Source organism: Crocodylus siamensis, chromosome 3, assembly GCF_052110815.1.
Source record: "Crocodylus siamensis isolate JL-2025a chromosome 3, ASM5211081v1, whole genome shotgun sequence".
In the NCBI taxonomy this organism is placed as follows: Eukaryota; Metazoa; Chordata; order Crocodylia; family Crocodylidae; genus Crocodylus; species Crocodylus siamensis.
Genome location: NC_143397.1, coordinates 173,056,450 through 173,128,538, shown reverse-complemented (window position 1 = coordinate 173,128,538; position 72,089 = coordinate 173,056,450). Strand labels below are relative to the sequence as shown.

The window sequence follows — 72,089 nt, the reverse complement described above, 5'->3', positions numbered from 1 at the left end:
TAATTGTAGGTGAAGGATATTTCAAACAACAATATCCCACTCTTAGAAATCATAAAAATGTAGGGTGGATTGAATCATAAGAGATGCCAATCCTCCCAATTTTTTGCTGGTCCATGAGTAATAATGTACTGTGCACAACTTCATATTTTGCTCTCTCTTTCAACTTGTATCTGTAGAAGACAACATTTCTTTTAGTCAAAAGGAGCAACAGAGGATCTCAGAAGAATTACTGGTACTATCCAACCCTCTGCAATGAAGGAGGATAAAGTTATCTACAGTGATAGTTCTCAATCTTTTTAGACACAAAGCACTGCTTGTTAGACTCAAGGCACCCTTTGGTAAATGCCAGCTCTTAGTTTTCATTCACTTTTTTTTACTTTGGAAAAATAATAGAGCAATTCTTCTGTAGCAAAGGACTCAGAAAGATCGTGACAGGTCAGAATGTTTTGGATACTATGGATTCCTATCTAAAAGCTCTGGGTTTATCTTGTGAATCATGTGTAGGTGTTTGCTCACCTACTGGTGCTAATATTACCATGGCACCCTGGTTGAGAATCACCGATCTAGATTATCAATGAAAAATGTTTGTCTAACCTGTTTATTGAAAACTCCAGTGAGGTGCACTCCAAAACCCCTGTAGGCAACTCATTTTAGTAAGCCATTCTTCTTATAGCAAGAAAGTTTTTCCAAATTTCTAACAGAAGTCTTCTTTGTCCTGCTTTCAGTGAACATGAAGAGCAATTGATCTCCATCCCTTTGGTTTACAGAACATCACAGTAGGTTTGTTCTCTGTTCTTTGTCAGTATCTTCTTTCTTGGGCTCCACAAGTCTGAAATCAAAGTTTTTGGAACAAATTTTGGCTTTGGTTGTAGTGGTGCAATTCCATTGACATTCAATGGGTTTCCCACGCTGTAAACAAAGATAAACTTTTTGCTTAAAACTATCAATAACAACCAAAGGTAGTTTACTGGATGATATTGCTTCCTTCTATTTGTGTTGTGCCCTTTAAATTCTCTAGTGGTTATTTAAATAATCCAAAAAGAGTTTAGAAGGACTTGAGGTCCTTAAAACAAGCTCAAAATTACCCTTACATGAAAGGTAGTCAGATGGAGGATAGTGACTTCTTACAGTGACTAGCACAGATTTTTTTCAGTAAAATTGGAAGGATGTAAGTTACTGAGAATAACGATTAGTGGGCTGAATAATATATTTTTAATTAAAACATACATATTATATCGATAGAAATGTTGCTGTAGTATCAAAATATAAGAAATGGACTTCTTCAAAAATGCTTGCCTGAGTGGTATAGGTAGGTTTCCCTAGGTAAAATGCTCCAAGAACAAAAAAACCCTTCAGCCCTCTCAAAGCCGTTTTGTGTAATACTCCCTTAGAATCCTTAGGTTCATCTACCACCCCTCACTTTGTTCTTACACATCTCCATTCTCTGGTGCCTCTACCAGAAAACAGTTTTTCACAGAGCATCTGTGGTGTTCTGCAGACACTGATGGCAACAGTGGTGGCTGGTAGGTTGCCTCTGGCCTTTGCTTGTGTGGTGGTAATTGGGTATCAGTCAGATGGGTTCTGAGTAGCTGAGGAAGAGTTCCATTTGATCCTCAAAGAAGGCAGTCTTCCTTATCATCAGTAGAAAGAATAGTGGCTGTGTCCTATCTGTTGTAGGTGAATGAGGGGGGAAACCAGAAGTGAGTGTTCCCTGGTTGGTGGAACACTGGGAGGAGAAAGGGGTCTCCTAGCTGCAGTGGGGATGAGATGGAGGAGGTCTCTGGACTCTTAAATTACAACCTAGATCTTGTGAAGCAGTGACTATAGGGAGAGATACAGGTTAGCAACTGCAAGACTGCAGTGCAGTTCAGCAGTTACACCTTGACTCCATATCCTCTCCTCTTCTATCCTGCATACTACTACAACCAGTAGCAATGGATGGGGTACAGGGGCTACATCAGGGGTGGGCAAAATGCGGCCTGCGGGCCAGATGCGACCTGCCAGGTCATTCTATCTGGTCCACAGGGCCCCTAAAAAATTTAGAAAATGAATATTTATCTGCCCCTGGCTGCCTGTCATGTGGCCTTCGATGGCTTGCCAAAATTCAGTAAATGGCCCTCTGCCTAAAATAATTGCCTACCCCTGGACTACATACTCCCTCCCTGCTGTGGCAGCAGCTTGTCTGAACTGTGGCCAGTTCAGTTTCAGCCCTGAAGAGAAAGTGTTAACTGGGATCAGGCATGAGCATTTTTGACTTATGTGTGAATCAGTTCTGCTCTTTCCCTTTCAGACATCCTTGTCACTATGACCACATTGTGATGCATATGAATGCCCTAAGGTTTTTGAGAAGCATTAGTCAGGTGATTCCTTGGGACATAACCCAAACTTTACTCACTCCTTTTATTTAATGTGTGTGTGTAGGCCCCTCTACATGTGCAGGTACAGGCACAATATGATCTAATTAATGTACGATCTACACAATCGTGCCTCCTGCTATGCTACATGTGCATGTCAGGAAGCATAACAGGGAATCAGGGGACATCATGCCTTATTGCCAGTACAGGGGGAGCTCCCTGCATTGCTGATGCTGGGATCAGGCTCCCCCTGCACCAGCAAGAAGCAAACTCCCATGGCTAGGAGTCCCTTCAGCTTCCAGCTGTGGGGGCTTGCCATGCACCCGCATGACTGGGAGACCAGCTGCTGCAGTTTCCAAGCCCCCTGGGGTGCATGATAAGAACCTCCCCCAACATACATTTTATCTCATCATGAAAAATTCCAATGGTGCCACCTCAATTCATTTATGGTTTTCTGATATAAGGACAATAGAAAACCAAAATAGTTTCAGGATTTTGCCTTTGTGATCTGATCACTCACACAGGAAGCAATAACAGTACCTTGCACTTTCATCCAGAACTCTCAAAAAATTTATAGACATGAAAACCTGCATTAGGGAAGTAACTCTCCAGTACTGCCTGATAAAGAAGGTATAGGGGGTCTGGCTTATCTATAGGAGGCATGGCTTATCCATGCTGGCAGAGCCCATGCAAAGGCAGTATAACGCAAACACATCTCATGGGGCACATAAAGAAAGAGACCCCAGCAGGTGTAGAGTTGTTTGAATCAGCTTTGTGACACTTTCTTTGGAACTCTTGGTGCAAGGTACATTCCAGGGGAACAAGAGGTCTTGCTTGAGGTTTTCTTGTACCTTGATTATTGTTAGCTTCCACATTAACTCAGTGGGTTTGTTGCTAGCAGGATGCAAGTTAGGTTAGCCAGAACGGATTTGGTCCAAAAAGGATAAGGGCAGACCCACAAAGGTATTCAGGGCATCTACTTTCATTGATTTGGCATCTAAATACCATTGAGAATTTTCACTTCACTGATTTGCCCAAAGCCAAATGGAATAATCTGCTTAATTTATTTAAAAGAAAATTTGAGAAGAGACTTGATTACAGTATATAAATACATTAATGGGATGAAAAAAGGACACTGAAGAGATCTTTAATCTATCAGAAAAAGGCAGAGCCAATTGCTGAAAGTTGAGACTTAAGAAGTTGAAATAGAATTCAGACAATTTTTCTTGAAAAAAATTGAGTATGATTAACTGTCAGTGGGCATGTCTACATGAAATACTTAATGTGCAGTAGACTAATTCTACTGCACATCAGCGCATCACAGCAAAAACCATGGTAACATGCTAATATGCAGTAGAATTAGTCTACTGTGCACTAAGCATCACAAAAAACTGTGAACCTTTGCTACTGTGAATTAGTGCCAGCTACTGTGTATTTATGTAGGACCTCATATTAGAGGTACTAAATGAGCAGTAGACACACACAGTATAACCTACCAAATAGATTCTCTGTCTTGTTATCTTCTGATCAAGACAAGATACCTTCTTTGAAGATGTACCTTTAGTCAACCATGTGTTATGATTAGTCCAATTCAGCTTATTTGGCTTGATACAGAAATAAATAGATGAAATGCAATAGTTTATGCTATATAGGAAATCAGACTAGATGATTTAATGGGCCCTTTCAGCCTAGATAATATGAATTTATGAATACAGGAAATGTGTGGAAAAGCCAAGAACCCTAAAGTCTTCCTGTCTGGAAGATTATGTCAGAACTATCAGGTTACTTTTCCTTTCAGATAACTTTGGGTGCAATGGTAGAACTACCTTTGACTTCCTAAGTGTAGGATCCATCCATTTGGGATCCAAAGGAGGCCCCATTTGAGAGCTTTGCTTTTAAACTTCCCAAGACATCTATTTAGTTATGCTACTGTATATAGCCATTGGAGACTCCCTCCTTTTTGCTTTGTTAGTTGCAAAGAACTGGGAATTGCCTGAACTTAAAGTTTTCTTCTTTTCTTTTTGTTCATGTCCATTCACTTTGAAAGTAAATATCTTCCCTTTAGAAACTATCATCTCTTCAGAGAAGTGGTCTAGTTTTTCTGATCTCACAAAAGTAATTTACCAGAATACGATTTTTTCCTGGAAGCTTGGTACTTAATCATCACTAAGCAAATGTGGGAAAGAACTGCCATGTGTCCTCTGCTTTGTAAAGAATCATTACACTTTGTACCTATTAGCTTTTGTCTGGTGGTTTCATTTGTCGCTTTTTGTAGTTGTAGCATGAAATATTTATTAAAAATGGAGTAACCATTAACTCTTTTCTTTTTGTAAACAAACAAGTCTCTTTTTCACCTTGTGAAAACGGAGGAAGGGCTGATTCTCAATTAAAGAATAGTGGATACAGGATTTTGCCAAATACATTTCACCTGATAAATAGAACAGCTGTTCTGCCTCTCAGATTTCCTTTAGGAATACCTCCTTGAAGTTATTGCAGCTTTACATCCTGCCAACAGTTTTATGTATCACTCTGACAGGTTCAAAATTGCTAAACTGAAGTCCATCTAAACTGTATCAATGTACTACAGTATCCGTTTCTGTGACTGGTTTACACCTTGGGATTTTAAGCATCTGTTCTCCCATAAATTCATGAAAGACTCAAGTATCTGATTCAATTTTGGCCTTCTCTGAGAAGAGAAGCTTAAGACCTGCATTTGTTTACAAGTTTTGTTTTCCTTCAATTTTTTTTACAACTTTTTTCTTCACTTCTTTGTCTTCATCATTGACCATTACATGATATTCTTTATCAGGGGTTGGCAAAGTTTTTCAGTGGTGACCAGGAATGATACAGCTCAGGTCTTTGATGGGTTGGCACTAGGACCTTGCCCCCTGGACTGCTTCTCCCCATCACTTAACAGCAAGGCCATGGGAAGAGCCTCCCTACATGGACACCTTTGCTGCCCAGCTCCAGTGTGGTGGGCAGAGTCCACTTCCTGACAAAGTTCCCAGCGCCCAGCTGTGACACAACATGGGCAGAGATCCCTGGCCATTATAGGAGATGGAGTGATCCAGCCTGTGGGCCATAGGTTGCTGACCCCTCTTCTACATGATTTTCTTTTGAAGTTAGTATAAAACGAACAGTTTAAATTGAATACAAACCTTTTGAGTGGTTAAGCATTTGAGACAAAGAGTGAGATCTACACAGATCTTTCCTGCACATGTCCAAGTCAAACTATTTCTTAAATAAAACATGTTCTGCAGTACAGTTTTTCACTAATTTACTTAGCATTCAGGCTGTTAGAATGTTTTAAAGTACAACCAGGCAAGGTTCTTTGTGTAGACATGATATCTTTTATTAGACCAACTGAGTAGTTGGAAAAAAGTTCTTAGCAAGCTTTCGGGCGCAGTCACCTATTTTACTCGTTAAGAACATGATTTTCAAAAGAGCTCAAGGTCCAAGTTATCAAGAGTTCAGTTCCCATTTAGACATATAATTGTAGATCAGGCTTTCCATAAGTACATAGCATATCCATTTTTAGATTTTGATATGAGTTTAACACCCAGTTCCTGAAATCTTGAAAACCTAGCTACCTATTTGGATGCCTAAAATGGAAACTGGACTCTTGAGAATCTGGCTGAAAGGTTTTTCCTTTGATTTCAATCAGCTTTGGATCAGGCCCCTAAAGCAGATGATGTGATGTAGGTTAGTAGATCATTTACAATTAGAAAGAGACACAAAGACTCCTGATCTCACAAAAAAATAAGAACATTTTGTTCCAGTGTACAGAAAGTACCCACAACATTTGAAGCATATATTTGGGCTTGTGACTGCCAAAGGAGGAATTAACAGCCTTGCCCCTTCATCCAATGGGAATCTACTGAGCAAACTTTCCTCTCTATCCCTTCACCTCAGCTGCACACTAGTACTGCTGCTATTTCAGCTCTGGACCCCTTTGAGACTTGCTGTCAATCACGTCCAAATGTCCTGGGTTTGGTGAGGTGTAGCCTAAGAATGATTGGATGAAACCATAACACTGATTTTAGTTTAGTGATCTATGCTAAGATTTGGACTTAGGTTTCCACAAGTAAAAGATACTAGTTTTAAACAGAGTCATATTTCATTTAACTGATAAAACAGGAAAAGTGATCTTCAGAGACCCTGTTAAACTAAACTGTGTTATAGTCTTAAAAATATCAGGTGTCGGTTTTCCTATTTAGCTTCTCAGAAGTAGCTTGGAGCAAGATTGCCTCCTTATATTCATTGACTTAAGATGTAACATTTTAAAGAAACATCTGAAAAACGATAGGACAAAAGCAAGCTCAGAGTAAAATTCTCTTCATTTGTTACATAGCCATTTTCCAAGGTCTCTGTGTCCCATTTTACTTAATTGTGTCAAAACCCGTATCCCTAGCAACCCGAGTTGATGGTTCAGAACCCAAGCCTATTCTTAAGACATGCAAGATTCAAATGTTCAGATGTGACATTTCCATCTGTATTGTGATATATAGAGTACACAACAAAACAAAAGAATCTGCAAGGTCAGGGTATATAAATATAAAGCACTACACTGCACCAGAGTAGAATGAATTTTAATAGAAAAAACACAAAAGTATATTATAGAACTCACCTGTAGCTGTTCAGGGTGAATATACTAGTTAATGAATGGATCTTCTACACCCACAGCATGATCTATTTGTATGGCTTACTAGCTGCCACGTTTCATGCAGAACAATAAGAGGCAAAATTTCAGGGTTTCTCTGAAATATACAGCATCCTGATCATTTGAGGAAGGCATGGTACCATGTTCAATCTTTTTCATCTTTTGCAAACAAAAAATATAATCCTACCTTTATTTGCTGTGACTGATATATGGGAAATTTACTGTATTATCTGTTATTTATACATTATCATTCTTTGGCTGTGCACTGCCAGGACATTAATGATTCGTAGAAAATCCACTGGCTCAGAGTTTCTAGTTCATATCTTTCTTACTATTTGGACCCCCTGTTCAGATTCCAAATTACCTGAATCTGAATGTGAAGGGTAAAGTATAAAGGAATAAATACTGACATTGTTTGATTCTCAGGTAAAGCATTGAGAATTCTGTTAGCTTAACTGTTTGTTTTTCTCTCTCCTAATATCTTTTAAAACTGTGTGCCATAAAGGTAATTGCAAGTTGAAATGAAATGCCTGCAAGCTTCTAAGTACAGTAGATAAATAGGAGTGGACAAGAAGCATTTTTATGTGTGCAGCACTGTCAAACCACTCTCCTCTTCTGTGATGTTTAAAAACATCTGAAATCAAGGAGTTTCTCAATTTGAAGTCTGTAAGCAATCATTTTTTTTCTGGGCAGAATAAGGAAGAGTGGCAAGTACAGCCTCACTCATTAGTCCAGCTGCATGAGTTAAACAGGATTTCTATGAGTATTTTCATGCAAATGCATATGCAAGTTGAGAGACAATACAAAATATGTATCAGCTTCAAAGAGGCAAGGTTTTCTGTGGGTGATGTCTTTTTTTGGATGAACTGCATAGTTGGAATAGACTTAGACAAGCTTTCAGATGAAAGGCATTCTTCCTCAGCTTTCAGACTGTCTTGCATTTGAAAGCTTGTCTAAGTCTTATCACAAGCATGCAGTTGGTCTAATAAATCCTGGCCTCTTACATTTTTTCCTGGACCATCACAGCTACAACATTACCTCAACACTATCAGCTTCAAAGAAGTTCCTTTATTTCCTAACCCCCTTTACTATGTATCCTGCGTATGACCTGGTATCCATCCTGCATCGAGACACCCACAAAACAGAGAGGAGCAAGGGATCAGACCCCACATTTATTAGTTATTCCTGTCTGCAAAATTGACCAAGCAATATCAAGATCTGAACTCAGAGTCCCTGGAGTGGAAGTTGGAGTAAAAACCCAGTTTGATGGCTTCTGTTTATCCTTACTTAGGTGGGTATTCCAAATTCCTGAAAAATTAAACTGCTTCCAAGTTGGTAGAATAATGCCACACCTTAATGATGGCACAAACACAAACATCTGAAAACGAAAGTCGCTTATGCTAGAGTCATGCATCCACAATGTACTGTCTCCCCAGGTTCATCTGAGAACCGCTGTGTGGTCTTCCTAATTAATGAATTGCCCTTGAGATACTCACCCAGACATACCTAATTTATCTTTGTCCAAAGCGACTAAACTCTGTCCTGCATTAAAGATGTAAAAGGCCACAAATTACTTTCATGGTCTTTCTAGCTGGAAAAAGGCACTGCTTAGTGACTGGCAGTCTTTGTATGTGGCATCTAGGATGATTTCTTCACCTCAGGTTTGAAATTTTCAATATGAGTGAAGAAAAAATGTCTATAGTGCTAAAAGTTTCTTGGGTTAACTTTCATTACAGTACAAATGTATTTTAAACTCAGACTTACATTTCACAACATTGACATCATAGTAATAATAAAATTGGGAGATACCTTGGATTTCAAATCATTTTATAATCATTATCAAATTAAGCTACCTTTTGAGAACAGCACAGCAACACTCCCCACCTGTCTAAGATAGCAAGGTAAGATAAGGCATTGGAATACGTAAAATGCACACTTTCAAAAGGGCAGTAGGGGAAATTTTGCAGATATTTTTGTGCCTGCATTTCAGTTGTAGGCATGAATCTGAAGAGTTAACCCCTCTAAATTATATTGCAGTTTATTTTCTAGGTATAAGTTGTGCCAACACTGAGAATGTGCCTCTGCCAAGCGGAAAACATGCCCTTAAATCTCTAGCTAGTATTTGGCCATGATTACAAGGCTAAGACAAATTAGTGAAAAAAGAAAACTCTATATACATATATTACAATAAAACAAGAATAAAAACAAATTACATATGCTAGAAAGCAGCATAGTGTAGTGAACTGACACAGCACTGGCTTCTATCCTGAGCTCTACAACTGGCTGATGCCATGTGACCATAGTCAAGACACTTCATCTCTGTGTTTTTACTTCCCCATCCATTATCTAAGAGTTTAAGATCTTTGGCAGGGACAGTGTCATGTGTGTTTGAACAGTGTAGTGCCATAATATCAGTTTGGTTCCCCAGATGCACACATATAAAAAAGCAAGAGAGACCTTTATATAATGCTTAATTGTCAATGTATATTCACTACTCTTTTTAATTTTGCCATAAAATAGAGTAACATAAAATAGAAAGTAATGGGTCTGAGACAAATCTATCAACTGTTTGCTTATGATCAATTAAGTTTTAAACATTTTCGTTTGCTGTAAAACTAATTTTGTCAATACTATATTTTTAAAAGTGTTGTTCTAAAGGTACAATGTAAAACATTTTACTGATGTTTTAAAAATTATTTGTTAAAAGTTCATGAATTTTGATGAATAGTACATTTGCCTGCTTTTTATGCTATTCAAAATAACTATGGAGAAATATGATTATATATATGATATAAACTATGCCTATTTTACTTAATAAAAAGAGAAGTGGCACTGCATTGTTTTTGATAGAAAATTATTATAAGAAATATTTTAAACGCTGCAAAAATATGAGGTTAGCTTACTGGTAGCCTCCTTCAATTAAGACAATTTAAACATAAGAAATTGCCATGACAGTACAAAAGGGCCTACTATTATTTTTTCAGCTGCTACATATATCACCCCACTCCATTAACACTCCAGTATGGTGCAGAGAAATAATTATTTGGGGTGTTGCAAGTCATGACTGTTTTCAGTAGTACTGAATGCAGCTGAAAGATAGAAAAAACTGGATTCTCTTTCTTTTTCTTTGTTGCACATCTGATTGCAAGACTATGCCCACATACAGAAATCCAGTGTTTCTTTCTAGCTCTTGTGATTTTATCATGACTCTTACAATAATCAGTGTTTTTTATTAAACCCAAGCTGCAGAATCATAGGAATGTGAGAATTAGTCCTTCTAGTTGCTGTATTATTCTCGCACAAAACAAGATAAAGCAAACAGTAGTCAGTTTCAAAATGGCCATGTTAAGGGTTCACAGCAATTGTTTCCCCCAGATTTAAAATTTCAACCTTCCACCATCCTAGAAGGCATTCTAGAGTGGGGATCTACTAAGAGGGCCACCATACAATGGGAGAAGTTATTAATAGGATTGTTTCTGTGTTGTTAGGAAAAAATTAATCACATATCAGGCATATACAATACAACGATAGCAAAGTGAGTTAGCTTACACAAACTGGTCTTTGTATTTGAAGATGCAATTTGTTTTATGCATAAAGGCTATCAAGTTCTGCTATATCATGTTAAGAGATACCTTGGGGTTAAAAATAGATCTGGATTATAAATGATTAGTATTACTGATATCTAACAAGAAAACAATTCTCAAAAATGGAAAGGTACAGAGATTTCCACAGTAACAGCTATGAAATATATGACTGGACATCAAGACTTGTTGAAAAACAGCTATATTGTAAAAGAAGACCTAAAATAGTGTTCCAGATTTGGACTACAGCAACTGAACTCCTTGTCAGCTAATTCCTGCTGTCAATGGGTTTGTTTTTAGGCCACTGGGAGAAGTGAGGTGGGTATTTTCCATTTTGTCTCTTGCAGTAGTGATTAAAGAACATGGCTTAGTCATGCTTTTATTTCAGGCTCTTCCTATTGTTCTTGCAATATATAAAGTCCCATATGGATCTTTTTTGCCTCAAGACCTAGCTTGGTTTTGTCTTGGGATTGCTCTTAATGATTTGTATTACACAGATATGCAGTACTGTTTATTCCTTGGGAACCTAATTAAAAAAAATAAAATAATGGAGAACAGCTAAATTTTGTGATTTAAGATTATTAAGTATTTACAAAAAAAGGATACATCTTCTCTTTGATTGCTCACTTCCATGATTGTGGCATAAGGTCAAAACCTTATAAACCCTGCATGTCATAACAACATTACAGTGTAATAGAACACCTACACATTGTAAGATTGGGTACCAATTCAAATGCCAAAATAATTACTAACAGTACAAGAGTTATTAGATTCTCATTGCTAGACATTTTAATTTTTACTAGTTGCCTGACAAATCAATCCATCTAAGACTCTGCCCTGAACTGTAGATTAATCCCTCTTCAGAATGTTATGAAAGATCAAATCATCCGTATTTTTTAAGAGCTGAGTGATTACCTACTTCTGAAAACTGATTACTACTTTGCTGATGGCTGCAACTTTTAGCTATTAAAAACCATGACCATGACTCTCCCAGTTTAATAAACATGAAACTGACTTTAATGACACAAAGTTAACCTGCAGTCTTCCAAAACAATTGGTGCTGAATTTAACATTTTTATTTTTACTATGAAAATTGAATGTATGACAGGGCTCTTTCCCAACAGTTTTAACAGTAAAGACTTCTACTGTTCTTTCTATCTTAACAGCAATCTGTTGTTGGAATTTAAGGTGAGTCCCAAACAGTGTAGGGGTGTTGATTTACATTTTTTTTTAACTTGCAAAGTCCTCCACTGGAGCCCTCACACCAGCTTTACCTTGTATACTATAATCTGAGTGAAACTCAAGGGGAATATTTGGAAGGCAGAATGTGATTACTCTGGCTATCCACAACATTTAAAAGAAGTGACACAGGTCTCAAAATACTGTGAAATACTAGAGCTTCAGGTTTATATATTATCCTAAAAACAGCAATTCCAGCATATAAACTGAAGTGTATGAGATGAGTGTTTATAGAGCTTCAGGTTTATATATTATCCTAAAAACAGCAATTCCAGCATATAAACTGAAGTGTATGAGATGAGTGTTTATTTGGATGAAGTACAGGAGCAACTGCTTCTTTATATGATTAAGATGTAGAAGGAAACCACAGTGAGAAAAGTAAATATTATACAGCTTACAATTAATTATTAACTCTGAGATCTGGAGCCTGGACTAACACACTTATATCAGTATAAAGTGCCTGTAAATTAGTGTTAAAGGAGGAGAGGAATCATGACACACATCCCTATACCAGGGTAACTAACTAGAAGCTGGTGGCAAGTTACCAAGGGAAAAAATGGCAGTGAAAATACACTGGTTACATAGATGAACTATACCAGTGTAAGTTTTTGGTATCTTCAATTATCTCTTGCTATCTATTTGCTTAATGCCAAGAAACTATGGCTAGAAATGAACATTATCAAATGAAGCAGATAAGCTGCCCCGGCACAGATGATTCACTTCATTGGGGAAACATGTCATCTGTTGTCAGCCCATTGATGCTGCGTGAGAATGCGCAACATGTTCTTCTGAGGCCTGAGGAGCCTGGGTCTTGTGTACTCTGGGAAATCCTGTGCAAAATCAGGCCCCTCAAGCCCTGGGAGTCCCTGCCCAGCTTTTCCCACTTACAGAGACATGCCCCTGGGAATCCCTAGGGAACATCTCCACAAGTGGGGAAAGTGGGGGGTTCCTCACCTACGAAGATATGTCCCCAGCATCTCCAGATCATGTCTCCATAAATGGGGAAAGTTGGGGTTTTCCTGCATGCTGAGACAAAACCCCAAGATTGCCAGGGCATGCGTCCATAAGCAGGGAAAACCCATCTTTCCCTGTTCATGGAGATGTGTCCTGGACATCCCAGGGGTACATCTCTGTAAGCAGAGAAACCCTGACTTTCCCGGTCTATGGGGTGGGATTCCAGGGGGCATGTGTCTGCAAGCAGGAAATCTGAACTTTCCCCACTTACAAAGACACCTCCAAGATTGCCTGGGGAGCATCTCTAAGTAGGAAAAGTCATGCATGTGCTTTCAGGACCCAATCCTGCATGGGAATTCCTGGGGTGGGCAGGATCAGGCCTTTAGAGCTCCCAGAACACCTGCCTGGGGCAGCTGGAGATCATGGGCACTGGCAACTCTAGGCTGTCATGCCATGAAGTAACAAGTGAATCACTAAATAGTGGCATAAATGGTGAATCAATAATAGTGGCACAATCACTAAATTTTTTTATGACTGCACAAAGGTGATGTCTCTTTCCACCCCATGAGAGCTTCCTGCCACCTAGTGACAAAGCATTGTCATGCTGCTTACTGCAATAATTTGCCCAGAATAACAGGTCATCTGTTTGCTCCAGATGCCAGTGTAATTTACATCTGTGTACAAAACTCACGTAAATCATTGTTAACCTAAGGTGTCCAGGCCCAAAGTCCCATTAATGCATGGAGTATCTGAAATTCAGTTTCAATAGAAACTAATGCCGTCATGGGAAAGTGAAGAAGATATTGCATTGCATTTAAAATGAGGATTTAATTTAATTTTCAGAACCTAGTTTCTTGTTCATAATATTTGTCTAACCACTGGTAGTAGAATAAGTCTGGAAGAGTAAAAAAGTCTGGCTTCACCTCCATGGAGTGCTGTGAGACCCTTTAAAGGATGCCATGGGATACTGTGTTATTAGTACTGTTAGGTATGGAAACACCTATGCATAATTCACAGGATAAACACAGAAATTTCGAATAGGAATTCATAGAATCAAAACCATTCTGACCTGTTGTGGCTGAGGTCTTTCCAACTTCTCTGAAACAGAAAAAATGCTCTATTTTTCCTTAGCCAAAAATATGCATGAAAGTTGTTAATAAATGGGATTTTGCAAGAGGTGCATTGAGTCTAATACAGGGTGCCTTGAGACTAAAAAAAATGTAGAGATCCACTGAGCTAATAAGATGCCTTTTGGAGTTTGAAGATTTGAGAACTTTTACAGACAACTTCTGTCAAGGCTGACTCTTGTGTTGACAGGATCCTTTGAAAAGACTTTGTAGTCTTTTAAAGCTGCTTTTAGTGTGTCGTTATGATGGATCAGGAGAGCAAAAGAAAACTGTTTTCTAACCATGGTCAACCAAAGAGCTTGATTAGAATTTCACATACAGAAACTGATGCCAGACTTTAGATCCTCAAGCAGGCAAAGAGGTAGAAGAGGCTGCATTTGTGTATGGACTCATTCTGCATGGAAATCTGAGCAGATGCTCCTAAAAGGGACTAGGTCTCTCTTGTATAAAGATGTCTACCCAGCAGAGAGGAAATGCTTTGAACAAGGTCAAGACTCATCCCTATAAAATACTAGACATAAATACCTGAGGTTTTGCTTCTAAGAACGTACCTACAAAGCGAAGAGGAACAATTGCATCATAAGGGGATATTCACACTTGCTTTAATTTAGCTATCAAGGGGAATAGCAGGGCTTCATGCCCTCTCAGTAAAATGCTCATCAAAAATAACTTTTACCCTTTGACATCTTATCCAAATATATCCATCTCCTCTTCTTTATAGGAAGAATATATCTATTCTGTTTGCTAGTCCATGCTGGAACCTGTACTGCTATCATCACCTGGGCTAGCAAAATTAAAGCCAGTGGAAGTAGGCCTACCACTACTACAAACACATCTCCATTTTGCTATGAAGACATATCTAAAGGAGGGTCATTGAGAGCTCCACTGGTTGAAACTCTGATGGGGATACAATGAATAAGCATATACTTCAGCTACTGTACCAGTACAAGTGACATCGATGTGCAACCTTCTTCTGGAATTATGCTAACAAAGTATGGGGATAAAATCTGGTGGTATCCTGCATTGCTACAGGTTTTTTTCAACCTTATATTTCATCACTAGGAAGTATCATTTTGTTATTATGATCTGAATTGGACTCTATGCAGTACTGGCTGTGTCAATAGGTTAGATGTTAGGGACCAGGCTGTAGGTGGTCTTGCCTAATAGGTAGACTACTAGGGACTAGGTCAGATTTCAAGAGCCAAATTACCAGATCCAGAGGCAAAGTTTACATGAATCAGATACCAAATTACCAAGTGAAAGGAATCATCCAGAGGTCAAAGTCCAAGAAAAGAGCCAAGCAGGTCAGGCAATGGATCCACACAGATGCCCAAAGCCAGAGTCCAAGAGCAGAGCCAAAATCAGAATTAGGAATCAGAGAAGCCAGAGAGCAAAAGGACCAAGAGGCTTGCTAAAGCAAACCAGGGTCAGAACTGCCACAAGTGGGACTAAATGGGGAGACTGAGCTCCCAGTAACTAATCAGAAAGCCAGGTAGTCAACTAGCTGGGGCAGAACTTATCAGTGGGAGACCCAAGGCAGGTGTGGCTGCCCAGGCCATTAGCCCAGGCTGGACTGCCTGCTAGGGTCCCTTACACTATGATACATTTTCAAGTGCTTTGTCCAAAAGGTGTGGGAGCCCCTGTCAGAGGCTTCCATTGATTCCAGGGGGAGAGTTTTGCACAGTTCTCCTCACTAGAAAGTTTAACTTTGATACGGTTTACATTTCGCACTTAGAAAACAATCATGGAATGCAGGTGGATACAGTACACTCTGCTATATCAGTCCCAAGCTGTTGTGTTTACCCTGTTACCAGTCGAATCCTAAGAGGTCTTGGGCATTCACAGTTCCCATCTATTGCTTTTAAATTTACTTTTAAAACATGCCTACCCAGAGCTCTGGGCCCTTGCATGAACACTAGGATGAGTTCTTTGGGAGTTGCTGAGATACAGCTCCTGGCAGAGCTAAAAGCAACACTTCTGAACTAAAAGGGAATACAAGCAGCAGTTAAGACTGTTGATCTCATGAATCCCTGTGGCATTAAAAAGCCATGTTTAAATTTCCTCTACCCGATAATTTCACAAGCATTAGCACAATGTGACCTCACCCTTTTCTCACTTCATTTATGTAGAAAAAACTATGTTTACAATATCTGCAGCTCTATGTTTTATTTAATCTAACAAGAGCTTTTTAAAGTGTACTTCTTTTCCTAATAGACTCACCCTAACAGTCTTTTCATATGAAACTCACCCTAAAATATATCACCCTAACAAATTGTTGCCTCTCTTCAATATCAGAATACCACAGAATATCAGAATATTGAGAGACAAGGCTTTATTAGGGTAAAATCTTTTATTGGACCAAATGTGCTGTTGCATAAAGTTAGACAAGCTTTCAAATGTGAAACATGGGAGACCTGATGAAGAATGTCTTGCATTCAAAAGCTTGTTCAACTTCATCCCAACTACATAGTTAGTCCAATAAAAGATATCACCCTATGAAATCCTTGCCTCTTGTATAATTTCTGGACCATCCCAGCTACAACATCATTCTTACACTTAGACATTGTCATTTAGCATTGGACAAAGATGTCTTGGAATGCACACCACAGCTGCTTATGCCAATAGCTTCTGAACCGTTTCATAACACAGACAGGATCTTTACAGAGCAAGTCTTGTTGACCCTCTCCACTTGCATTAGCAGTAAATTAGTATCCCTGTGAAAAGGTAACATTCACAAAATTATATAACGTATTTTTAGCTTTTTTACTGCTTTTTAGCAGATGGAAACAAGGAAGAAGTGCCATCACAATGAGACTAGCCTGTCCCCTGCAGTAAAGGTTCAGGGCCTTTGTGGACTAACAGCAAGTTATCCAATGGTTACTGTTAATTTGTAGCCTACAGTTTGGAAGCTGCTGCCTTATTCCGTCAATAACATAAGAACTTGACAACACACTAAGATGACTGCACTGTAAAGTCATACAAGCTATGATTGCTTGTTAAGAAACAAAAATAAGGGGACTAGTGATTCATTTTTTTCTCAATAAAATAAGAAAAGGACACCAGTTCAACAAAAAAAGCTACATTGAGTGGGATGACTAATTCACTACCATTCACTGAATCCACATAGAAAAGGAAGAAAAATAAACTGCTTTTGAAGGACATCTTTTGTGCCTCCAAGAAATCTCTCTGGATGAATAATCTGGTTTTAGTTTTGTACAAGGTTATTTAGGGCCTTGTTAAATGTTATACCATGAGTTGCTCAAATGTTGATCGGTGTTAGCACTACCTCGAGATTGGGGGGTTGTTGGTTATGGCTGTATTGGTCTAAGGACATAGACAGGCAAAGTTCTTTGCCATTGCCTGAAGAAGGGTGTTTGTGCCTGAAAGCTTGTAAAGAACTTTTTCTCAACTATTTAGTTGTTTTAATAAAAGATATCACATCTACCCAAAGAATCTTGCCTACTTTGAGTTTGGAGCAGTCACATTTCAGGCCAACAGGGGCCTGGAGGACTAAAGGTAAGAATCCTGTGCCCCTCCCATTCTGAACTTCTCTTCTGCCCCCTGACCCCAGGGCTCTCCCAGAACCCCACCCCACATTATTCCTGCCCCTGGGGCTCCCCCTGTCCCTTTGAATCCCCCCAGCTACCTCCCCACTCCCAGGGCTTCCCCACCCCCAGTTTAATTGTGCCTGTCTGTCCTGGGGAAGCAGGCAGGGAAGGGTTATCCTGCCTACCCTCCACACTGTAATAACAGGTACTAATTAAATGTGCAGTAACCAGTGCTACTGCACAGTAGTGCAGGAGCATGTCTTTTAAGTGACGCTAATGCCCAGTAGACTAATTTTATTGGCAAAAGCCATGCTATTGTGATAATGCACAGTAGAATTAGTCTATTGCACATTAAGCACCTTGTGTAGACATGCCAGTGGATCAGAAATAAACCTAGGTTGGAGCAGGGTATTTTTAAGCCATGTAAAGGATATTTAAAATGTGTTTCAGGATAATCCAGGGGTTAAAAGCTCCAGGAGTTACCTAAAATTAACAAGGCCCTTAAATTAATCCTCTTCAATTGAAAAAATTAAAAAGCTTCATATGGTTCAGTATACGTTATCTTTTTGTGTTTATAGTTATTTTTGTCAGTCTAAGTGACAGAGATTGCTATGAAGACCAGTGAAAATCATCTCTCCACTGCCACTCTTTTCATGGTGATAGTGTTCTTTTTTGGCTAAAAATCTCACCTAAGCTGACCTACTATTGTTCTGTGAAGAACTCCCCTGGAGACGTATATAACCCATGATGGGCAATCACTTGTGAATGAGTAAGATTGTTTTCCAAGGATCTTAATTAATTGTGAGTCTGCAGGTGGTTCCATAGGCCAATTCTAGATCCACATGTCTTGTTGCAGTGAGGACAGGTTTTTCCAGGGGGGATGGGCACTGTGTTGCTGTGTTGGATGTTCTGATGTTCTTTTCACCTGTTCCTCTTTTCCTCTTCTGCCTGTTGATGAGCTGTTTCAAAGTGCTGAGGTCCCTTCCAAAGAGCCTTCCTCCATTTTGGTTGGTCCTGAGCAAAGGTCTCCCAAGTGTTGATGTCGATGTTACACCTCTTTATGTTTGCCCTCAGAGTGTCTTTGAAGTGTTTTCTTTGCCCTCCACTACTTCACTGACCTTCTCTCAGCTGTGAGAAAAAGATTCTCTTTGGAAGTCAGGAGTCAGGCATGGAAACAGCATGACCTGTCCAGTGAAGTTGGTTTTGGATGATCATGGCCTTAATGCTGTTGGAATTTGCTTCACCCAAGATGCTGATGTTTGTGCATCTATCCTCCCAGCTAATCTAAAGGATCTTGCAAAGGCATAGTTGGTGCTCCTTTTCCAAGCTCTTGCCATGTCTTCTGTATGTGGTCCAAGTTTCTGAGTCATACAGCAGAGTTGGAATGACAATAGCTCAATAAACCAAGAGCTTTGCTTCAGCAAGGATGGCATGATTTAAGAAGACTCTTCTACTCAGATGTCCAAAGGCTGTGCTTGCACATTTCAAGCGTTGTTGTATTTCTGTGTTGATGTCTACCTTTGATGAAAGATGGCTTCCAAGATAGGCAAAGTGATTCACATTCTCTAGCAAGTCTCTGTTGATTTGAATGGAGGGGAGGTTTGTTTCTCCGTTTGGAGCAGGTTGGAAAAGGACTTGCATTTTCCTGATGTTTAGAGTTAGCCCAATACTGTCATAGACTTCCGAGAATACACTAAGAATGGTTTGGAGGTGCATTTCAGATGAGCAATGACAGCATTGCCATCTGCATACTGGAACTCCCTTATGGACATTGTCATGATCTTTGTTTTGGACTTGAGTCTGTGGAGGCTGAAGAGTCTTCCATCCATCCTATACACAATTTCAATTCTAGGTGGGAGCTTTCTGTCAATGAGGTACATTATGGTGGAGATGAAGATGGAAAACACAACCTTGCTTTACTCCAGTTTTCACCTCAAATGGTTCTGTTTGATTCTGTTGTTGAGAACCCTTGCTGACATGTTGTCATGGAGAATTCTCAGAACACTGATGAACTTGTTTGGGCAGCTAGTTTTGGACAGGTTTTTCCATAGGGCTTTGTGGTTTACAGAATTGAAGGCTTTAGCGAGGTTGATGAAGTCCAAATAGAGAGGTCAGTTTTGCTCACAACACTTCTCCTGGATTAGGCTTGCTGTAAAGATCATGTCCGCAGTTCCTCGAGGTGGTCTGAAGCTACTTTGATATTCTGGAATACTTTATTCTGCAAGAGGGATAAGGCGGTTAGCAAGGATATGGGTGATGACTTTCTCAGCAGTGGCCAACAATGAGATGCCTTGGTAATTTCTGCAGTCAGCTGAAGATAGTAACAATCAAGACATCCCTTAGATCAGCTGGGATTTCTTCCTTGTTCTAGATTTTAAGGATGAGGACATGAAGGTGATACATGTAAGTTGTTCTCCTTCTTTGAAAATCTCTGCACGTATTCCATTAACACCAGCTGCCTTGTCATTCTTCATTTTCCCAATGGCACTCCTGACCTCTTCCAGCCCAGGTGGCAAATCAACGTCTTCTCTGATTGCTTTTTGTGGAAAGTTGTTGATCTTATCTTCATTGACAGTTGATCCAGAAGGTCCTGGAAACGTTCTTTCCAGTGAGCACTGATAGATTCATTATTTTTCAGGAGTGTTGTTTCATCCTTTGATCTTGGAGGATTAAGGCCTTGAGTGCCAGGGCTATAGACAGCTTTGATAGCACTGAAGAAGCCACGAGTGTCACAGATGTCAGCAAAATGTTGAATTTCTTTTGATTTCTGAATCCACCACTCATTCTTCAGTTCTCATGTTCTCCTCTGCACCTCTGACTTTGCTTGTTGGTGTGCATTTTTCTTGATAGCAGAGTTGATGTCATTCTGCCAGGCACAGAAAGCCAATACAAGATAAAGGTATTAACTTGTCATAGTCCTTACAAATATATTGACAAAAAAAGAAAATGCTTCACTTCCCTATAAAAATACTAGTTTTTAGAAGTAAGTGCAAATACTTACCTATGGATAGTAGGTTTCCATAACTGTCAGTGAAGTGGAAGTCAGGATGTTAAAGATGAGATGTGAGTTTTGATGCTGACTTCAATAAAATTAAGTTTTTACTCAACAATTCTTTTGTGGCTTTTCCACTATTTAATTATATATTTTTATGGCAGTCTCTGTTGTGCTCAGTGTTTCAGATTGATTATACATATATTAGCAAAAAATCAGTAGGTCCTTTAAACAATTAAATGCTTTGAAGTCTATACTTTTTTTACAGAATAAAACAATTCTTCATCAATGTGTTGCTTGTTAATGGAAGGACAATTTCCTGACCCCGTGCAAAAGAGATTATATCTTCTGATGTCAAAAATAGATCTGAAAGCAGTTGCTTATAGACAATCTTTCTAGTTGTGAAATAATCCACATTAAAAATGAATGAATAGTGACACACTTAAAAGTGAACTACACACTTGATCTGAGCCAAAAAGCTGAGACTAGGTCCTAACACAAAACTCAGTTGGGAGAACTGGTTTAAGGTGATATTAATGTTTATAGATTTATTCAAAAACAAGTTTGGGTGAAGTTACATGTTACACTTTGGCACTTAAAATATGGATGTCCTCATGTTAAACTTCCTTAACTCATGTTCAGTGCCCTCTGAGCATCTCAAAGTTACACCAGTTCAGGTGAGGGTTAACTGTTGGCCATGCTACTTAGCTTGTGTTTGAGTAATTTCAATCTGCTTCAGGAAATAAATGAGCAATTTGCAGTCCTGCAGCATCCCAAGAGGCACTGCTCCCATCCCTTCTTCACCCCCCGAGCAGGATACAGGTCAGGTATCCTGGCTCCTTATCACACCTTGTCCTCTGGTGACAAGTCATAGCTGTGTAGGCAACAGATGATACTAATCATTGCAGCTACTCACAGCACGTTCTACCTTTAACACAGCTTAATAGTCCACAGATTGAGTATGGTATAAATTGTAATGTGTAACTTCACCCTTATTCCCCTCTTGGAGAAAAACTTTAAAAGATCAATTATTTGCCAATGGCATTGTCATCAATGCAAAAATGTGTTTTTCACAGTGGTATAAGTAAAGTACATTAGTTATTTCACCATAAAATTCTAGTAGAGGTAAGTTACTTCTGGGTAGCTAAGTAAGCTGAATACTTTAAACCCCTGTCAGTAGTTGAACTTGCCACATCTACATTTCAGTAAAAAGATAGTGCCTTTATCTCATAATAAAGAAGCATAGATTTTTTCTTTACTACTAAAAACATGTGCATCTTAGAGTAACACAAGTATTCGGGGGACTTTAAGGAACTAGAACAGCATTTCTCAACCTGTGGGTTGCAACCCAAAAGTCGGTTGAAAGAATGTAAGGAAGGGTTGTGAACAACCTTTAAAAATGGATGATCTTCTAAGGGAAAAAAAGGTGGGAAATTGTGGCTTTTCCCTTGCAGGCTGGCAGAGTTCAAGCCTGCAAGAGGCCCCCCATGCCCCCTCTGCCCCACATATTGCGGGTCTGGGGGTGGAGGGCAAAGGAGTAGGAATGAGGGGAATGGAGCAGGACTGGCCATCAATGTTTACAAATGGGTCCTGGTACAAAAAAGCTGAGAGCCACTAAGATAAAATACCTTTTATAGAAAAATCGAGGTGAACTGAAATCAAATCAAATCAGCTCTTCTAAGTAAAATCTCAGGGGATTCAAGTGCCAAGGAAATAGTACACTTGCATTCAATGTGAAAAGTCCAGATCAAAACCTGAGAAATAGAAGTACACCACTGTGAAAAATGCCACATGAAAAGTGAAAAGTTTAAAATTATCCACTGAATATCTACACTCTACTTCAGCTCCATTGTGTTGTGTTGAGGGAGTCCAATTTACTTAACAGCTTTGAAAATATTTGGAATGGAAGTATAGGTCTCAATCTAACAAGGTACTAAGCAGTTCCTGGATTTACTGAACACTTCAACTTTCCAGCAGGTATAAACTCTGTTGAGATCCAATGAGTTTGACATTCCTGCTATAGAAGACTTATAAAGCAGGCTATATTTTTATGCGTACTAAAGGTCTGAACCAGTTCCCACTGAAGTCAGTGAAAACCTGCCATTCTTTTTTAAAGCATCATAATTTTTTAAGCTAAAAGGGTCCATGTTGATAATCTTGTCTGACTTTGTGCATAAAACAGACCATATAATTCCACTTAGAAACTTGGGGTTAATCTAGATCATCTCATTCAGAAAGACAGCCAGTCATGACTTAAAAGGCTCCAAGTGACGGTGACTTTATCTCATTCAGCAGTAATGTGTTCCAATGATTAATAACCTTTACTTTTACAACAATTTCATTTCATTAGGAGGTGGAGTCAGATCAGGCCCCAAGTGGGACAAAATAATGGATCAGGCTTCCTCTGAACATAAAAGGCTAGATTCTGTCCCTTTGAAGGAGGATGAGGAAAGCATTAGTCCACAAATAGCCCATTGAAATCAAAAGTAATAAACATATTACAAATGATAATGCCCTATATTCATGCAAAAGCCAGAAGCCATTTGTAAGGGTGCAGTCACATATAGAATACACACAATGTAAATACAACAAAAGCTATTATATAAACTGACAAGACTGGAAATTGACATTTAAAGGCTATTATTTTCCCCCCACTTCTCTCACTAAAGATTGAATAATTGTATCCAGTGCAAGTGGAAAAATGGTGGCTTGGAGATGTGAAATGCCCCTCCTTCAGCTTTTGTTCAAAATATGCATAACACTACAAACTCTGCATTCCTACCTGAGCCCAATTGTAACTGTAGCCAATTAAGTACATACTACATGAGAGGCTTTACTGCACAGTAGACTAATGTGCAATAAAGTATTGTTGTCTACAAATGTGTGGCATTTACTGTGCAGAAAATTAGTCTACTGTGCAGTTAGGCAGTACCTGTAAACACAGGTACTAGATTAACTGTGCAGTAGTTACTGTGCAGTGGTGGCAGATGACAGAACAATGAGCAATTGTCTCAAGTTGCAGCAAGGGAAGTTTAGGTTACATATTAGGAGGCATTTTCTCACTAGGAGGGTAATAAAACACTGGAACAGGTTACCCAGGGAGGTTGTGGAATCTCCATCTTTGGAGGTTTTTAAGTCCTGGCTAGACACTGGGGATGGTCCTGCTTTGAGCAGGGGGTTGGACTAGAGGTGACCTCCTGAGCTCTCTTCCAACCCTGTGATTCTATGATTCTACTGTGCAGTAGCTCTCTTGTAGATGCTGATCAGGAGCAAATTTGGGGGAGTTTTCTGTCCCCAGTGCTGGTGATGCTCAGCTCCTGGCTCCCCTTAGGACCAATCAGTGTTGGGATGGGGTCACTTTCTGCTACACCCTGTCTTGACGCTATGTGGTTCCTGGCTCCCCACAGGAGCTGGGAGCCAAGCAATGTCAGGACTGGGGAGCTCTGTGCTTCCCTGCTCAGCCAGGGCTCACCAGCAACTGTCCAGCTTGGGAGTCACTGTGAGCTTCTCCAGAAGTGGGACAGCTCCTGGTGAGCCCCCAGGTGGGCAAGGAAGCCCTGCTGGGCACAGGGCTCACTTGTAGCAGTGCATCCCAATATGCATAGGGCCGGGAAGGTTCTGCTTTGCTGCAGCAGCAGCTGTCTCTGAGTCCTGTGCACATTAGGGCCCTTCCCAAAGTGTGTGGTGCCAGGAGGCAGCTGCTTCTGCAGCCAGCAGAGCTGTCCTGCCAGCCCCCTGGGCTAGCAACCTGGAGCAGCCTGGAGCTCCTCCTGGCTGCTGCAGGGGAGCAGAGCAGGGCAGGAGCATTCCTATACCCAGCTGCTCCCACCGGGAGTAGATTTGCTCCCAACAGGGTACATGTGTAGATATACTCCTGGGGAAGGTTTTCTGCTCAGTATTTTACTGTGAAGTAAGCCCATATCACATTAATAGCACCTATAGATGCGCCTACTGAGTCCTACCATTGGTATTTGCCATCCTGACCCCATATCATGTGACAAACTGAAAATAACATCTGACTGCAAGGACTAGTGGTGAAGTTCCCATTGACTTCAATATCATAGAGTCAAGCTCTAAATATACAAAATACTACCAAGGCTGAAACTATGTCATAGAATTGATACCTGGAGCATTCACTTGGAGGATACAGAGACTTTCATACATCTAAATATATAAATTAGTATAATGAATTGTTAGCAACCTTGGGTACAGCATGGTAAATTAAAGATGGAAGAAGCAATATGGACTTGCTAAGATTTTGATTATGTTTTTAATTCTGTCTTAAACTCACTGTCTTTCTTTTGAAAAGGAAATCTGGGGGAAGATATTCAAGGACACAGAGGGGGATTAAGTACAAATTACGTGATTAACTCTAACTGCAAATCAATGGTGGTTGTGTACCTAACTACCATTTGGTCTTTTGAGTATCTCCCCTCACTTTTTTTTTTTTGCAAAGGTGCTTAAATAAAATGTAAGTGTTTCAAATATTGCCTTTTCCTGTGCACTGGAGAGGAGGATGATATTTTACTTTTATCGTTTCTTTCATCCCTAAGGATCTCTAAGTGCTTTACAGATCAGCAAAATACAGAAGTTCTGGCATGAAGTTCCCACTGAGGTTGAGAGCTAACTATCACATTAGTGTGGAAGCTAAAATTTTGATTAAGGAGACTGGAACAAGCATCTTTCTTGTATAAATGCTGTAAGCTCTGCAGCATCATTTTGTCAGGGGCAGTGGTATGTCTAGCTTAAGTATGGTACTCTCTTCCCAGGTACTACCTTAATAAAGTGTATTAAATGGTGAGTTTCATATCTAAGTGCTTAGTTGCATATGCAAACATACCTGCACCACAACTGTACAAGTCTAACAGGCACTTTTGAAAATCTAACCCTTAGGCTTCACATAGCAAACTCCTGCTCTGCACCTTCTATATCCGGTGATACAGGAATGACAACACATAGGGAATACTTTTTGTCAGAAGGCTTGAAATCTTTATCTCTGGAATGCTTGAGAATGGCCAGGGGAGGAGGGGGAGCAGGAAAGTATCCCCAGAGCATCTTTTGGCTTGACTGAAAATGCATAAATTAAGTGACAAGTTAGAACTAAGCTATTCACCAGAGGCACTGGTGTATTTATATTTATAGGGTTGGGTCTGACCCATCTCAGTAAATGTTATTACTTCTAATTGGAATTATTGAGCTGAGTTGGCTTTATGTCAGGCTTGGATTCTCCCATCTTGGAAGAATCCTTGCCCAGCCAGTTAGACAGCTTCTAGGCTGTCTTAAGTTGTGCTTGCAGGGCACAACTAGTGTGAGAGGCCAGATGCCCTCTGATAGTAAGTCAAAGTTACAAAATATCAGCTGTTTTCTAATAGAGAATAAAGATTTTTGTAGCATGAAATTATAGTTACTTCTGTTTATTTTCTTATGCTGCTGCAAGGATAAGGGATGGAACAAATTAATAATTTATTAGAACAACTATTTCTGGTAATTCTAAGCTATAAATAAGTTTAGATGTGTCATTAAGTAATACCCCAGAACTACAAAGGGTTTATGTTTTTAATATAAGGTATATGGAAGCCCTTCTGTCCTTAAAGATTTGGCTGAAGCTCTCTTACAGTTGGGTATATAGACCAGTACTTTCAATTCACAGTGGGTTACAGCTTCATATACAAGCACCTAGAACACAAGTATATTTTAGCCTTGGTTACTTTAAAGAAAAAACCAAAAAAGAATGTGTTATGTGCAACTGATGTAAACTAGTGTAGATCTGAAGAATGTTGTGGAGCTCTGCTGACTCATACCAGCCACAGATTCAAAGATCTGCCCCACTGTCTGTAGGCCTGACCCTGAACACTGAAGTCAATGGGAATTTAATGACTTTAATGAATTTAATGAGAACAGGATTGGCTTTTTAACTATTGCCAGGGGCCTTTACTGCATATTCAGAAAAAACTCTGTGATATGCTGCAACTTGCTTGAAAGCAGGGCATTCCAATATTCAGTCACCAGAAAAAAGGAATTTTTAAAGCTTGTCCCTGGGAAACTGTTCCTCTCTTCCCCAAATGTAAAATATAATCAAATCTTTTCTGACCTGTAGAATGTGAATTCACTTGTAGGGAGGAGGGGCTAAGAAGAAGAGAGGCACACTGATTATCTGAAGAAAGGATTTGTCGCCTTGTCTTCAGGGCAGTATGGTTGTGTATACATCCAGAGTAACTAAGAACAGATCAGGCCTACCATCTATATTTTTTGTTATATGAACTTTTGTGTAGACTCCCCAGCAGGGCACTAGCAGTCAAATAGCTGCTAATCTAACTCCAAGGAATGTGGGCAAGGGGAATGCATCTGGGGTTAGAAGTCTAAGGTTCTGTCTGATGTGGCAGTGTGCTGGGAGTGGAAGAGGAGTTGTTGGAACTGATGCTTGCATACAGGGGATTCAAGTGTGGAAGGAAGTGTTTTTCTCATAATGCACGAATATTTAAGACGTGCCTGTATTTAAGCTGATTCAGTGATATATTGGGTTTGCTAAAGGATGGTATAGGAGTTTCTGATGAACCCTCACAGGGAATTTGCTGTGGTTGCATCTGGCCATGTGCTCCCTGCTGATCACTCACCTGATTGCTCTCAAGTGACACAGCTGATGGATCCCTATGTGTTTTAAATTTCTGAACTCTGCACCAAATCTAAGCACTTCCATTCAGCCCAGGGAGGAGGAGGTCTCATCTGCTCACTCTCTGGGGGAAAACTGTTTAGCTGTCCTCTGCCCAGTCCTTACTCCTTAGACTCCTGGCTCCTTGTGCAGGCAGTTTCTTCTTAGCTTCAACTGCTGAAAATCATCAAAGGGACAAATAGATCAGTTTCTGCACTTTAATAACTTTCCTATCCCTCTTGTCAAGTAACTCCTAGCTCAGCCTCTGTTCACAGGTGACTTAATTGTCAGGATGATTTCTATACTGACAATCCAATCCTCCCTGATGATGGGTCTCTTATTGTTAAAAGAAATTATATCTTAATGATATAGCACTTAAGTCAACAATCCTCTACTGTTAGTCCTATGTCAGTGTCCTTGAGGAATTTTTATTGAGGATGGAGGGATGGAAGTTGACAGACTATGGGAAGGCAAAGACCAGCCTTGCAATCAAAGTACAGTTTACAGTCTGACACCGATATAAGCAAAGTTCATAACCTCAATCAAAATCCACAAATAGCTCATAGATTGATTCCCCAGATGGTCATAGTTTTGCATTAAGCTTTGGAATTGAAAATAATAAACTGTTTCATCAATCCTCATTGAGAATATGTTCCTAAATCACAGAGATTTTTGTTCATTATTATGATGAAAGAATTAATTCTTTTCTTTTCTTGTTAAGACAGAAGTGATACTTTGTAGTGAAACCAGGTGTGCTAAATACTTCCATTTTGCTTTGAAAGACATCTTTAGGTGAGGCTTGCCAAGGAATGATGGAAAGATGGGATGGCTAGGTCTCCACAAATACAAGTTTTTTCCTCCTGGTTTGTAGACTGGTTGTAGACAAGATGCTATGATAAAGCTCCAGATGCTATGATATTTTCATAACATTTACATATGGAAAGAGGTTTGAGAAGATAGAAGCTGCATCAGTGAAATGCCCATGCTTGAAATAAAAGTTTTAACAACAAAGCCATGTTAGAACCAACAATCTGATGAAATAAATTAACATTCATCCTATATCAGGCTCAGAGGCTCACTGACACTTAAAATGTTGATGTAAACTTTAAAATATACACTATAAAATGTTTTAAATGCAACTAGCACATGCAGATAAATTAAAATGCCTGTTTGTAACCAGATGCTGAGGTACAGGCAACACTGAGGATAAAGTATTGTGAATTTGAAATCCCTTTCACTTTTCAAATGACAGTCAGTTTGAAAGGTACTTCCTTCTACAAACTAAAATCAAACCTTTACTGTTACTTCAACATGGTTTTTAATATTATTTATATGTATTATACACAAACCTGTATAGAATAGAATAGTATACTCTTCTTGTAGGTGGAAAGGCAGGAGAAGGAAACAGGTCCTTTGATTTAATAATCTGGTAGGTGCTGTGAGCTGCTGAAGGGTGTGTAATGGAGGAACACGTTAAAGAGGGTTTATGGATAAATCCAATCTCTGGACGCCAAACCCCTCCAAACCCGATTTGGTTTTATTCTGGAAAATAACCTTCCGTTTCTTGCTAGGGTTTCACCTGCACCCGACTGAATGGGGGTTTTAGGATTTGGCCCTAGCTGTGTTTTTCTTTACTAGATCATGAAGATAACAAACTCCCCACTTGGTGGCAGCCTCTACTTAAGCTGAATATCTCTACTTTAGCCCAGCATCTGAGAAATGTACCAGTACTTCTATAAATCCAAACAGTTTGAAATTCACTGGGGAAAAAAGATCAGAAGTTTTAATAAGTTCGCTCAGACATTATCCTGGCAAATCTGATGGCCAGAACCACTAATTGTTTTTCCCTTTGGGACAATGAATTTCTTGTTATTTGGCCATGCCAGCTCTAGATATTTTATTGTTTGCCAAATGCCAGAAGAACGATTCAGTATTTCCACTAGTTTCTATAAAACCAATCGCCTCTAAAAGAAGCTTGCATTATGTACCGAGGCTTTTTATAATCGCATCCCCCATGCTTTCTAAGGGAATCATTCATTCAAGTTCTATTTCCTTTCCCTCCGGAAAAATAGTGAAATCCTAACTGATCATAATAGGAACTGTAATTGTATGGGGTTTGAGCAATCGATTTGAGCTCAAGCAGCTCATTTAAACATGTTGCACCGAAACCACTGGAATAGGAAACAGGAGAACGAAATTATCGCTGCTTCCTGAATTCTCTGCTTATGATCCAAATAATTAAAACGCGCAGTAATGGCTCCTGCCGTCTGCATTTCTCTGGATAATTCTCGGAAATGAATGTGAATTTCTACCGTTGAGGGAGAACCAGAAGATCATCAAAATAGCAAGAGGCTGGGAAGTCAGGCAATGGGCTCCCCACAACGCGGCCATGACGCCACGTCATTTTCAGGAAAAGGAGACGAGGGATTCCCTGAAGAGTCCCTCAGCAAATGAACTTTTCATGGAAACCCTCTCCCCCTCTTCCAGTCTGCCTCTCTTCCCCTACAAAGGGCTCTGATCGCAGTCGCAGGGTTGCATCAGGCAGGAAGGAAAAGGGGAAAACGGTGAAGATCAGACATTAAAATAAATAAGAATCATAAAGAAGGGACCGGCTGCTGCCCTCCCCTTTCTTGTAAATGACAAGTCATTCGGGGCTTGCGGATAGTTAATGCTTTCAGGCACCTAAGGAGGATCGTTGTTGCTGACAAGATAGTGCACTACGGTCAGGATCAATGTAATACCTTGGCCATATGTTTTCCCAAGTAAAATGTAGCACCTTTGCACTATGGTTTCCAAAGTAAAAAGGGACATTATCCTCTCAACCCCTCCCACCTCCACCCTGCCCAGGTCTGACGAGAGTTTACTGTAAATATTTGGTTGCCAGTCGATGACTGTGAGACACCATCGATGTATAGGCTAACTGATGACAGTGATAATGATCCCAGTGGGAGCGCTGAAGGTGTGGGGGGGAGAACCCGTTGAAAACCTTATTTTAATAGAGTCCCTTGATTGTCCCTGGCTCCCAGTTCAGCACCTGGAAGTTTGGACAGCTCCAGCGAGGAAGCCCTGGATTTGCTTCCAGCTAATCAATCCACCCACCAGCCAGAAACTGACAATTACAAACTCTAATTAGAAAATGACTGAGAAGCCTACAGGACTTCAAAGGGCCTTAAAAGGAACAACAGGAGCAACTTATCGTTTCATTGAATGGCCCCGTTTAAGGGAACATATATGCCAGAGTAGGACCCTTGGGCTTGCTCAACGAATACAGAGAGAAGTGATCTCATCAGATCTAATCTTCCCAAATAAATAAATCTTGGGTTTTTTTGGCTGAAGCTGGTCGAGTCCAGCAGTGGAGATGGCCTCTGGAAAAGCTTAGCCATTTCCTTCTGAGTTTGTACCCCCCGCTCCCTACTCGGGGAGCAGGTCACACTTGAAAATCAGAACAAATCTTTTAGCCCTCTGGGGGAGGGGGAGGGGAGTGTAAGTTCGTGTTTATGAGAAGCTTATGACTCCCGATCAGATCATCCGTGAGGAAGGCACAGAATTGTTCTGTTCCTTGAGGAATTGGGTGGTGACGTCTTTTCTGATACCCGATTATTACGTGACTGCAAAAAAAAAAAAAAAAAAAGTCATTTGATTCATGAATAAAAATCCGAACGCCACAACAGGGCAACAAACACTATCGTGCCGGCCTTAAAGGTAACACGCAGGCGGCTGTTTACAAAGAAGGCTCTCGGTAAAGCAGGGGGTTTGCTGCTCATTGCCTAGATTGCGAGCTGAGGAAGGCTGGCCAACTTCGGAGCCTCCGAACAAGGATCAGAAGAAGGAGAAAGCGGCAGCTGAAGCATCTCAGTGGAGGGGAAGACCTGGGGAAGAGATCAGCCTCCCTCAGGCAGCTGCCAGGCACAGCCCTCGCCTGTCTCCCGCCTCCTCCTCCGCCTGCCTTGGCTTTCTTCTCCGCAGCCCCGCGCTCCTCTCTGCCGGGCTCGCTTCCCTCCCTCCCCCCTGCCCCTTCCCCAGGCTGACTCTGTGCTGCTTCCTGCAAACTTTTTTTTTTGCCCCTTTTTTTTGTCCTCCCCCTCCCCCCCAGCGGATCCCAGCACAGCCGCGCGTTTTGTCCAGCGGAGAGGCGATGCCGCGAGAGTTTTAACCGCTGAAACTTGGGAGACACTTCTCCTCCTCCTCCTCCTTCTCCGCTCCCCTCATCCCCGATCCCCCCTTTCTGTTTGCAGCAAACGCTCTCAGTGCCGGGTGTGAAGAGTTTCATGGTAAGGAGACGGAGTGGGAGCGGAGGCAGGAGGCAGGAGGCGGGGGAGGATGCGCGGCGGCCGGGCAGGAGGGGCTGGCGCGGGAAGGGACCGGGCGCACGGAGCCGCGGGGCCGGGGCTGCCCGACCACCCGGGGTCCCTGCAGCCTGGGCGGCGGCCGATCCCGGCGGGCAAAGCTAGGGAGGAAAGGGCAAGCGACAGGAGCGCTTCTTTCTGACGGCTCTTTCTTTTCCCCAGAGTGGCAATGTGTAGCAAAGCGATCCTAGCGCTGCTGGTCTATGGGATAATAATGCACTGCAGCGTCTACTGCTCACCTGCGGCCGGGCTCCAGTACCCTGCGCTAAGGTAGGTGCCCCCTTCCCCCGGCCGGGTGCCTCCGCAGGACCTGCCGCCTTCACGGTGACCTCTCTTCCCCCGGGGTGGGGAAAGGCAGCTAGGCAGACAAAAGAGACCCCTACCATCCGTGGCTATTCGCTGGCTGCAGCCACCTGGAGGGAGCTGCTCGGTCCACGGCGGGGCAGCGGGCGAGATGCTCCGCTAAGGGCAGGGCGAGGGACTTCACTCCCACCACGGCTCGTTGCCCAAAAGGGGCTCCGGCTGCTCACCTCCGGCCCGCGCCGCCTGGGGTGCTGCTTCTCAACTCGCGGGGCACCCCTCCGCTTTGCATCCAGGGAAACGATTGTCTCCTGGCCCGGGAGCCTGGCCCCGCGGGCATCCACCTTTCTTTCCTGGCGGGCACGCAGCATCGGGCTCTCCCGCTCTGGCAGCTGGCCATCGCCTGCTCCAGTTGAGCTAACCCGGATTTGTAGGTAGACAGGGACCTAGGGGCAAACTGCTGGCACCCTGCTGCAAGGCTGGCTTCGAGACTAGCACGTCTGTGGCAATCCAGCTCTCAGGGACCGGGGGAGAGCTCTGCTCTAGCTCAAGGCATCCATCCATCCATCTATCCATCTCTCATCCATCCATCCATTTCTCTCTCTCTCTCTATCCCCACGTTTCTGCCTCAAGGAGAGGAAAGTCCGCCCCAAGCTGTGGGGCTTTTGTCCAGGTAGTTTGCTGCCCAGTTTCTGGGCTAGCCCAGGGGTTAGACACGAGCGGCCGCTGGATGTGGGTTTTAGCTGAGGCCGTACCCGCTCCTTTTCCAGACCGGGGCGAGGAAGAGCCCTTTGGCTTCTGGGAGGCTCGGGTCTCCTCTGCCCCGTCCCCAGCTGCCAGGTCTCCTGTGCTTAGTGCACTTGAAGCAGGGAGGCGAGCCCGGGAGGGGGGCAGCCCTGGGCCAGCTGTGAAACAAAGGAGAGGCTTCCCAGCCCCGAGCCCTGCCCGCTTTCCCCTTCAGGCAGCAACACAGGAGAATTGGGGGAGCCTCTCATTCCCCCACCCCCCAGGTAAAATCCCCCTCCCCGCCCCTCCCGGGGCCGCCCGGCTTGGAGTGAGGCCTGGACCCCTCCCAGCCCCCCTGCGGGACAACCCACCCTCTCCCTGCCTTGTCCTCAGACGACCCCAGGCTGCGCTGCCCCCTTCCCTCCTGCCCGGCCAGGGGCTTCCTCTCCCCCACTCCCGGGCAGGCATTTCCCTGGGCTGGGGGTGGCAAGGAGGAGAGGGGAGCTTTCCTTGGAGGGAGCCTGCCTCGGTTCATTCAGACGCCTGAATTAGCAGGAGTGAAACACTTTAGGGGCATCTATTATTAATGTCCCTGCCAGAGCCGGAGGACGCAAATAGCTGTCTGACCTACATCAAGCTGCAGAGAGGGGGAGAGAAGGGGCGGGGGCGGGGAAAGAAACCCCTATCAAATCCCAAGTGATCAGACAGGGCAGAGACACCAGTCAGCGACCTCCCTCCCCCCTCCCCAAACAAACATGACCAGGGCAGCTGGAGAGGAAGACCTGCAAAGGGTTCAAGGCAGCGCATCCGATTCCTCCCGGGGAGATGTTGTGGGGGGGGGGGGGGGGATCCGGGGTCTCCCCACGGGCAACGTGCCTCGCATTGTCTTGTGTAAGTCCCGGGTGCCTCCCTCCGCCCCCGCGGCGGGTGTGTGCGCGGGCGCGCTCCTGCGCGGGTGTGCAGTCTGGCAGCCGCCGGGACCGGGCCGGGCGCCACCAGCCGGCTAATCTGCCAGCCCGGGGCAGGTCGGGTTGCTTGCGGGTGTCCTGACCCGGCGGGTGAGACGGGTGGGGAGGGGAGGCGGGCTAGGTGTGTCTGCGGGCTCCGCCGCCGCCGCCTCCCAAGCGATCCTCAGGGATAAAGCCTGGGAGGGGGAGGCTCGGGCCGTGCAGAGCACCCCCCTTGCGGAGTCGAGCAGCGGCTCGGCTCTGACTGCCTTCCCTCCGCCCTGCCTTTGTAGGCTGGAAGATGAAGTGTACGACGAGGACGGCAACATGCTGCAGGACTTCTCCTACGACCGAGACCCCCTGGGCTTAGCCAACCCCCCGTCCGCGCTAGACGACATGTACACCTTGTACTACCCGCCGGAAAAGAGGTGACTGGAGGAAAGCCCTGGTCCCTCGCCCCCGAGCAGATCTGGAGGCAGCAGCCGCGCCCACGTCCCCGGCCATGCCCTGCTGCGGGGGGAGACTGGGATCAGCCTTGCCCCCCCCCGCACCTGCAGCCCTCGGGACTGCCCCGCGGGGAGGGCAGCGGCGGGCGGGCGGTGCCCTCCGGCGCAGAGACCCACCAGCCGGCCGGGGACCTCCCGCTGCAGGACAAGCCCCTGCCCCTCCCCCCCCAGCCACCGAGCCTCCTCGTTAACGTGTGATCTTTGTTTCCCGCCTAGGCACGCCGATGGCATCTTTAACAAAGCCTACAGGAAAGTCCTGGGCCAGTTATCCGCGAGGAAGTACCTGCACTCTCTGATGGCCAAGCGGGTGGGGTAAGCCGGGCCGCTTGCTTGCTTGCTTGTACCGCCCGAGACAATGCGGGCGCCGCCGCCGCGCTCTCCCCTTGCCACCGGGGAGAGAGAGGTGCGGGGACAAAGTCCGGGCGGACTCAGACAGCATCCAAACCCAGAGCCAGCTGGTCACGTTAAAGAAACTTCAGCCTGTGGGAAGAATCTCCTGTGGGAAGAACTGGGGGAGAGTCTGTAGCTTTTCAGGCAGATCGGCATCCAGTGCAGGGAGTAGAAAAGCCTCCGCCTCAATACAGCCTTAATTTAAAAAATAATAATCAAAAAGGGGGTGGTGGGGAGCTAGGCGGGGGCGGGGGGGAGTGGCCCGTTGAAAATCAGACATCCTGGCACGAGACGAGCCCCGTGTAATGAACATTATTTCAGCAGAAGGTAACATTTTAATAAAGCCCATGGGAGGAGAGATTACATTTCCGTGATGAATAATTCATGCCGGGGATATATTGTCTCCCGACTGTCGACTTATATTATGATCAGGCTCCCAGTTTCGCAGCATGTTTGCAGAGAGTCTTTGTTTCCTTTTGCTTCCCCAAGGCTAAGCGGTCTACGTGTTGCTTTAGAGGGGTAATAACAAATAATCAATCCCCAGAATAAAACCGCTTGGAAAACACCCTCCCCCACACCCCCACCCCCTCTTTGAAACCAAGCTAACTACTACGCCGTTCTCTAAGTAAGGCTCAGGATCTCATGGAAAGGTTAAGGGAGCCCGGGAGCAATGCAAATCAGGATGGACCTCCAGGGGATGCGGGCGGTGTGCGGCGGGGGGAGGGAAAGGCGAGACAGGGCAGCAGAGCCAGATGTTTGCAGCTGTCGTTTGCTCTTTGCAGCGGTGCCAGCAGCGGCCTGGAAGACGACTCGGAACCGCTCTCCAAACGGCACTCGGATGGCATCTTCACAGACAGCTACAGCCGCTATCGGAAACAAATGGCTGTCAAGAAATACTTGGCAGCGGTCTTGGGGAAAAGGTATAAACAAAGAGTTAAAAACAAAGGACGCCGAGTAGCGTATTTGTAGCGATGAGTAACCAGCCACGCCTGTGTATACAATGCCCTAAAAAAAAAGAAAAGAAAAAAAAAAGAAAAAAAAAGTCATTTCCAAACTGACTGAACAATCACCGCTCCTGTGTATTTAAACATGTATTTATGTATGAAGTAAAGCCATTAAATGAATATTTTGATAATAATATTGTTTTTCTTTTGTACAAAAAGCACTAGAGAAACGCACAGATCTACTTTGTGGACCAATCCTTAAGTTATATATATACTATATAAATATATATATATAAATACTACTTGCTGAGACTAGAGGACAAATCTTCATATAAAGCGTGCACAAGAGCAAGAATTCGCCTGAGCTGTTTATGTTTTTATATAAAATAAATAGAAAAAAAAGACAATCATTGTTTTGAATATTGCTCCTATTTTTGTAACGGAAATTAAAAAGGAGAGTATTTTTATCCACGACAGGGTCGAAGACATTAATATTCACCATTTGCTACTGTATATAGACAATGATGCCCTGCTACAAGGAGATTATGATGATAATGATTTGGGAGAATTTCTGAGGCAGATTCTTTTCCCTGGTGAGTCCCAAGACAGGCTCTTTTGCCACAAGCCTATCTGAAGGGGCACGGCCCCCCTTGCTAGAGATTTCAATTTTTCTGCTTTCTTTGATTCCAGTTTTATATGTATTTGTGTCTCCTCAAACACTGATCGGAGCGGATTAATCCTCCGGCGGTGAAACAACAGCTCTATCAAAATTTGTGCATCTCTGTTGACTATTGGAGGGTGGGGGAGGACTATATATATATATCTATATCTATATCTATCTTTAAAAGAAAACAACGATCTCTAATTAGCCCCGTTCTTTATTCTACTTGCTGGTTGGGCATAGCTACAGAACAAAACAAGCCGGAAATTAGACCCATTGAAAAAAGAGTTTGAAATTTTGCTACTGGAAGCGATAGAGCGCAGATCAGAGAGGAAGTGCCCCTAACGGGTGGGTGGCGCCAGGCTGCCAGAAGACCTGGGTAACATGAGACGATCCCACTTGAGATCCACTACCCAGCTGATCTCGGTCAGCTTGGTACTGGACTCGATGCAAAGTACAATGTGTTACTCTCTCCAGTGCTGTCCATGCTTCTCATCATGTGTAATGGCCAGGAATCTCTCCCTTTGATCTTTCAATTGGAGTTGCTCCTTTCCTTTGTTGTTTTCTTGTAGCCCTTTCATCCTGTCTTGCAGTATTTAAGCTCTGTTACCCATCGGAGTCAGTTCTTTTTCTCCTTCTTTTCTTTTCTTTTTTAAAAAGATTGTGAACGCCTCTCTCACTCTTCTGTTCTGTTTTATGCAAGCTCTTATTGTAAAAGTTTAGGAACCCCTGTTGTAGCTACCACTAAATAATTATGCACTACTACTGAAGTTTTTGTTCTTTGTTTATTGAGTTTGGAGGTAAAATGTATTTTTCTACATTATGGCTTATTGCTGAGTAAAATTTATTTCATAAAACCAACTTTTGTCAATACAGAATGTGTAGTGTTCACCTGCGGTTCAGTTTCTAATGACCGATAAATCATTTTAACCTCATCTTTATATGTACGGAGTTATATCTTACCTTCTGGGGAAAAAAAGACTGAAACCCGATCGAGGAAGCTTTCCATCCCCTCTCTTTTAAAGGTGATGTGCACGTAAGTTTCCTTGCAGATCACTCAACATAGCGGTATGATGGAGGCATCATTTAAAAGAAATGAACCACCCCCAAATTACAGACATCGATTGCTTTTTATTTTTATTTAAAAAACACCCACTTGTCAAATTTAAAAGACCTTCCCTTGTCCTTTCCCAATCTGATCGGTGGAAAGTCATGCATCAAAGAAAACAGAATTGAGTTTGCAATCCCAAGTTGAGCGCACTGCAAACAGTGGTAGCACTCAGGCAGTCGATCCCTGCCTGTGTGGTGTGTATGAAATCAATCTTGCTTTAATTTTGCATTCTCCTCAGGCAAGGTGACGCAGGATGCAGTTTGCAGCTTACGTGCCTTTCTTCGCCTTTTAAATCGCCACGAATTCACAGATGGCTATTTAGTGGCCCTACAATGCTGCAACACATCAGCTTGCATTTTAGTCTTAATTATTTGTTCTTTGATCCTGGGCAGAGTTTGCTGTATTTGTGTCAGCTGTGGTATAATGAAATAGGGCTCTCTTGACGTTTTATTTATGAACTATCATTTAGAGTTCAGTGGCTAGCTGCAAGCATTATAAAGTTATCACATAGATTATCCTTTGTATAATTTTTAGAAAAGCCAACAGCCTTACTAAACCTGAGCAGATTTGAGATACAGTGCTAATTTAGATAGATGTTAGTCTTGGAGAACTTATTTTGTGTGCAACTAAAATAACTTAAAGAAAGTATTATTACAGACATGATATCTATAACTAGGACTTTGATAACTGTTATATAAGTGTGTAAAGTTTGTATTAATAAATTTTTGTAAACAATGCAACTTCGTCTAATGTTTGGGGGCGAGATATCTAGAGCTTAACAATGAAAGCTGTATTTCATTTAAAAAGCTAATTAGTTTATTTTAAAGTGATATTTCTAACAGTTTTTCATGTCTGGAATATCTTTTTTACTAAGCCTCTCATCAAATATTCTCTAGCATTTTATTGATGGGTTACTTCTGTATTCAAATAGATTAATGAAATAGTAGTAGACTACTGGAATAGCAAAATCCAGTTTCATATACATTAGATAAATTTCCTAAAATGTACAAACATAGAAGAGCCAATGTCCAAGTTTAGTATATTTTTTCCATAGGGCTAAAATAATCCCTGTGTTTAACGAGTTGCTTATTTTGAAGAAAAAAGGATATACTTAATGAAATATTCACCCAACTTCCTAAATTGACCCTTCTGGTACACAAAAATATGCTTTGCAATACTACATGGCTCCGGAATAGTAACATCTTTCTATTGGGTTTAAATTGTACTGTGAAAACTTGGCTTACTAAAATAAGTATACTTCAGTACAGGAAGAGTTTTGTTTTGTTTTTTAGAGAGGCATATTTGGCAACTTAATACCATATTTTGCAGGCTGATTTGTTAGCACAAAGTGAACATCTGAAAATCCCAGAGGGAATTCTTTAAAATGTAAATGTTTCAAGACCTATGATTATTATTGCTATTGTAGCTCAGGGACTGTATTTACAATATTTTGGGAAAGGTCCAGAAATTTAGTTTAAATTAAATCTTTTTAAGAACGGGCAATTAAAAGACATTAAATCAGAGGAATCAAATTAAAATTATCTAGCAAAATTTTAAAAGAATTCCAAAGAATTTTCATTTTTTTCACTAGAAAGCCAGGGTTAAGAAAAATAACTCAGATTCTTTGTGCCTCCTTTACTCAACTTTCTAGTTTAGTTTAGGCAATGCCATTTCACTAACAGAACACATTGAGGTAACTCAGAGAAAGACAGTAATGTCAACATTGTAGCACAAGAAATTGCTACAGTTCATATGTTTTAGAAATCATTCCTAGGTCACAGATACAGGTGCAAAGGAATCTGTAGCCTGTAAAATTGGTTTCTCAAATTGATAGGGACAGTAAATCAGACCACTATCTCCCAAAGGCAGAGTTCACTGAAATATTATAATTCTAAAATTAATTTTATATGCATTTAATTCTCATAAATATAACAACATTAAAGCTACTGTTAACCATAACAACAAATCATTTTTTGAGTTTGGGGACAAGGTCTTTTTTATATTTGTGGCTTAAAAGGTGAAAATTAGAATCAGTCTATCAATTAAAAGCCAGCATCCTGCTTAGAAAGGCATCCACACTTGTTAAAAGATTGTCATAAATGGCAAGGAGCTGGTATGAGACTTATAATTGAAAGAAGCACTCAAGCCTCTCTTTAGCAAATCAAAGATTACTAAATTAAGAAGTTAATCCATATTCCCAATTATTTAAACCTAAACATGAAACAAAAGATTTGTATAACACTGTGCAGTTTTGACAAGGAATGGTTAACATGGGATATAGAAATGGATAAAAAGTTGTCTAAACACAGCAAAAAGAATAAAACACAGATTATAAAGGAAAACTGCACTGTTGACATTTAGTTGTAATGCCTGTACCATTCAGTGGAGGATTCTGAGCACAAAGGGACAAATTCATCTAGATTCTATCTGCTGGGTCCCTGGTTTAACTCCATTGCTTTCCACCCAGTTACAGGAGCCATAAAATTATGGCCCTCTATAGTCCTTCAAAGGCAGACTCCTGGCATAAAGTACAGTTTCAGATTACAAATCAGACTGGAAACATTTACAAACTTTACAGAAATACATGCATCTGGGGGCACAGCCTAAACTTGCCAGTTTGTTTCCCTGAGACTAAAAAAAGAAGAGAGTTTTAGAAGAAGAAATAAAGCAGCAACATTGTCTTCTGACATCAGAAAGTGGGCAAACTACTACCTGCCCTTGAATATGCCGGTGTCTATCCCCATGGTTTGGGAAGCCACCTCCATGTTAAACTCCCAGTCATCTGTAAATGTGCTGATTTATCTGCAAGACTTACATGTGCTTTGTCTAAACAAAGTGAAGGAAGAACTTGATAATAACAGGAACCATATCCATCTTTGCTGTCTTCTAGGCAACCTCAGAACTAGATTTCAAGATGTAAATTTTCATCTTCCTCAAGAAGCCTGTCTTTAGACAAACTTCCTAGTGAAAACCCCAAATGGTCATTTAATTTGTGTAAGAACACTAGTACACAAAAACCAAAAGGTTTTTTGGGTTTTTTTTGGTGATAATGCATTCTGACAGCACAGATGATACAGGTCATAGAATTCCACCAGAAACTTCCTGCATCAAGCCCTTGACTTCCAATAGAAATTGCTTATGACAATCAGTTTTGAGATTTTAAATGGTGACAAACCTACTATATCCTGCTAAAGGACCCATTACTATCAGAAAACTTTTTTCCTCATTGGTACTTACAGGCAGTGATTAGATCTATGCTGGACCTTATCTTTGCTCTACCAAATAAATTGAATAATATATTTTAAAAGGTTAGAAAGGGTCTCAAGATCCAGAATCATTATCACAGCTCTTCACTGAACCTTTCAAAACTGTCAAAACCCTGTTTGGAATATAAACATCAGAACTGGTCACAGTACCCCAATAAGGTTACATTAACACTACAGCATGGCAGTAACATCTCCCTACTTCTACATTATGGTTTTCTGTTTATAAACTAAGAACTATCTTTTCAGTCTTAGCCACTATTCCATGCTGAGAGCTTGTGTTTAGTTGATTACCTACCATAGTGCTAAGTCCTTTTCTGTGTCTGTGGTTTCAAATACATGGAAACTCCACTGTATAATTGAGGCCAATATGATTCCTAGAAGTATGACCTTGTATTTATCTGTATCAAGGTACACATTGTTAAAGCGAGCCCAGTTAGTTCATCCTATAATCTAGACTGCTTGTAGAATTGGCTTATTCTATCTTTAGCCAACGTATGCCATCTTTATTCACCATGCTCTCAAATTCTGTGCCATCTACAAATATTACTATTTAGCACAAGTTTCTGTCACCTTTATTTAGACAGAACTGTACTCTGTGAATAGTTCCATTTCAGTAGGGTTATCTGAATATTATGATAGTAGTCACCTGGCCAAATTCAGCATAAGTGTAACTCTACTGAATTACACTAGGGATGGATTTGGTCTGCTATACTTCAGGGTGGCAGAACTGGTCCTTCAGTGGGAGTCCTGCCATAGAAAAGCAACATGAATAGTCAGTTTACAGTTTTGGAATGTGCTTAGCTGTGGGTGAAAACTTGTTCATTTGAAACAAACAGTTTTAGTTTAAATTCCATGTTGGTATCAGCAAAGTACCACTTTTAATCAGTAGTCTGTGAGGTCAAAATGAACAATGAACTCCACTGACAGGGCTGAGATGGGGTTAGGTGCATGAATGAAACTATTCACATGAAGAAGGGGTGCAGGATATGGGCCCATAAAAGCATATTCAGATGTTAAAATACAAATAATATAATAACTATAAAATGTTTGCTCACTACTTTTGAAAATCCTTAACTGGCTATTGAAAGGTTTTGCCTGTTCTATTTTAGACGAGGAAGAGGAAGTCCCTAAATTATGCCAGTTTGCAAGTAGGTTTGTAATGAAGAAAGATGTCTCATCTTTGCAGTTGACGTAAACATGGTTGTTGTTTCCTGTCCTAACAACAGACACCATTGAAGTATTTCAGATATATATTTTTGTCAGTCTCTGAAGTAGTTCATTTTCTTTAAGTAAATCATAGAAAGCAGACACAGCTTGTCTTCAGGTTATCAAGGAAGTTACCTGTTATTTCAGACAGGTTGGTAGAATAGAATAGAATAGAATAGAAGCACCACCTTTATATTTGTGTCACTAAGATGGACACTGCACAACATGGACAGCAAAATGCCACAATGAAATAATTTTTAGATGACCTGAAAAGGTTTATATACCATCATACCAATCTTACAGATGATACCTTCAAGTGAAAGTGTCAGCCAGGTAGAGAAGATGGGTTTCAGGGGGGCTGAAGATTATTCAGCAGAGGGAGAGACTCATTTTCCATAGACACCATCAAATTAGGGAGACGCTGGTCTTATCCTATTGTTTTTCCAGCTGAAACCAACTGGGAAGAGATAGACCCAAGTTTTGCACAGGTTAAGTGGTAGGAAAATAACGTACATAAATTTCTCCAGTTATCATTCCTATTACAGGCAGCCAGTGCTGCTGACAGATGTTTTTGAGTCCAGGTCAGATTCTTTAGTCAGATTCTTTCCCTACCTGATACCCATATATGCCTTTGCAGCTACTGTTTAGGAACGTGGCTTTTTTAGTTGTTTCTATATTTCAAGCAGGAGTAGTGTAGTTGTCTCATGGTATTAATGTTAAAATAAAATTGAGTTAGTTTTATTTTGAAGCTGTTCATGACCTATTAAAAAAGTCAGATGGTCTGAGACCCATCAAATACCTATGTCCAGGACAAAATTCCAAGTTGTCTGCCTTGGGGCAATGCACTGCAGGCAATTCTGAAGCTCCTGATTTTTGCCCTTACTTTGGAAACATGCTCCTTTTATTCATATTACTTCCTGTGCCAAAGACTGGTCAGCCTAGTCTGCTGCCAGCTTTTGTAGGGCTAATGTGTTCTTTCTGACTGTGCAAATTGGATTCAGAATTTGGTTTTACAGGTGGAAAGGACAGAGTGGGAAAATAGCTCTTCACATTAAATGTTTGCCATCCAAGACTTGATTAGGGATCTAAATATATATCCATTATGGACAGATTAGATTAGACTGAAACTATGGCTGATCTCTGTTTTGACATTTGTCTTCATGGTAAGAAGAACTTTTGAGCAGTGGAGCTGTGAGTGAGTTACTGGCTTTCCCTCAGGAGTGACGATTAGTGTCATAAGAGATCAGCCATTCTGTATGTTATAGCCAGAAAGTACACTCCCTTAGCTCCCACCATTCTGATGGATTGAAACTTCACTGACAGTTTGAGAGAATGAAAAGTGGTTGGGCGGTGTGGGGATTAGGCCACTCTCAGAATGGTTACACTTTTAATCAGCTATGAGCCGTTACGTCACCAGCAAAATAACAATATATGTGAATTAAACTACAAAAATAGTGCATGGAAATCTCTCTTTCTCTCTTCATGTGTCTTTATATATAAATCAGACAAAAATGATAGAATCTCATATAAGTTAAAATATTTATGTATTGGCCATAGCTAAACTTAGATACAACATCTAATTTACACTGACGTCTTTCTTTAACAAGTTTTATAAGAGGGATGATTTAAGTCCAAGGAAGTGCAGTGAGTCATCTGCATGGTGGGCCAGTGGCTGAGCTAAGTTTAGAATCAAGGGGAAGTTAGGATCTTCCGGTTCTAAGTTTTTACCATTACATCTCTGTTTTACTTTGATGTCCTTTTTATTTACTTGGCAAAAATCTCATCACATTTTCTTGCTTTCCTTAGTAGGTTTTTATACATGACTTTATTTTGGATTGTTTTGGGGTGGGGGGAGATCTTATTTTCTTAATCAGGAAGGTTTCTTAAATAAGCTGTTGTAGGTTTTAAGCAGCAGATTACTTAATTCCTGTAAAGATGATATGTTGATGTGCCTTTGCTCTTCTAGAACTTTAATAACAAATGAAAAGGAAAAAAGCTGAGGACTTTCCTGTTGCTATTGGCAGCAAAGAGATATTTCCGAGGTTAATGAAGTAAAATTACAGGGCTTGTCTAAAGCAAAGACAAGCAACAAACACCACAAGACTACTGTTACCCCAAACCTTCCTTCAAGTAGCTGACTTCTCTGTTTAAGAGACACTTTGCACAGTTTATGTAAGGTCAAAAGTTACTTCCTTTAGGCAATCACAAGCATAAAGACTAGCCCAATCTTTCTTCTTGGTCTGGTGAATGAGGCTGCTCTTTTCTCTTTTCCACAAATAGGAGGAGTAGGCAGGCAGGGACAAAGAGTAGGTGGAACCTATGCTGTACCCTTTTGGAAGGCAGCAGTTTCCAGTGACCCTGAAGTGGCAGTGAAGGAGAAATAAGTTGTGCGAGGTACAGGCTTTTCTTGGGGAAACTGAGTCACAGTTTAGCTTCTAGTTTGTTCTTGGGTTTTATAGCTGTGTGCTGCCTTTTATGTGGGGTTCGTGGGAAAGTAACTAATAAGGCTTTTGTTATCATATATTAAAAAAAATCAGTGACGAACAGAGTAACCTCTGGAATCAGCCTGCTTTAGTTAAAAAAGATAGCTGATAATCTATTCACACTTTGCTGGTCATTCAGGCCTGAACTGTTATGTACCCAATGCAGCTATTTTTAGATAGCAGGAAAGTTTGGGTTTTTTTCTATAACAGTGCATTTTTGGAACAAATATCATTAACACAAAATTATATGCTCCTTCAGCTACATCTTCCGCACTGCAGCCTGTCTCACTTAAGTTTATCACCGAATGTAAGCAGCTAGGACGTGATGAAGTCTTCCAATGTTCCAACATTCTCTTTTTGTAAAACAAAGCTATATATCTGAATTTCAGCTTGGATAGCTCTGTAACTTTAATCAGGAATATTTTTCTAGTAGCACTAAAATATTATGGGAAGTACCTACCCTAATTTTCACAGTAGTGAACAGAATGGAATTTTTACCAAGCATAGAAACTTTTAGTTATCCTTTTCAGCCCAAGTCCCTTGATCATATGCATATATGACTTGGTGATTGTCATATTACAGATGTACCATAATGTACATACCATAATGACTCAGGTTTATATGGAAACTGTTAAAATATTTGCGAAAATTCAGAATGCCCAATGTATGTATATTATTGCCTGCTTCTCAATGTACTGAGCACCCAACACTTCCATGCAAATTAATGGACTCAATGGGTGCTTATCAGCACTGAAAATCAGGCCAGTGTGTTTTAGTACTGAAGTCCCTTCAGATGCAAAATACCTATTGACTTCTACATTGGGAAAAGTTGGTCTAGGCTTAATATCCACTGAAATGTGGAATTCAGTGAAAGTTTGCCAAACATGACTGCTTTTTTCTGACCTTTGGAGTTAAAATGCCTGGTATTACAGTGAAAGGCAAGTTAGCAAGGGTTTGTCAGAGTCTGGCTGCCTGGATCAAAAAAAAGAAATCTGATAAGCTGAAGCTGTCCAGATGGGTGTATAAAGCTAACAACAACAAGCTGTGTTCCTCCCTATGATGAGAAATAACTCCACATCAGAGCTGTTTCCAGAACATGCCATGTGTATTGGTTCCAGGGCATGTTTCATGACTACGAAACTCTGAGGATCATAAGTAAAGCTGGGTGATACTTAGTTAATTAAACAGAGGCTCAGAAAGGAAAACAGTGCTAACAGATAATATGATGCTTCAAGGACAGAAAACTACATCCAAGGCAGTGGATTGAATGAATCAGCAAACAAACATCAGCATGAAAAACTTCTGATAAAAAATATTCAGACTGGCTAAGTATTTTGTTTTCAGTACTGAGTACCATTCTGATAAGACAGTGCACAAATCAAATGTGCACAGACAGTTTCATCATCTTTCATTATGCACACTATATGAACACCATTGTTAATGAAGTATTTCCTCACTGCATAATGGATTTTATCCTGTAATAGATTTATAGACTCAGATATGTCAGAGAGCCTGCATAAATGCTAGAGAGATGAGAACGGGGGTGTAGGTTGTAGCCATGTTGGTCTATGGGACATAGGTAGACACTTCCTTAGCCTGACAAAGGGTTTTTGAATCCAAAAGCTTGCTTAATAATTGTTTTCCAACTATTTAAGTTGGTCTAATAAAACATATCAGATTCACCCAAAGAACCTTGTCTGCAGATAGATGAGAAGCCACACATGTATTTCGGGTGGAATTCTACTTCCTTTTGTGCATCTAAATGGCAGTGTTCTAGCCAAATAAGTGACATTTTTGGCACTTATGTGCAAGTAGTGATGCTACTTCCCATGCAAGGTGGTCATGTAAGCATGCCACAAAGCCGTAGCTCTTCGATAATCTTTAGCTTCTAACTGTTTTACTATCAAATTCTCCAGTTCTTTCTTAGCCAAATGGCAAATTACTTGGAGAGGCATATGATAATCTTTTTGTAGTACCTGCTGCAATTAATTTTTTTAAAAGCCATTTAGCAAATTGATACTAGCTTCATTTTTTATGTAACCTGAATTTTTCACAATTCAGTCAGAGAAAAGGTAGAGTTGGATTTTCTTTGTAGTGATATTGGCTTTTTTTTAGGGGTTGGAAAGTACTTGTATGTTGTGACAAGCTTCCTCTCTTAGAACATATGTTAGTGTCAATACTGACTTAGAATTTAATAGGGACATACCGTCTTGCTGACTCACCCTGTTAGCAGGTGGTTTAACCTTTTATTAAACTACTGGAGAATTTCTGCTGACTCACTTAAGTAGGAGAGTCTCATTACTTCTCCCATGGAGGTAAAGAAAGCATGACTGGCTCTTTGGGTGGAGAAGAAATGAGACAAATAGTCCTCAGGAATCCAAGAAGCAACCAAATATAGAAAAAAGGTAAAGGGCAGGAGGACAATCAGGAGATAGCTGAGTCATGGATGACAAGAGGAAGAACCTAAGTGAAGATATATAGGAAAACTAACAGGTCATGGAACATGAGGATGGAGTATTGATTCTGAGTTTTGGTCTTCAAGTAATTATTGGAGATTCATGTGAAACAGTTTAATTGGAATGCAAGGAGTAGAATCCGGAAAGGAAAGTGCTTAAGAAGATAACATTGGAGGAGAGGAATTCCCGACTCAGGTTGAAAACTGTGTTAAAATGAGTTGGGCAGTGGATCCTAATTAGAGACAAGAGTCATTAAGAGTCTTTTAAAAATGAGATGTTAAAGTATATTTGTTTTGTGAGGAGAAACTGCCAGATGAAATTGCAAGCCTCAGGAGAATGGTAAGAGAGAGTGGATGAAAACGGACATGCTGGATTAGGAGATGGATGCAATAGGGCCAGTGGGGCCAATGGAAGAGCTAGAGGAGAGTGGGTGAGAATCGTTTATATCTGTGATGGAAAAGGAGGGAAGAGAATTGTAAGAGGGGAACAAAGAAGGAGTCATATCATATTTTGTTAGTTTTCTCTTGGAAAAAATTAGTGAGATCCTGTGTGGGCAGTAAAGTGGAAGGAGCAGGAAAAGAATCAGAGAAGTTAGTTAAAATTGATGAAAAGATGGCTGGGGTTGAAGACACTGTCTTCAGTTACAAGTTAGGGAAGTAGAGTTGTTTATCTAGAAAAATAGTTGAACTGAAAAGGTGAGAGTGAGTTTGTTATTAGGGAAGTCAGCCACCACAAATCCCCTGTGTGAGAGCAGAAAAGGAGGCAGCTGTTATAAACCAAGGTGGACAGTGGTCAGGGTGAACCTTGCAACAGAAGGAAAGGGCAAAAGAGTTAAGAGTGGAGGAGAATGAAACACAGGGTCAGTAATGCTTTCTGTAGAATAGAGAGAAAAGGGGGAACAACAGGGGGAAACAGAACAGGTGGAAGGTCATCAGTGTTGAAGACTGAATATCTAGAAGGGTTAGGTGATATGGCAAGGGGCCAGAATCAGATAAATGAAACAGCAAAAGAACAGAGGCAGTTGAAGCTGGTGAACTCAGCAACAGGCAGACAGAAAGAGAAGTGCTTAGTGAAGAGCAAGTCAAGCAGATGGTCTTTTGTGGGTGGGATTGCTAAATAAAGGCTGAAAGTCAAATAAGAGGAATTAAGAGATATTCAATTGAAGGGCTAGGGGTAATCAATGTAGAATCTAATTTCACTGAGGACAAATGAAGGACAGAGTATAACAAGCATTTTCTGCACCCTTGGTGGCCCTGACACCCAGGGTGTGGGGTAGCAGTGGCTGGGCTGATAGTGGCTGTAGCCCCCCAAAATTAGCACCTAGGGATGGTGCCCCAGTTGTCCACCTCAAGTTATACTAGTGGTGAAGAATATTGGGAGGAGAGGTAGAGAGAGTCAGGGATTGAAACCAGAGAGGAAAATTGTCTAAACTGGTTAGAGATAGAGAAAGTGCAAGGTTGGTAAATTGGCTGGAAGGTTTTTGGGGTTTTTTTTTTGTTTTTTGTTTTTAAAGTGAGGCTGTAATTTGTGATACACCTGCTGATAATGACTGACCTTTGGAATGTCCAGTAACTGTGGGTCACATTATAATGTTAGGTTAACATTAGCCATTAGCATCCTATGTTTGCGTCTAAAATTCTAAATGGTCATACATAATACATTAAAGTGTTTTCCTATGGACGTACATTAACATTCTTCCCAGAATGCAGCCTTCCTAATGCAATGTCTACAATATATTTGTTTATATCCATAGGCTACTTGCTACTTGAAAATACTGAGATTACTGAACAATGTTCTAACTTAAGTCATTAGTATATGACTAGGAAATCACAAAGGAGTTTCTAAATCAATAGTTGCTATGCATTAATACATGAAATGCCTCCTAATAGAAACCCTAAATAAAATTCTTACAAATGCAATAATAATGAGGATGAATTTTAAATCAGAAATAGAAGTCGTTCATATTTCTTTATTTGTTTCTGTACTTGTTTTTTTGTACTAGTAAAACAAATGGAAAATATCTCACTCAGTTCATAATGTTAATTTAAGATGGATTTGGCTGGGAAGGAGTGGGGTCTGGCTTGTTTGCTAGCCATTTGGGACTTGCTCTTGCAAGGTGCTGAACATGAGCCAAACCCTGATCTACCATGTTCTTAGCATAAGTTCAATTTCAGCTCTTACAATATGCTACCCAAGTAACTGAGTCCTGAAAAGCTATTGGATGCTGCAGAGAGATTCTATGCACACCTATGTAACCTGTGCTGGCAGTTGATGTGCCGGTTTTTTAAGAAACTCAGAGTGCTAGTAGCCCTGAGAACCCCACTAAGGCAGACCTGCAAACTGAGGTGTCCCATGGAGGGTGTCACCCTCACTGCCCAGGAATTTACTCTGAACCCAATGAACACATTGGTTTCTTTATTATGTACAACTATATATAGAAAATAAATGAATAAGCAAAAGATGAAAAAATATAATAACAATAGTTAATAATAAAGCCTACTATTTGAATAAGATTTACAACTCCAACATTAGGTGAATAATTCGAACACACTGGGTGGTCTCACTTGCAGCAAACAACCTCAATAATTACATTCACCTGATTATAACCATTTAAAACAGTTCCCCCCATAACCCAGGATGATTTCCCTCTGGTTACAATCTTCTTCCCATAACAATAAGTGGCAACACAGCTTTAACTCTGACCCACTGCTAGATGGTGGAGATGAGGCTGCTGTTGCTCCAGGGAAAGAAAACTTCTTGGTCTTTCTTCGTAACTCAGCAAAACAAGTCTCTGATCAACCACTAAAGGTAATAGGCTTCTCTTCTTTAGTTTCCTTCTGAAAAATTCACCTCCTGCAAACACTAGGAAATAAGTGTCTCCTCACACTGTTGTAGGGCACTAAGGTATGCCTGCTCTTTTAAGGGTAGAAACCACTTAGCTAGAGAGCCCTGGGAACTAGGAAGAGCTCCACAGCTGCAGGTTGCATTGGCAGCAGGCTAATGTGGGAATTAGCTGGCACCTGTGCCTGGTCAGCTGACCAGAAGGAGGCAGGGCTGTGGGTGCACATAACCCCCAGGGGTAGGGCTGACAAGGGTAAGTTCTCTGGCAGCTGCCAGGAGAAGGAGCTCTTGCAGGAAAGAACTACTCAGAGATGTTTGGTTACCTGATCTGCTGCTTGTAAGCCTAATAGGGCTCCAGGAGTTAATAAGGTATCCAGGGCTAGGAAGCACTCTATACTTGGAGAGACGTTTGTCTTCTTAAAGAGACAGTGTGTTACCTTCATCGTTATTATTATGTTATAGCCCAGGGGCTTATATTTATGTTATTATTTTCACCAGTGGACAGGGATGAGGGTAATAGGGGAGGAGGAGCCCCATTGGGACACACTATTGTGTAGAGGCCCAGTGCCAGATGAGCCCAGCGACAACAGGCAGCCGAGTTAGGCCAAGACATTATCAGGGAGATGATATTCATATACCACCTGTGATACATAGGGTGTGGTAAAGGGGAGGTTTTGCAGCCACACATGCAGCCCATAAGGCTTGGGGTATTCCATGGGGATTCAACTTAGAGTGGGACCCAGCAAGGGGTCAAAAAAACTCACAGGATTTAGTGGGGTCCAACAGAACTGTGACTGCACAGAAACTTGTGGGCAGCCTCCCTATTTATTTATACCAACAACACATGGCAGATGAGAAAAGAAGGGGCAGGACTGACATGATCAGGGAGCCCTAGGGGCATCACAGCCACCCCTGGGGAACCCACACCATGACACACACCCATGCAGGTTTGGGATTCTCACAGCCCACTCCCTCTCTACACTGTCTCTCTCTCTCAGCATCTCCACATGCAGCCAGTGGAATCCCTCTGCAGGTCTCTGTTTCTGGAGTATGAGCCTTTCCAGCTCAAACAGAGGGCTTTCCTCCATAGATCTCTGACCAGGCAGCTGCTCCCAGCCAGCCTACCAATCCCTCCCCACTCGTTCCCTGGGTACTTGTGTCTCTAATTGCACAGTTCTGACCCAGGTGGGGAATCAGCTTCTCCTGGAATGTCTCAGGCTCTCCTCCATCCTGATGTCTGCTCCCTGGCAAGCTTCAGCTCTGTTTCCTTTGCATTGGAGTGGGGAGGGAAAGAGGGGGCTGAGTCTCTGCCCCTCTCTGCAGGCTGGGGTTGCTCTCCTCTGACTTCTCTGTTTTGTTTTTTTTTCCTCCCTCCATCAGATCTTTGTAGCTTAATAGCAGCCAATTGGAACCCTCCGTTTGCAATGGGGGCTCTGGTCATACTTCAAACGTTCCAATAAAAAGCATGCACTGGGTACTGCATACCCTCCTGCCTGGAAAACCTATTGCATCCTCTGCAAACTTTTTTGCTGCCTTTCTTGCAAAGTTCTTAGGCACTGCTCACCCACTCAACTTGCAGCCAAATGAGTCTTTGCAGCTGTTACACCTAGGCTACACTATTGGTGGCGTTGACTTTATATGTAGTTTTATCTTTGTTCTTTTGACAAACTATGCAGTATAACTGTCACTGGAACATATTCGCTAATCACCTGATGTGCTTTTGGCATTGTCACCCCTTCTCAAGAGCTATCTGTCAGATATATTAGAATTGTAACTGAAATTGATTGCTTTGATGTTTTCTCCTTGTGATTTCTCAGGAGCATTAGCTAGAAGGTCTTGAGGTTCTATTCGTATTTACAAAATTCTGCTTTACACCACCCTGCTACCACAAGTGTCCTTTAAGTGGGTATAAATCATATTTACACTCATATATAGGCCCCCTTACACCAATGGTATTGCACAAAGTAGAGTGCGTGTAATGAACCTTTAGGTCTCTGGAGGATCACAGAGTGTAAAGTCTCAGAACTTCACGCACTTTATTGTCTGAATTTTTAGTTATGGTTTGGAGCTAAAAGGCTCTAAATAACTTCTCATTGTAAGACTCCTCTGAGGGTCTTTGTGTCCTGGGTCTCCCTCTTGTGTTGTATTAACTCTAAGACCCTGGGGAGGGCTTTCTTAGTGCTAGGTTCATGACTGGGCAACCTGCTTACTCTGGCAATTCAGGGAAGCCAGAACAATTCAAGACTTATTTCTTCATTCAAGCCTCTGACACAGAATCAATTGGAATAGTGCATACAGAAGTGGTTCTTTTTTAGTATGTAGAATATTAGTATTTGTTCTTGAGTCTTATTTGAAAACACTTCTGGCTCTTAAACAACTGATAGCAAATATATGATGCTCAGATGCCAAGCCAATGATGCATATTTCTAAATGCAATACTCTGGTTTACCTCTTTAACACTTTGTTCTGTGGATTGTGTATGAAATGGATGGCATCATGGTTTGCTCTGAAACATATTGGGAAAATATGTTTGGATCTGTAGACATTTTAGTGGCTGTTTGTTACATTCACCATAGTCTTAGTGTTATCTTGTGCTTCCCCTTCTATTTGCTCAATCCACCTATTGCATCTTAAACATGTGACTAATGGCAAGTTCTATATTTTTGTTATACTGTGCCTACAATCTATGATAATAAGAACATGGCTTTTGATTGTTCAAAGGGAAAATGTATCTTATTACTTGAACAGTTGCACCGGGTTTTATATGACTCAACATCATGAGCAAGAATCTGGCAGAATCTGGACCATACATTTTAAGCTCCCTGGCTTAGGGCCTGTTTCCTATTTTAGCCTAGAAATGCGGGTTTACTACCTAATCTTAATTCAGGTATGAAAGTGTTTGTGAGATCTGTGAAAAAGCCAGACAAAACTGAATGGCACAAGAACTACTCCATTTCCACTTCCCTTGCTGGAGGTAAGAGAGAAACAAGGCTGAAAATGCTGGGGAAGAGCTAGCAGACACATGGCTCGATAACCCATACATAGGTCGGCACAGTGGTCAGTTTTGCAGTAGTGATGTTGGGGAAAAGGGACCCCCTAAATGCAACAGTACCATGGTGTGCAGATAAAAATTCTTAATTTAGGCTACCTGTACGTGTGCTAGGTGGGGAGGGGCGGGAGGTAATTAGAGCAGTTCCAAAACACAGCTCAATGTCACATGTATTAACACCTTCTATGTTCCAAAATGGCCATGGGGCACTTTAACTAAAGTTCATTTGAGTCATATCTATTGCATTAGAACATATCTATAGGCAGTATTAGTTTTTAAGAGCCAACCAATTTCTCTGGTGATGAATCATTAACCTTAGTTTATTTCTATAGGTAAACAGAGTAACTGCAAAACTCTTCTTTCTACACCTTCTATAATAAGAAAATATTATGTAGACTGGTTTCTGAGTAAAATCTAAGGATGGAATAATGCCATTTCCCATTTATTTTTTGCTAGTATGCAAACACTAGGACAGAAATCAGGAGAGAGATTGTACCTGTGATTCCTATGCAGTATTTTAAAAATTGTTTCTAAAAAAGCCTTTATCCTCTCTGTATGACACTCATTTTTGACAGAATTTCATTTTACATTTTTAATAGAACCTTGTGGGTATGCCTGAGGGATGGGTGAATTGACCTAAATTTCTCTCTAAAACCTGGTAACCTGATCCAAACTATTTATGAAAGAGATCAGTTCATTTTTATTTTTCCACTGACTGTGAGGTAGAAGATGGTAACCTTCACATGATCTTCCCTTTTTAAATGTTTTGGAACAACCAATGCCATCAGCATGGGGACTGAATGCCAATCAATGGCCAAGTTATAGAAAAAGCAACTTAAGTGACAATCTTCAGCAATGGCCAACTGCCTGCATTCTGAGAGGAAGAACTGTGTCAGAAGACTTGAAGTTCTAGTGATATTCACACATTATTAGTGTTGGTTATGTTTGTCTTTTAACAGCCCACAGTATCAGGCATGGTCTCTACACACACAGAATTATAGATATACACATAAACTTTAGTAGTGAAAACTCTAGCCTTGGACTTGGAAAATGTGGGCTTAAATTCTGGCTGCATCTCACACTTTCCCTCTGATCTAAGGTAGTCTTCAAGGTATGTAAGACCACATCTACCCAATAAACTTACTGCGCTCAGCAGGGGTGCCTTTAGACATGTTGAATACATCCATTTGGGCTGCCTCCTTAACTGGAAACAGTATAATTGCATTCAGGTTGGCTATTAGAATTGCTAATTAGTCCACACTGGATGCATCTACATGTTCATTTAATGCACTGTAGTTACTGTGCATTAAGTTTTAGTACTTGGGCAACCAAGTACTAAATCAATGCATAGTAACTGGTGGCTCTGTGCTGGCACATGGGTTTTTACAGATGCTAACTGCTCCATAGCTTACTACTATTGCACAGTAGTGTATTAGTACAGGTTTTGCCCAGCATGCTACTGCTTAGGGTTACTAGGCTACTGCACAGTTAGTATTTCATGTAGATGCAGACACTCAGTACCAAGTGGATGTGCCTGCTTCTGGCAGCCAGCCCAGAGTGGTATGGTGTTTGAGGATGCCATTGCTGGACAATGGTAAGTTTACTGTATAGCCATGGGTAATATGCCTTCCTGTCATTTAAATCAGTAGGAGTTAGGTGCTTAAATACCTTTAGGATCTGGTCCTTATTCTCTTTCTGCTTCATTTTCCTGTCTATAGAATGGGCATAATTGCTTTTCCTACTTTACTGGCATCTTATGGGGATGAATATATAAGAAACTGGGATGTATTTAGATACCCTAATAACTGGAAGTGAATATATAAATATCTAAGACAGAATTACATTTAAATGATAACATAATAAAGAAATTTAGGAGGACATTACTATCATAAAAAGAAATAAGTAAGCCAAGTATAGATATCCTTTCTATAGATTTTGATACAAGTTGTGAGGGAGTGGGGCCTAGGAGCGGCCGTGAACTCCCTAGCGCCCCCTACCGTCACGTTAGGGTGAACTCAGCACCCTCAGAATCTCGCCCGCCATGACTTTGATGACAAATAAGTTGTATGGGAGGCTGGCCCTGTTTCCCTAGTTTACGGTACCGATGTTCCTGCCCCTACTCCGAAATGGGGTATTTCTATGTGCCCCGCCTTAAGGGCTATGCGTGCCTCCAAACCTCCCCTTCAGCACTCCCCAAGCCTCGCAGCTGTTCTGTGGGTCGTTTGTACGGTCCCTCGCCCCTCTGGTGCCCTCTCTCTCTCTCTCTCTCGGGCACCCTGGGCTCCTCGCCCACCTGGCGCCCCCTTTGGGCCGGGCTCCTATCTTCCAGCCTGCTCCCTGCGCCCTGGGCCTGTCTTGCCGGTATCCGACTATTGCTGGCGCCCCCTGGGTCCAGCTCGCTACCGCCGCCCTAATACCGGCGCCCTTGGGCCTGGCTCGCTACCGCCGCCCTAATACCGGCGCCCTTGGGCCTGGCTCGCCCTCTCTCTTTCTCTGCCCCGCTCTGGGGCCTTGCCCTCCCTGGGGCCGACACCGTGCGCCTCGCGCTCCTTCCCTGCCCCGCTCTGGGACCTTGCCCTCTCAGGGGCCGACACCGTGCGCCTCGCGCTCCTTCCCTGCCCTGCTCTGGGGCCTTGCCCTCTCAGGGGCCGACACCGCGCACCTCGCGCTCCTTCCCTGCCCCGCTCTGGGGCCTTGCCCTCTCAGGGGCCAACACCGCGCGCCTCGCGCTCCTTCCCTGCCCCGCTCTGGGGCCTTGCCCTCTCAGGGGCCGACACCGCGCGCCTCGCGCTGCTTCCCTGCCCCGCTCTGGGGCCTTGCCCTCTCAGGGGCCGACACCGCGCGCCTCGCGCTGCTTCCCTGCCCCGCTCTGGGGCCTTGCCCTCTCAGGGGCCGACACCGTGCGCCTCGCGCTACTTCCCTGCCCCGCTCTGGGGCCTTGCCCTCTCAGGGGCCGACACCGCGTGCCTCTTGCTGCTTCCCTGCTCCACTCTGGGGCCTTGCCCTCTCAGGGGCCGACACCGCGCGCCTCGCGCTCCTTCTCTGCCCTGCTCTGGGGCCTTGCCCTCTCAGGGGCCGACACCGCGCGCCTCGCGCTCCTTCTCTGCCCCGCTCTGGGGCCTTGCCCTCTCAGGGGCCGACACCGTGCGCCTCGCGCTACTTCCCTGCCCCGCTCTGGGGCCTTGCCCTCTCAGGGGCCGACACCGCGTGCCTCTTGCTGCTTCCCTGCTCCACTCTGGGGCCTTGCCCTCTCAGGGGCCGACACCGCGCGCCTCGCGCTCCTTCTCTGCCCTGCTCTGGGGCCTTGCCCTCTCAGGGGCCGACACCGCGCGCCTCGCGCTCCTTCTCTGCCCCGCTCTGGGGCCTTGCCCTCTCAGGGGCCGCTACAGCACTCCGCACGCTAGGGGCACAGGCGATCGCCGCCGTGCCTGTCCCCTTGACTCTTCTCGGGGTCCGGTTGCCCCACTAGGCAAAACGCCGCCCTTATGGGCTGGGGTCTGCAACCCCGCATGCCGCACCTCCCTGGTACAATACGGTGCCTCTCCGGCACAGACAATAGTGCCCCGCTGGCACTGTGCCCCTACTGGGCACTGGGAACCCCCAAGCTGCTGGGGAGCCCCCGTGAGGCCTCCTCACTCCCCTACAGCCTCACCCGGTCCTCCGGTGCAAACTGTAACATAAGCTCACGCCACCCGGCTGTAACATAAACCACACAGAGTCTCCCTGCTCCGAACATAAACACAAGCTCCATCAAGGCTCTCAAGCCTACCTCCCTTTAGGGCGTTCTTGTTCCCCGCATCAATTGCAGCCAGTTAGCGTGGTAAGGCTGCGACCACTCGCACAAAGCGAGACGATCCCCATGCGAGGTAAAAGAGGGAAAGGGGCCAGGAGGCTTCCCTGGCTGACCAGAGAAATCCAGGGCAGACTAAGGGCCAAAAGGGGAGCACATAAAAAGTGGAAACAGGGAGAGATCACCAAAGAGGAATATACCTCTTCTGCTCGTGCTTGAAGGGAGGCAGTTAGACAGGCCAAAGCTACCATGGAGCTGAGGATGGCAACCCAAGTAAAAGACAATAAGAAATTGTTTTTTAGATATATAGGGAGTAAAAGGAAGGCCCAGGGAGGAATAGGACCCCTGCTAAATGGGCAGAAACAATTGGTGACGGACAGAGGGGACAAGGCTGAACTCCTCAACGAGTTCTTCGCCTCAGTGTTCCTAAGCGAGAGGCATGACAAGTCTCTCACTGGGAGTGTAGGGAGGCAGCAGCAAGGCACCAGACTTCCATGCGTGGACCCTGAGGTGGTGCAGGGTCACTTGGAAGAACTGGATGCCTTTAAGTCGGCAGGCCCGGATGAGCTCCATCCGAGGGTACTGAAGGCACTGGCCGACATCATTGCAGAGCCACTGGCGGGAATATTTGAACGCTCGTGGCGCACGGGTCAAGTCCCGGAGGACTGGAAAAGGGCCAATGTGGTTCCCATTTTCAAGAAGGGGAGGAAGGAGGACCCGGGTAACTATAGGCCAGTCAGTCTCACCTCCATCCTTGGCAAAATCTTTGAGAAAATCTTCAAGGCTCACATTTGTGAGAGCCCGGCAGGACAAATTATGCTGAGGGGAAACCAGCACGGGTTCGTGGCAGGTAGATCGTGCCTGACCAATCTAGTCTCTTTTTATGACCAGGTCACAAAACGCCTCGACGCAGGAGGAGGGGTGGATGTCGTATACTTGGACTTCAGGAAGGCCTTTGATACGGTATCCCACCCCATACTGGTGAACAAGTTAAGGGGCTGTGACTTGGATTACTGCACAGTCCGGTGGGTGGAGAATTGGCTGGAGGGTCGCACCCAGAGAGTTGTGGTGGATGGGTCGGTTTCGACCTGGAAGAGTGTGGGCAGTGGGGTCCCGCAGGGCTCGGTGCTTGGACTGATACTCTTTAATGTCTTCATCAGCGACTTGGACGAGGGGGTGAAATGTACTCTGTCCAAGTTTGCAGATGACACTAAGCTATGGGGCGAAGTGGACACGCCGGAGGACAGGGAACAGCTGCAAGCAGACCTGGACAGGTTAGACAAGTGGGCAGAAAACAACAGAATGCAGTTCAACAAGGAGAAATGCAAAGTGCTGCATCTAGGGAGGAAAAATGTCCAGCACACCTACAGCCTAGGAAATGACCTGCTGGGTGGCACGGAAGTGGAAAGGGATCTTGGAGTCCTAGTGGACTCCAAGATGAACATGAGTCGGCAGTGTGACGAAACCATCAGAAAAGCCAATGGCACTTTATCGTGCATCAGCAGATGCATGACAAATAGGTCCAAGGAGGTGATACTTCCCCTCTATCGGGCGCTGGTCAGACCGCAGCTGGAGTACTGCGTGCAATTCTGGGCGCCGCACTTCACGAAGGATGCGGATAACCTGGAGAGGGTCCAGAGAAGGGCCACTCGTATGGTTAAGGGCCTCCAGGCCCAGCCCTACGAGGAGAGATTAGAGAAACTGGACCTTTTCAGCCTCCGCAGGAGAAGGTTGAGAGGCGACCTGGTGGCTGCCTATAAGTTCGTCAGGGGGGCACAGAAGGGAATTGGTGAGTATTTATTCACCAAGGTGCCCCCGGGGGTTACAAGAAATAATGGCCACAAGCTAGAAGAGAGCAGATTTAGATTGGATATTAGGAGGAACTTCTTCACAGTTCGAGTGGCCAAGGTCTGGAACGGGCTCCCAAGGGAGGTGGTGCTCTCCCCTACTCTGGGGGTATTCAAGAGAAGGTTGGATGTGTATCTAGCTGGGGTAATGTAGGCCCAGCACTCTTTCCTGCTTATGCAGGGGGTCGGACTCGATGATCTATTGAGGTCCCTTCCGACCCTAGCATCTATGAATCTATGAATCTATGAATCACTAACTCAGGCCACTCAGCTCAGCCGCAGAACTCCTGCTCCCGCAGCAGCCAGAAGGGAACTGCGAGGCAGGCTCCGGCCTAAGCTGTTTATAAAAGGCCCGGCCCTGCCCCCTTCTGGCCATGTGACCCGTCTGGTCGCCCTGGTAACCGGCACCTGAGCTGCCCGGGTGATTGGCAGCTCTGCCAATCATACTCACAGTCATGGGGCACTTACGTGACTCCGTGACACAAGTCATATTAAAATACTCTAGGCATGCTAACTAATATATTTAGAAAAAGAAAAGAAAAGCACATAGGAAATGCTTAGTTAAAATTGACTAGAAGGGCAGCATATCTTTTCCTTGCCCTAATACACCATTTGATCATCAGCTGTGACCTATGTAGATTAAAACCCACCTGTGACAGGAGTATCAATATCGGAGCCTTTCTGGGAGTGGCTCCGCCCTCCTGTAATGGGCCAACCGCCTGCTTACTTACCTGCCACACCTTGATCTTTCTTGATTAGAAGATGGTTGTAATCAGCGGGAGGCTGCCCATTTTTTCCGCGCCCCTGTGACACAGGCGCTACTTGCGGCTCCTTTTCCTCCCCTACATCACAGCCCAAGCCTCGCAGATAGAGTTGATGTGGTTTGACCTGGGCCTTGTTATGTGCTGGCCCTCCTCTTTACTCCCGGGGCGCCTCGCTGCCCCCCCACTCTCTCTGGGGCGCCTCGCTGCCCCCCCCCCTCTCTCTGGGGCGCCTCGCTGCCCCCTCTCTCTCCTGCTCTGGGGCTAGGGCCCCTGCACCCCACAAATGCTTCACCCTCTCAGGTGCCAGGAACCCCCACGCTACTGGGGAGTCCCCATGAGGCCTCCTCCAACCCCTAACAGCCTCACCCGGTCCTCCGGTCAAAACAGTAAACATAAAACATAAAGCCCCTGGGCTACAACATAAAAACTAGACCGTCTGGTCAAACAAAATCTACTCCCTACTAAAGAGTGAGGGAACGGGGGGGGGGAACGGAGGGCTCCCCAACCCCAGCAGCGACTGGGGGATGCTCTCACTGCCAGAGTCTTCCACTCTGTCTGTCCGAGCTGAGTCCCTACTCCCACGGCTGCTGGAGAGGGACTGGCCTCCTACCTGGGCTTAAGAAGGGATAAGCCCTGCCCCTTCCTGTCAGCTGGTTTTACCAGTTGCCCTGACAACCAGCACCTGTGCAGCCCTGGTGACTGGCAGCTGAGCCTCCCCCTTTCTGCCACTAGGGGTCTCCCCAGAGCAGTCGCCGCTCTCAGGCGCAGGGCACCTGAGTGCACTGCGACACCACCTTACAGTTTCCTATCAGACAAAACCTTCAGCTTTCTTTGTCAAAGCTAATGTAATTGTAATGTGAGACTTCAGTAATATTAGCAGCCTAATACATAGGTTAAAAGTCTAACAAGAAGCCCATATTTGTTCCTATGACTATCTTCTTTGAATTCAAGGACAGAGGTGACTCGAGTAGGGTGCAGGGCCCAGGGCAAATCAGCTCATGTGGGGCCCTGCTCCCGTTCCAATCCCAGACCTGAAGAAGCTGCCACCACCATCAGCAGTGTCAGTGGCCAGGGGGAGGGTTAGTGAGTGGCTGGATGCGGAGCCACCGCTCCGCCTGGCTCCATGCTGCCACTGCTCCTCCCGGCTCTGCGGAGCCTGCCAAAGTGTGGGGCCTGGGGAGGTTGCCCTGATTCACCCCTTCTTAGGGATGGCCCTGTTCAAGGACTGCCATGTGGAAATACACAAGAACATTTAGTTTTCTGGGTGCAATTCAAGGTGATGGTTTTGACTGATATGACCCTAAATGGTTTGGGTCTTTCTGCTTGCAGACATTAAAAAACTCCACAAACTGCTCTTTACTTTGACCTAGTTCTGCAGCGTCTGTATAGATTGGGCACTTTAGCAGGGTTTTTTGGCACTTTTAGCCGAGCTGATTCAACCAGCTATTAGATAAAAGCACCAAAAAAGCCCCCTAAAGCATCCAATCTTTACAGATGTTGGGTGAATTGGGTCCAGATAAGGTGCCGCTTTTTCTGGGCATGCACAGAGCTTGGTGTGGGAATGCACAGAGTTAAAGTAAAGCGTTATTTTTTGTTTTTGTTAAAGTCTGCAAGCAGCATATGTATTCCCGAGGGACTGCCTTTTCTTTATGTCCCATCCCTATCAGCAAGGTCAGCTGATTGCACCCTCCTTGAAGTACCATCAACATGCCAAGTCTACTTAGTGAAAATGTGTGGGAGGTCCCTTTTAGCAGTCACTCCTCAGCATTACAACTTCCTCCCTCTTGCAGCTCACTAGAGTCCAAACCTAGACATCTTTTGGGAATGTAAGGCCTTCTTATTTGGGCTGGCATTTAGCACGCAGATCTTAGGCTGAGCTATTGTTTTGGAGGGGATCTCTGTTTTAAGTTGATAGTGTAGTTTCCTTTTAAGTTGTTTTGTCCTCTTGTTCTTCTGTTTTATAAATTACTATATTCTCTTATCGCAAACTGCCCTGAGCCTTTGTTGGGATGGGCAGCATATAAATTGAATAAATAAATACATATACTTACGTAACCTGTGCTGGCACACTGAGGCTGGTTGACGTACTGGATTTTGGCCAGATCCACAGGCAAACTACTAACTGAGGTGTCCCATGGAGAGGTGTATCTCTCACCCTCACTGCCCAGGAATTCACTCTGAACCTGATGAACCCATTTATTATTTGCAATAAAAATGGGTTGTGTATACAGAAACCCCACCAAATAAACAAAAATATAATAACAATAGTTAATAATAAAAGTAACAATTTAGATAAAATTTACACCTACAAAATTAGGTGGATAATTCCAGCACACTGGGTGGTCCCACTTCCGTAACCCAGTTGATTTCCTTCTGGTCGCAATCCACTTTCCATAATACTAAATAGCAACACAGCTATAACTATGATCCACCACTAGATGGTGGAGGTGAGGCTTCTGCTCCTCCAGGGAAAATGAGCTTCTTTAATTATTCCTGGTAACACAGCAAAACAAGCTCTGAACAGCAGCGGCAGGCAATAGGCTCTGTTCATTTCCTTTACTGGCAGATTGTTCTCTTTAGCAGTTTCCTGCTGAAAATACACTTCCTGCAAACACTAGTGATTAGGTGTCCCCTCACTAGGGTGGCCATAATAGATGACTTTCTGGTTTTCTGCTCCTCTGTCCTCTACTGATACAAGACCAGATGCCATAGATATAAAGGCATCTGGTTTCATATCGATAGAGAACAGAGGATAACCGGACTGTCTTCTATGATGGCCAGCCTACTCCTCACACACCTGCTGGTTTGTTTACTTTCAGCTCACTCCTTCTCAGGCCTGCCTCCCCCTCCCAGCACATCTACCTGCAGGCAGGGGTTTCCTTCTGCAGGTCTCTGATTCTCTGGCTCAAGCCTTCCCAGCCTGGATTTCACCCCAGTGTCTCAATCAGACACAACTTGCAGCCTGGTCATTAACCCTTCAAGGGCTTTGCTGCTTCTCCCAGCCCCTACCAGCTTGGCTTACCAACCCCTCCCTACTTTTTCCCTGGCACCTGTGTCCCTGGTTGCACAGCTCCAAACCTGGTGGGGAATTAGCTTTTCATGGGATGACACATGGTCTCCCCTGTCCTGATGCCTGCTCCCTGGGCAAGTTTCAGCTCAGTCTCCCCTGGCTTGGGCTGAATCTGTGCCCTCTCTCTCCGGGGCTAGAGTCGGCTCCTCCTTTCCCTCCTCTGAGCTTCTCTTCTTCCTTTTTTTTTTTCCCTTTTCCCTCCCTCAGCTTTTATGGCTCAGTAGTAGCCAATCAGAGTCCCCAGTTTGGTATGTGGACTCTGTTCACAATCTAAACGCTCCAATAAGAAGCATGCATTGTGCACTGCATATCCTCCTGTCTGGTAAAGCTTAGATACCCTCTGTAAAGTTTTGCCAACCTTTTCTTGCAGAACTCTTAAACACAGCTTACCCATTCAGCCTGCAGCCAGGCAAGGTTTTCAGCTGTTACACTTAAGTGGAAACTAAAAGTGACAACTATGGAAATTAGAAATCTTCCATTTTTTAAAAAAAGGGTCAATGACAACTTTGGATGAAAAAAAATCTTTTTTTTCCCCCCTTTGTGAAAGTTTTACAGACTGTGACATTAGCCAAGACATAACTATTACATTAGTGTTAATTAATTAGCTTTGACTGGCAATGGTGCTTCCTATCATTCATGGTACTATTGAAATAAATGTGGGGTGGGGGGGTTCTTTTTAAAAATTTATAATTTAGTTCACTTCAGATGATATTATGGGCCAGTGGCACACTGAGAATATACTCATGCTAAAGATGATTCAGAAAAGCCCTAAAGTACAAAATGAAGTCTATGCCTATCTAGGAAAGTTTTAAATTTAAATTTATACTTTAGCCCCATTGAATTCAATGGGATTTAACCATATGCCTAAGCACTCTTCCTAAATTGGGATACTGTCCTGAATTGCATTCTTAAGGTCAATTTTTCAAAAAAATCTAAAGGACTTGCAAATTTTCTGAGCACATTTTCTGAGTGGTTGTATGACTGAACTGTACAATTCTGGAGGTCACTGTCTTAAAGTTGTGCCCTTTAAAGGCTAATATTTCTTATATTTATTTATATATTTGCAAAATGTTCTTTTACCTCCCAGGCCATTATACTACATTGTGGGTACTCTTTCTGTATTAACTAGATTCTGTTTTATTAAATTCAGTGTCCTGCAATTATATAACGAGTGCAATGCTACTATTTAAAACATCCAGGGAAGCAATTTTTGTATTTGTGATTAAAAGGTGGCTTACATTAGCTTTTTCCTTTTTTAGAAAAGACTTGCAACCTAGGGGAAAAAAACAACCTCCAAAATGTTCATGGCAGAAAGTGACATGGGGAACATTTCAATCTGAATGGAAAGGTACACCTTATTTCACACTTCTATCTAAATGAACTGTAATTAAAAAATCTTTGTTGACAGAAGTATTGAAATAAAACCCAAAGAAACTGGTGAAATGAAAATGTTCAAGCTTTGTTCCTGATTATAACTTACAGACCTGCTCTAATTTCTGTCTCTGTCCCAGAGATACTTTGGACCTAGGGCTCAGTTTGATTTCTGAGCTTTGAGGAGAGTAAATAATTCACTTGAATATAGGCCTCCAGGTTTCTTTGTTTCTCTTGATATCCATACTGCTATAACTAAAGAAAATATCTCCTGCTCTGCTTTAGGTGTGCATAGCAGTAAAGAAACCTCAAAGGCCTAGACAGAGCTCTTGGCAGGTAAAAGCTTTTCAATTTATTCCTAAAATCTGTGGAAGTTTATGTTTTGTAGAAATATTCCCAATGAATACCAGTAGGCCAGGGACAGAAGTTACACATAAACAGGTTTAAGTGATCAGAAACTGGTTTAAACCTGTAACAGAACATAAGTTCAGTGCACATAAACCAGTTTCAGAGTGGCCAAAACCAGTTTGAGATAAACTTGGTTGTATGTAGTATCAGACTTAACTGATTATGCTTAAACCTGTTTATGGAACTTCTACTCCAGACCCCTTCCCAGCTTAAGTTAAACCAGAGTCCCCTAGCATCCTGGCATGCTCTGCAGCCCTGGGCAGGGCTGTGCTCTTTGCTCCAGTGGAGCAGGGCTGATGCCACCCTTCTGCTCCCTAGCTAGAGCAGGGGCAGGCAGGGGTGGGGGCATAGCCAGAGGCTACCCCCCCCCAAAGGGAAGGGGGCAAGGAAGAGGTTTATTTCCCCTCTCCTTCCCCTGTCCTACCAGAATGAAACTGCCAGGCATTTCTCCACTCACTGCTCCAGTGGCAGGGACATGGCCAGCCCCTGCAGTAGCCTCAAATGAACTGGCTAGGAAGGGGGTTTAACTCCCCACTCCCTGTCCCACTGGTACAGACCCAGGCTGGGGTCCATCTGGTGCTTCCCCCTCACTTCAGCAGGTGCACGGGTGTGGCTAGACACTGGCAAGCATCGTCCCCTGAAGCAAAGGACCAAGGAGGGAGTCTATTTCCCCCTCTGCCCCTGAGGGACCACAGTATGGGTCTGCCAGCCCTGACCACCACCCCCAATCACTCCCTCCTCAGGGTGAACAGTGGGATAAGCTCCATCCTTTCCCCCTCTATGAAACTCTGAAATCACCCCTCTCTGTGCCCCCTCACCTAAGGGGACCATGCTGGCTGGCCTCTGGCTGTGCCCCCGTCCCTGCCACTGGAGTGGTGAGGGGGCAGGGACCTTGACAGGAGCAGCAGCTCCTCTCATTGTTTCCTAGGACCGCAAACCTTTTCCCAATAGGGGGGAGGGGCTACGCTGTGGGCAGGAGCGGAGCAGGGTGGTGCAGTCTGCGGCAGCTCTGACTGTGTGGGGTGAGTGGTAGTGTGCTGGAGGCAGGGGGTGGGAGGCTCGGGTCCAGGCTGGTGGGACAGAGAGAGGGGTATTAAACCCCCTCTCTGGCTAGTTCACTTGAGGTTACTGCTTGGGCTGGCCATGCTCCCTCCCAGCACAACTAGCCCACAGCCAAGGGCTGCTCTAGCACCCCCTGGCTCTGAGCCTGAGCCACTGTAGGCTGTGTGCCCACATTTCCTGAGTGAAAAGGGAATGTCAATTCACTTGCAAATTAGTTCAATCTAGGCAGGTTAGACTAGCTTGCAGAGACTGAATCAATTCAGGCTCTGGCTGTGTGAATGTCTGTCCCTAGCTGTAATGGTCCTAGAGAATGCCCAGTTGCTTTGTATCTTACGTAGTGTCTGGTTTCCAAATGTGTCCTGAGCTCCAACCCAGTGAATTGTGACCTCAAGGGGGGTCTTCATATGTTTAAAGTTAGACATAGGTATAAATATTTTGCTGAGGCAAAGCTTTGCTTATTTGTGAGTGGTGAGTTCGCACCAAATGTAGAACGTAGCCACATCACCCGTATAAGCATTTTAAACTGATTTAGTCGATTTGCAAGTGGGCCAATTATTGTTTTGTTTTGGCTTTTTTTTCCTTTTAACACTGAACTTTTAAGGGAAATATTTGAGTTGGACCCACCCTGCAAAGTGTGAATTCAGGAATAGATACAACTCTGAGGAAATTTAGCAGCTTCAGGGAAGAAGTTCCTCATTTGGATTCATCTCTGCTGGTTAAACATTACAGACATCTGGCTGAACCTGAAGCAGTTTTGTTGTGCTGTTCTGGTAATGAAGAGACCCAGTGGACTCTCCTCTCCAGTCTGAATTAATTCTTGTGGTTCCTGGTGCAGACTACAATCTAGTTTCCTCCTATTTTTGTCTTTCAGCTGGTAGAGTCACTGCAGCAACTACATCTGCTGCTGTTACTGGCTTGCCTATAGTCTCTGAGGTAAACATAGGATCAAAAATATATGCTCCACCACAGGAGGGAAGAAACTTAATTTTGTGCCTCAGGAAAGATTGCTGCTAGTGCAGGATGTCACCAAATATTACAGTCTCTTCTATGGAGTAGGAGCCTTGAAAGGGCAACTTGAGTGTGGAGCTTGACTGCTGATAGTTCTCTTGGGTGGCTACTATAAAAGATAGGGAAGTATTAAAATGCAGCAACTAGGATAAGTGTTATAGAGGAAGACTGCAGGAAAGAAAGCCTGGTTACCTGTGGTAAATACCTGTGAGTGATTCTGCATAAAGGAATGGTTGAAGGAACACAGGCCGCTCAAGCCACCTAAAAGTGTGCTAAGAAGGAGAAGATTTCCTACTGGCCAGGATTTAGAAAAAATATAATTTCCAAAAAACCAAAAAGTGTCACCTGACTCAAATAGCCACTGGCTATTGATTCTTGCAGTGGCATTGCACATATAGACTGCACAGCCCTAAAACAAAATACTAAGCGGCATTGAAGCAAGCTTAAAATTTAAACAGAAAAATAGAAGGAAAGAAGGCTGCTATTTGTTCTGCACTCCTGCTGCCAGTAAAACCTAAAAGGAGCTGCCCACAGGAGAATATCTTTAAGGGAAATCTCCCATCCTGGGGAGGGGAATGTAATGAGATCAGACAGCAACAGTTTCACAGGTTCAATGGTGGGATGTAGGGCCTGCTTTGAATCATGATTTCACATTTTTCATGAAAATCACAAAATTAAGTGACTTCCCCAACTAGCAGACAAAGCCTAGCAGCCTAGAGGATGGGGGAAAGGGTTGCAAAAGGGACAGGGGGAAGAAAGAGCTTGGGGATGGGTAGGGAAGATGGTGTTTGTTTCTCCAGTGAAAAAACTGCAGCACTGGGGACTGGAAGGGGGGAAAAACACATGCATGGGGGCAAACAACACCTCCCCTGCCCAAGGGCCATTTGCCAATGGGAGTGCAGTGCCCTTGGATCCAGGGCAGGGACGGGAGCCATGGGCTGGGGAGTGGGGCAGGCTGCAGACTGGCTCCCCACTTGGGGGCTGCAATGGGGCTGGCCCAACCTGGGAGCATGTGATCAAGGGCCAGGTTTAATTGCAGGCCTATGCTGCTGCAGTTAAACCTGCCGCTAAATCTTGCCCCTCAGCCAATGACAGGGTATGGTGGGGGGGTGCCATGATCTGGGTGTGAAAATGGGGGTGCCTGCCATGATCAGGCTGTGATATTAGCAAAATGGGCCTCTGATTTAAACCAGGCCCTAGTGGGATGATGCATATTCCCTCTCCAGTCTTTGTCCTTCTCTTTTCCTGACTTGCCCATTCGTGTTCTTCTTTTTTACAAGCCAGGGTGGAAGGCAGTGGAGGATCAATCAAGCCCTCTGTTTTCAGGTCTCTGGGGCTAATTTAGATCCACAGTTTTCAAACTGAAGCAGAATTTGGCTCAGAGTATTTAGCATGTTTGTATGTATGGCAGCTGCTGCTGCTGAATTTCTATGAACACCCTACATGTTAGATTCATTTTATTAGTTAGGCACTCATGTAGATCTGAATGTAGAACAAAACATGGATGGGTGCTCAGGGGCAGAACAAAGTGAACTCTTCATTCAGGAGTCTGTTTTCTTTTATGCAAGAGAGATTTAGCAAATGCAAAGCTGACTGTCAGGCTTTGTTCTATAATGAAAGTGGCACATCTACCTTCTTAGTTCACCTAGAAAGTATAGTCTGCCTAGAGACTTGCACTGTCAGAACTTCAGCTAGTGAAAATCAGCTTATTGATTTACCACTGTAGAGGACCTTGCCCTTTTTCTCTTTGCTTGCAGATCATTCAGTGCTTGAAGTGTCATTTCCCTTAGATTCCATTAGACTCAAATGTACTGACACAGTAAAATGACAATACCTCTTTAAAGCATGAAAAAACAACATTAACATTTTAGGAAAGCCTTGAAGACTGCATTCAGTATATTGATTCAAATCTATACTTCAGGGATTAATGGGTCATACTCCACCAAATTTAACCATATGTTGTAATTCTACAGTTGTGCTGGAGCTGTGTTGCTTAATGGCTGCAATGAGTGTTTTTTTTAATGTGCGGGGTGGTGGTGTGCATGTGTAGGTATGTGTGTGTTGTGTGGTCTGGGCCAGGAGATCGGTAAGGGGTGGGAGCTGGACTTGCCAGTTTTTAGGTCTGGTGCTTCCATCGGGGCACCCAGAGTGTGTGTGAGGAAGTAGAACTTGGTGTGCCGAAAAATACATTTTTTTTCTTTTTGTATTTTGGGGCAACTGAGACCCTTGAGGCCTGAGCAGTGAGGAAGCAGTGAGGAGGCTTGCATGGTATCTCTGGGGCTGGGAATCATGCTAGCAGGGAAGAGGGCAATGTTTGTGGCGGCCTGTGACTTCTTTTTGTGGGACAGAGGACCCTTCATCAGAGAGGTGTTTGTTTTGTTTTCTGTTTCTTTCATTGTAAGAAACATACATTCCTCAGATGTTAAACACCCTCAGCTGTTAAATGCTGTGCAGTCTCGTAGCTATAATGGTTCAATACCTTGGAATGACTGCAAGATATTTTAACTTAATTTGCTACAAAACTGATCATGTTGATTGTGATGCTACTGGAAAGAGAAAACAACAATTCCTAGTGGATCTTAAAAAATGATAACAATGGGCATCTTAAAAAATGATAACAATTTGTGATGAAAATGGAACTACATTTCTTATTAGAGCAGACTTTTCTAGGTTTGCAGAAATTTGCCTTCTTACTTGGTGTATATCTATAGCATTTCATGACACTCCACTGCCCAGAGGTATACCTTGCCAGAACCTCTTACCTCTTACCTCCACCCTGCATGAGCCAAACCTAGAAAAGAGGTAGTGAAAAGCAACCCAAGGGCATCCCCTGCTGCTACTCAGGAGATCTCCCTCTGGCATGTTTGAGAGTTGGGGCAGAGAGCCCCTTAGGGAAGAGCATTCAGTATAGACAGACTCTTAGGCTCAGAAGTTAACATGTCTTAGAAAAGCTAAAAGTATTTTTTCCCATCTTTTTAACAGAAAGCATTCCCCAATAACTCACTGATAACAGGCCACAATGTGCCAACTCTTAAGTTCGAGATTCTAGGATATAAAAATTGGCTTCAAGAGAACAGACTGATGGAGAGAGCACTCCAGTTTGCTTTGACAAAAATATTAGCTCTCATGAGCTGGAAGGCAAAATCCACGTTTACAACTGGAGTCAGCACAGCTAAGCTGATTATGGGTTGACATCAGAACAATGCAGTCGGACTCAGAAGTATATCTTTTCCTTATGTATTCGCCTAAAGGATGTGTGGCTGAGGATGCCAAGTCTGGGACAGCTTATGTTTCCACCTTTAATCATTACAGTGCATTTTACCCATGTTTAAACAAGACCCGCAGTGAAAAAATTGAATGAGGAAAGGTATTTGACAGCTACAATGAATGCAGCTGAACCAGGAGATCAGCTGTGAAGCTGATTAAAGGCTCTCAGGGTAAAAGAAACAAGTGGCATCTCCAGTTCTTTCTGAAATCGGTTGAACTGTTGTGTGACTCAAGTAGCAATGAGTTTTTTGTTTTTTTTAACCTCTGCCTGTTGTATTGGGAAGAGACCTACACTTACTGAGCAGGGGTATTGAATTTGGGATTTGATAATACAAATCAGTCAGCTGGACAAAACCCTCCTCAGCCAGGATATGAAAATGGTGACTGGTTTAGATCTCTAATTTGTTGTTGGATATGCATTATTGTTGAAAATAATTGAAACAGGAAAGATCTTGAGTTGTATTTCTTCAAATCTGTGTCAGGAAAGCTGGAAAAGAAAGACTAGAGAAGATTTTACATATAAATTGATCAGCTGAAACAGAGATGGTACAGGGAGAGAGAGGAAACATGTTAGCAACAAATATTCTTATCCTTATTCTAAAGAAAAGAGCAGTGTTAGAAGAAAGTGACTACTAATGACTGTTGGAAGGAAAAATAGGAATGGAAAGGATCTGCATTCAGTCCTCCAGACAAGTATTTTTCTAACTTGCTTTTAAAATTTTCCAGTGATTTGAGACTCCATAACCTCTCTAGGTAATCTGTTCCAGTGATTAACCACCCTCATAGCTAGAAAGTTTTTCCTAACATCTGACTTAAATTTCCCTTGTTGCAATTTAAGATATTTACTTCTTGTCCTGCCCTCTGTTGACATTAAACACAACAAATCTCATGACTAAATTGTAAACTGATTGCTACAGACAGGGCTGTCTCTAGGGGCATGTGAATCAGGGTGACTGCCCCAGGTCTTGTGCTTTGGGCGGCCCAAAGCACAAGTCCTGGGGCAGTTGACAAGTTGACTCGCCACTGCCACCGGTTTTGCGCTTGCAACCTCCCCACTCCCTGCCATCACTGCCGGCTTCTTCGTGTCTGGGCCCCGCACCCTGCTAGGATTGTCTCTGGCTACAGAGCTCATCCAGGAATCCCTTTCCCATGTCTAGGATGACAAAATTGTCAGGGTTCTTCTCCAATGCCCACTGTGCAACTAAAGCAAGTTTTGTCTTTGGGCACTGGATCTATTCCTTATGATGGCTAGTCTTTTTTTTTGCTTTATGGCAAATCCTAGTTTCCCATACAAAGCAATTTTTACAGTATGCAATACACATTTAAAATGTGAGTGTTAGTCTGAAAAGTCCACATGATTCAGAGGTACAAATGATGCCCCTTGTGTAGCAGAGTGTAGTGAGATGTGCAAAACCTATTGCTTTAGGAATTCTTACACATGTTAGTATAGCTTAATCTGAGCAATGGAAGTTGCTCAGGATTAAATAGGAATAAGCCTGAAAATACTGTTCAGAGAATGAAAGAAATACAATATAGCAATTCAAAGCAAACATCTGTTCACACATAAATTTCCTGTTTATTGAAGTTTCTACTATATTGAAGTAAAGGTCTCAAAGTGGCTGAACAAGTCAATCATTATATACCTTGTTAGTATGACAGCCCCTAGTGTATTGTTTAACTGGAAACAAAATACAAATACATGAAACTCCTGCAGTGTCTGCTTCATGATGCATAAATCTACCATGTGTCATGTCACTTAGAATTTGATGGCAAGCTACCAAATGGCAGAAGAAAATATACACTCAGGGCTAAATTTTTATAAATGCAGTTGAAGTATGCACAAGTGTTCATAAATACATAAACAGAAGTTTTTCATTAAAGCAATTTCAGTGGATACTGCTAGTGGGATTTTCTCAAGCAAAAGTGATTGCTCAGTCGGCCCTCTATTGCATATGGAACTTACCAGATTTTCAAACTATTCTCTTTTAAACTTCCAAATACTGAAACATGTAATATCTATTTCCCACTAATAAAAAAACCTTGTTCAAAGATGCTGCTATTTATATTAAGGCAGCATTTATATTAGCATTTAAGAATGCTGGTGACAGATTGGGACCTCATTATGGAAGGCACTGTATAAACTTAGCTACAAGGAGCTTACAATATAAGATGATACAGATTTCTGCACTCAGCTTAGTAAAATGGCAAATTTAGGAGGAAAAAATACTTTTGCTTGAATAAGAAGACATGTGACTTTGAAAATATGATTAGCATAGACCAGATCCTGATCTTATGAATTTCAGAGTAATTATGAAATAATTACACTACAATCAATGTAGTTACTCTGGTTTTAAATTGTAGATCAGAATATGATAATTCTGAAGTCCAAGTATAACCCTTTGCAAATACAAGTACAATTAATATGATTGACCTATTCCCTATCTATGTTTTAAAGTATATACATGCCTAACTTTTAATCATGGCATCCAGAAATATGTATCTATAAGTCCTTTCCTTTTTTTTTGGAAGTAATGATTTTAAATGGAAAAATTATACTAAATTAGATAATTTAATATAATTAAAGAATCATTGAGGTGGTACAGGGAGAGAGAGGAAACATGTTAGCAACAAATAACTGATGTTGCATTGCTTATGAACTGAAATTTAAGCATAGATTAGAACAGATAGATAACATTTTTGATAAGAAGAACTAGTGAATTTCAAATCACACTAGATTTTGTCAGATCCAGTTAAATTATTCTCAGTCCTTCCATTGTTACATTCCTTCTAAGACTTCAAACATCTGTTTTTATTATTTTGTTGAGCCCCTGGGGCTCTCATAACTGAAATCATGTCTAACTTTGTAAAACTGCTTTTAAAAGACAACTCTCTGTAATACTTGTGCGAAATAAAGGAAAGGGGAAAAAACAGAAAACAACAAGTAAACAGTATTATATCTTACCTCACTATTCCTCACACTTCATACATATAGAGAAGTACAACATATTGGATTAAGAACAACATAGAAACAAAGGAATATTTAAATGTGCAACATCTGCATTAAAATGGACAGGAATGTCACAAAATGCTTTGGGCTTATTGCCAGCAGTATGGTGATAGCTTGCTATATAAGAAAGCTGGGACTTCCAAAAAATTTGAAGAATTT

The 72,089-nt window shown here is 42.8% G+C and overlaps 1 protein-coding gene and 1 long non-coding RNA gene across 2 annotated transcripts; one reads left to right on the top strand and one right to left on the bottom strand.

Moving 5' to 3' along the window:
• Positions 1-17,585: 17,585 nt before the first annotated feature.
• On the bottom strand, positions 17,586-35,094 carry LOC149869128 (uncharacterized). The gene is made up of 3 exons (XR_016441389.1): positions 34,213-35,094; positions 27,070-27,281; positions 17,586-20,329 (listed from the first exon to the last, which is right to left on the bottom strand). It is a non-coding gene; the product is annotated as an uncharacterized LOC149869128 (long non-coding RNA).
• Positions 30,753-36,802, top strand: ADCYAP1 (adenylate cyclase activating polypeptide 1). Its single transcript, XM_090039762.1, has 5 exons — positions 30,753-31,375; positions 31,613-31,720; positions 33,717-33,851; positions 34,146-34,241; positions 35,102-36,802. The coding sequence occupies exons 2-5, from the start codon at positions 31,620-31,622 to the stop codon at positions 35,286-35,288; spliced, it is 519 nt and encodes a 172-aa protein (XP_089895888.1). The 5' UTR covers positions 30,753-31,375; positions 31,613-31,619; the 3' UTR covers positions 35,289-36,802.
• Positions 36,803-72,089: the final 35,287 nt, after the last annotated feature.

What these genes read in the sequence shown, in the direction of transcription:
- ADCYAP1 (XM_090039762.1), top strand. Translation starts at nt 31,620, where the DNA reads ATGTGTAGCAAAGCGATCCTAGCGCTGCTGGTCTATGGGATAATAATG. An exon ending in TACTACCCGCCGGAAAAGAG is followed by an intron (nt 33,852 to 34,145) that starts GTGACTGGAGGA and finishes TTTCCCGCCTAG; the next exon opens with GCACGCCGATGGCATCTTTA. An exon ending in CTGATGGCCAAGCGGGTGGG is followed by an intron (nt 34,242 to 35,101) that starts GTAAGCCGGGCC and finishes TGCTCTTTGCAG; the next exon opens with CGGTGCCAGCAGCGGCCTGG.